At 40.1% G+C, this 72,089-nt stretch overlaps 2 protein-coding genes across 3 annotated transcripts; both read left to right on the forward strand.

Moving 5' to 3' along the window:
* The first annotated feature begins 37,547 nt into the window (after positions 1 to 37,547).
* LOC122041464 (ras-related protein RABH1b-like) lies at positions 37,548 to 42,592 on the forward strand. The gene is made up of 6 exons (XM_042601153.1): positions 37,548 to 37,793; positions 38,753 to 38,823; positions 40,697 to 40,785; positions 40,979 to 41,090; positions 41,656 to 41,746; positions 42,211 to 42,592. Exons 1-6 carry the CDS (start codon positions 37,677 to 37,679, stop codon positions 42,355 to 42,357), a joined length of 627 nt encoding a protein of 208 aa, XP_042457087.1. The 5' UTR covers positions 37,548 to 37,676; the 3' UTR covers positions 42,358 to 42,592.
* Positions 42,593 to 43,320: 728 nt separating this feature from the next.
* On the forward strand, positions 43,321 to 46,213 carry LOC122041463 (probable purine permease 11). Of its 2 annotated transcripts, none has more exons than XM_042601152.1 (2): positions 43,321 to 43,514; positions 44,771 to 46,213. In XM_042601152.1, exons 1-2 carry the CDS (start codon positions 43,508 to 43,510, stop codon positions 45,862 to 45,864), a joined length of 1,101 nt encoding a protein of 366 aa, XP_042457086.1. In that variant the 5' UTR covers positions 43,321 to 43,507; the 3' UTR covers positions 45,865 to 46,213. The 2 variants fall into 2 exon arrangements, with proteins under 2 accessions (XP_042457086.1, XP_042457085.1); XM_042601151.1 differs by having other exon boundaries at positions 43,323 to 43,514; positions 44,768 to 46,213.
* Positions 46,214 to 72,089: the final 25,876 nt, after the last annotated feature.

The raw sequence follows: 72,089 nt of genomic DNA on the forward strand, positions 1-72,089 counted from the left end.
CAATATTGATCAAGTCCAACTTAATTAATCAAGTTTGACTTGGGGACCCATGCTTGGACTAAGTTTCTATTTGAGCGTTTTACTAGAGACAAATAAGATATAAATTTATGTTTAGCCTTAAATCCAAGTCTGGATCAGTTGTAAATGACTTTTTGATTTCCAAGAATCAGATCAAGATTCTTGGAACCCAAGGTGAATCGTTCCAATGTGTCCTTAAGTTCTTTAACTTGAGTTTTCAAATTGAAATTTTCTTCCTCAAGTTGTTGGACTTGAGTTGAACTTCTATTTTGAACGGGCTCAGTCAAAGGACTTAGTTTAGTCTCCTCCTTAAGGATTGTTACCTCCTTTTGGAATGACTTGACTCGGACGTTGGATTTGGCCAATTTCTTTAATGAATATGAAATTAAATTTTGTAAATAATCTACATTAGTACTAGAAATTAGAGAGCTTACAATGTGATTAGGGCCTTCAGAAATGGATACGGATCCGTGGCTTCTCTCGGACTCGGTTTCTAATTTGCTCTCGATATCAGACTCGGACTCAGCTTTGGCAATGTACGCTTGTACCGGTAGAGCAAGGTAGCTTGCTTTCTTATGTTCTTCTTCATCGGAATCATCAGAGGACTCGTACCACGTTGCTTTCAATGACTTCCTTCTTCATTGCTTCTGGTTCGGACAGTCCAGCTTGTAGTGTCCCTTCTAGTTGTAGTCATAGCATATAACTCCAGACTTGACCTTCGTATTCGATTGAGTTACCTTCTTCTTTTTGCACATTTTCTATACCAATTTTACGAGCTCAGTAGTAATTTCATCATCTTCTGAGTTCGATTCATCTTCAGACTCAGGTTCGGTTTTACACTTTGCTTTTGGTTCCTGCGTTCATCTTGTTCCTGCAATTAAAGCAATATCTTTCTCGACCGGAGTAGTATTAGATTGTTCATGAAGCTTGAATTCAGAAAATAATTCGTCTAATTAGATTAATGACAAATCCTTAGACACTTTGTAAGCATCTACCATGGATGCCCACAAGGTGTTCCTCGGAAATACATTTAATGCATACTTGATGATGTCGTGATTTTCAACCTCCTGTCTGATCGCATAGAGTATGTTCAGTAGATCTTGTATGCGAGCATGAAGTTAGCTTGTTGACTCACCTTCCTGTATTTTTATATTATATAGTTTATTCAAAATTAAGTCTCGTTTGCTTACCTTTGTGTCGAAAGTGCCCTCGTGCAACTCGATCAATTTTTTCCACAACTCCTTTGCACTATTGAAGGGACCAACCTGGTTCAGCTCTTCTTTGCTTAGGCCACATTGGAGAGTGCAGGTTGCTTTTGCATTGGCTTCAATCTTCTTGCAGGTTGGTGCATCCTGTCACGCCCCGGGGAAGTCCCTGTCCGAAGAAATTTCAGCAGCACCTCCCCTGTACGGGTGACAATCTGAAACATTTCTACAGACACATAATACATCAGCCACAGACGGCTGGAATATATACATAACCACGTAATTATATATGCAGCCTACTCGGCTGATACCACAAAAATACAACCACGCAGTTATATATAAATCTAACAGCCCACTCGGCTGTACCAAAACCAAACACAGTGGAAATCCAATAGATAACACATACAACTATAAACAAAGACTGCTAGCCGGCTAGGCTTACATCACACAACCACACAACACTCTGGAAACAAAACCGGAGCACAAAGTCAAATACACACATATCATATACCAAGATAAAAATAAACAAAAATACGGAGACTGGTCTTCTAACGTGACGTGGGGACCGGCAGGTAGGATACTCCAAGTGACTCCATAAACAACCTGGTACTTGAAAAAGATAGTGTCCACGGGGGTGAGTTCAACAACTCAGCAGATACCAGTTGACATGTATAGTATGATATAACAGACAGTAATAACTATGGAGTACAGACTCCTGGACAAAAGCTGGAAATGCACAATAGAATAGGCTGAAGAGAATTGTACTCACCAAGGCCTCCTATCAGAATAGTCAGGTCGTCAAACCGAGAGTATCATAAATCCTGTATGCATGTCAAACATATGCATCCATCCAAATGCAACATATAAGTGCAACAAACACAATCAGTATATGCATCAATGCATATGATGCCAATGACATGGTCACCCTTGACGCCAGTCAGCCATCTCACACACAATAGTGAGACCGAGTGGATAGGGCTGTGACAACCGTGCACTCTAACGTCACTACTCTTGATGAGTGACCGAGTGGACGGGATGCTGTCGGAGTACACCTATCTTCCTGCCCCAAATCATAAGTGTGGGAGCACAATGCTCTCATCTCCCGGTACACGATGGCGGGGAGGGATCCCGGCGTGCTACCACGCTGCAGTACACTACCCATGAGCGTCCCAGCGGAGCACCATCGAGCAAACTGACGTGCTACTACGTTGCATCACGCTACCCATGAGCGGACCAACGAAGCACCGACAGTGATGAATTGGCGATGTGCTCAACAATAATGGAGCAGACTATCGCGCAGCATGCAATCATGCGAATGATGCATGACACTAAGCATGGCAATATCCTGAATCAATCCACATATATATAAAATGTGTACCCTAGTATCAATAAATCATATCCGAAGATCTAAGGTACACAAGATAAGTATGGTATAAATAAAAACGTGGGTCCTGAACATAATAAGGCATGGTATGTCACTACCTCTATGAGCATATATATAATCATGTGGGTACTAACATAAAATGCATAACAAGTGAGAAAACAAGCATATAACAGGTATCCGGTAGTGATATATCGAAACAAGAACGAACATAATTATTACTAAAGGCTATAACTTACTAAACATATCAACGTGACATTATCAAAGATAAGTCAAGGTACCCACCTCAAAAGAAGATCGTATCCAGAAATCCTACGTTGAGGCGCCCGTCTCGAATCAAAGTCCTGTATATCAAACGTATAATTAGCTATACCAACACGTATCTAATAGCTAAACTAAATTCCTAATTCAATTAGGAAACTTCATTTATCTTCACTCAATCCATCCATTATCTCTTAACACCTAAATTTATTAAGCATCATGAATCATTTACCAAATCCAAAGCAGAGATAAAATCAACTCTAAAACTCACCCAATTCCAGTGCACCCTGATGTTGCCTCACTAACGGAGCATCCTCACATCAGTAACAGTGGTCAAGACCAAGCGAAGCTCCAATGTGATCGTCGGTAGCAGGATACTCCACTGATGACTCACAACCAGAAAAACCTACTGCCGGGAACTTTGTCTAAAGGTTCTTACTGTTGATAATGATAGTTTTAGAGGGCGAAATCATTGTCCCTTCAAATCAACACCTTAATCCACAATTAATACACCCATAAATCTCCAAATTCACATTCAACTTGCTTAAATCATCTGCATGAAATAACTTAGAATAGGGCAAAGTCGTTACCCCTAATCTCCTGTCGGTGGTAGTTCTTCGGCGATGGCAGAAGGCTGGTGTTGACCCCAACAATGATGTAATCAGCATACACATTCATGTGTGTTGTGCGCCGAGAACAGAAGGCACAACTAGGACCCAACCACAGCAGTAGTCGACGGCTTGACAGCTTTCGTTGGACAATCACTAAGCAATCGTAAAATCTTTAGAAATTGCAACATATATATAATTTAAATGCAGAAAAAGTATACCAACAACTAAGAATAAGAAAATCTGAGCTTCAGGTTGTCGGAGCAGTGGTACGACTTTTTCGGATCATTTTTGGAGCAGCACACAAAAGAAGGATTGCAATTTTGTGTTATCATGCATCAATTTGTGATCTGCTTATATAGGGTCGTTGAAGGCACATTCAAGCTCCTTGGAAGGCGCCTTCAGCAAACTCTTATCCCCCAAATCTCGATCGTCGATAAGCTCCGCTGTGGTCGCTGATTATCCACCCAAAGGCACCTTCAGCGTTCTTGGAAGGCGCATTCCATTAGCTATCCAAGGCGCCTTCAGCATCCTTGGAAGGTGTCTTCTGCCTTGCTTCCTACGCAGCTGCAGCCAAGGCGCCCGAGGTGCCTCCAACAGCCCCGGAGATACCTTGGACACTGTTCATCTAAGCATATCCTTGTGCAACTTCATTTCTGCAAGGCATAATAGTCCACCAACAAAGTATACTCTACAAAACCAAGTTAGAACAGTAAAGACATGAATAATATAGCATTTGATAGTTTTCGGACTGTCCGGTTCTGGCTTCGAGTTTCTCGAAAACTCTAGGTCAAACTGACGTCTACTGTTCCCTCACTAAGGAATACATCATCATCTACTCCTCTCAGGAGAGTTTACCTGTTGCCAAATTGATCCTCCAGATCAACTAGACTTTTGCTCAGTGTCTGAAGCTTCCGGCCTTCATGCTGGACGTTTATTCCATGACTCGTCTAGACTTCCACCCAGTTCGCGACACCAGGATTTCAACTTAGAGTCCCTGACTCTAGGATTTTGCCTGAAGCTCTCGACCCGTCAATACTTTCCGCTTAGGGTTACCACCCCCTACGACTTAGGGTTACCACCCTCTAGGACCTAGGGTTACCACCCCCTAGGGTTTTCCACTTGCCTAACCGCAACTAGGACTTTTACCTAAGAACATTTAGGACTTTCTTGCAATCTCATTCAAACTTGTCAGACAACAAATAACCTTAACTTTGAATCCTTTGACATAATCAAAACACAGGTTTAATCGTCTGGTGCTTTCCACACCAACAATTTTAACTAAAGATTAGGCAAGTGTAAGTCCAAGTAGGTCTGGAGGACTGGAGATTTGGCAAAGTGAAATCCTACGGAGTAGATCTTAAGTGATAAAGTCTTTGAGGAGTTGACCCCAAGCTAAAGGTAAACCTATAGGTCAGGTAGACTTACAAGTAAGCTTAGGTTACTTTTTTGTTATTGTATGCTTATTTTGCAAGAACCTAGAGTTGGAAGCAAGATTGGGAGAGTAGACATATTCAAACTAGACACAATCATCAACCCGAACAGGCCCAAACATCCTGGATAATTTCGAGCAACCCGGAATAGATCTAGATACCTCGGTGGTCCTAGCATGCCCCAGTGGGCCTAGTGTCTTGGACAACTTCGGGGGCCTCGGTGGTTCGGGTGCCCTAGACAAGTTCGGGTGCCCCAAAGGTCCAAGCACCCGGAACAACTCCGAGAGCTTGGAATGGGATAAAGTTGACAACATATAAGCATGACTAATTTGGATTGAAAGATGTCTTTATAAGCAACAACAAGCAAAGTCTTTGAACATCACTTCCTTCATCTTCTCCTCTCTGTCTTTACGATCAGACAAACATGCTATGAAACTTTGTGACAAGGGAATCTCCAAGAAGGATGCGCTGAGATTAGGACTTCTGAATCAGCCATTACATTTTGTTTGTATTTAATGTACAAGTTGTGCTTATTTCCATATCTTATTTTTTCTTGTAATATTGAACTGTAATACAAGTTTCTCCGTCTTCAAAAAGGATGTCACTAGTGGACTCATGTTGAGCGAATAACCCTTGGATATACTGACCCTAGGGGTTAGGAACCAAATAAAATTCTCACGTGTCTTTCTGTTATGTTTTAATTTATATTTCTATTGCATACTAACATTAATAGAAAGATGAACAAATATGACAAGAAGATGAAAAACAAACTGATCAAGATTCACTCTCCCTCTCTCTCCGTATCGGTCATATATGTAGTATGCAATTAGATTTCTTATGATTTAAATTTCATTTTTAGATGATAAGCGAAGTACAAACGTAATTCTATTGGACTTTCAAAAGACAGATTAGTATCCAACCAATCAAAATATTTAGATTTTTTTAGTTTGAAAGTAAAATATCCCTTTGAAAGTAAAATATCCCTTTTATATTAGTTAACAAAGTCCAACTTATGAATCCCATTTTCTCAACATTTAGATATTTCATGATGAGATCAAGAAATACAAATATTATAAGCTTGTCACTTTCAATTGTTATTACAAACTTTGGTAGGATCCAAAATTGAAAAGGATGCCTAGCGGCCAAATGCCAAATGAAACTCTTGTCATTTCATTTGGTCATTGTTCCATTCAATCCACTCCTTGGAATAATTGTAGTTGAACACACACACACTTCCTTTTCCAAACAACATGACAACAATGGTGCGATATTTCTAAGATTTATCTTCTCAAAAAATCTTTTTTTTTTTGTTGTTTTATCAAAAAAATCACAATTTTACTTCAAAAAAAGAAAAGAAAAAATAACTATTAATTTTTGTTCATTAAGGATTGGCGGAGTTAAAATAATATAATTTTGGGAGTCAAATATCTTTCCCCACCAGAGCGGATACACGTCACAACGGGCTGGTTGTTGGGACCCACTCTTTTGCCCAATAACAGTGCGGGTGCTATTGCGGGTCCTCATAGCTTGCCGCGTTAAAAGTCTCTCCTGGCAAATCCAGTGCCCGTTCGATAGATTCTGTATATAAGGAGGAGCCTTATCCCTGGGTTTCTGCCTGAACAAATTGAGGTCGATTTTCGTAGCTTTCGCCGCCGACCGCGAGCAGCAGCAGAAGAGGAAGAGAGAGGGAGAGGCGGAAATGATACTCGTTGCGATGATGGCGGCGGTGCTGGAGGAGTACACGGCGGCGGCCGCCGGCGTGATGGAGGAGGCTCTGCTCCGAGTCCCCATCCCCCGGCGGGTGTGCATCCTCATCCTTCGCTGCCTGCCTTTCGCCGGTCCCCCGCCGCTTCCTCCTCCGCCGCCCTACTCCATCGGACGAGCCGCCCCCCTCGCCGCCGGCGCCCGATAACCCAGATTCTGTTTGCCGCCTCGAAAGATGCACAAAGTTGGGTCTTTTAGTGTTTACTTGTGATGATTCTGGCTCCGTGTTCTGCTTATCTTTTGAAATCGCAACTTTGTTTCTCTAATTTTGTTATAAAAAAAGCTTCGATTGTCGTCAGATGTTGTGTGATGTTTACTTTTTTTACTCTGTTTTTGTCGATCTTTTCCTCGAATGATGTTGAAAAGAGGAAGAGTGAAAAATATCTAAACCAGGGAGACTTTGGTTCTGTTTACTGCGGAGGAAGAAAGAGAAAGGGAAAAGACAGAAGTAGGAGGGAGTGGAAAGAGAGGGGAGGACTAGAATTTGGATTACCCATTCACTACGTTTGCTAGATGGACCTAGTGCACAGGAATAGAGCCGGCCCAGCCGGGTGCATTTAGAATCGCTCGAAAGAAATATTTAATTTATATTTAAAATTATTAAATTCGAGTCCAACTTGTTAATTTTTCTAATTGAATTTAAATTTATAATATTTTATTTAATTATTCACTATTAGTTATTCGCAAGTTAAACTTGATTTGAATTCTGATTTAATTTATGTAATTTAAATTTAAATATATTCAAATTTAAGTATGCTTAAATTAATGCTGGAATAATTCAAATCGAATTTGAATTTAAGTGTTAGATTATAATTTAATTATACTCGAATCAAGGTTCAAATAATTTGAATCGAACTCAACTTCAAATTTTATTTGGAATAGCTTAGCCAAGTTGTATTTTTGAATTTCAAATTGAATTTAAATATCTAATATATTTTTTGGGTTCAAATTTGAATATCAATATTTTTGATATTATTTAACTCAATTCGTTGGCACCCTTATGAATCTATAATTATTAGATATATATGAATGGAAAAAAAATGGAGAAAAGAGATTTCATTATAAATAAGATTTTAATCTTGTATTGAAAATTTCAAAATAATTTTTTATTTATATTATTGCACAAGCATGTATATTGTGAATAAATACATGAGGAGAGACATCTTTCTCTTATGTGTGGGTTACGTAGGGGTGCAAATCTAGGGACTAGAATGCTCTCAACCATATTGACTTATGTGCGAACAATCAAACAACGTGAGGAGGACAAATAAAAAATGTAGATTCGTCACATTAGCATCCCCCTAGAACTGGTCCCATAGATATGGAGAGAGGTAAATACAGGTACATAGTTGAAAGCGTATGGTAGAGACGTTAACCCCAGACCGTGACACTCCGAGGATCGAACCCTAAGAACAAATCTATTTTAATGAAATTACATCAAGTAGGCCTTGATAATTCTTTCTTCTAGCACGGTCTCAACACTTGGCAGACCTTGACAATTCTTTCTTCTAGCTCAGTCTCAACACTTGGCAGTTTGTCCTCAACCACTTGAACTTCTGCTCCTCAGCCACTTGAACTTCTGCTCCTCAGCCACTTGAACTCAGCAGAAGTACTCGACTCAGCTGATTCAAGGGTACTTGGACTCGGCAGGAGTATTCGGTAACTTGACCAACTCTGTTATTTGGCCAACTCAGTAGCTTGTCAAACTCTATGACTCATCATCGCTCTCCTACTCGAGCTTGAGAGCACTCGACGGACTCGGTGACTCGGCTTCACTTGAGAGCACTATGTTGACTTAGCCTTGGGTAGCTCAGCTTGGCCTCAACTCAACACAAACTCGGATAGCTCAACTAAGCCTCAAACCAACTCAGCTAGGTCAAGTCTTCCAAGCAACCTAGCTTTCCAAATATTTCTTCCTTCTTATTTGGTAGTCTGAAATTATCAGCTCAGGTTATTTCAACAGATATAACGTTGAACTTTGAGTATATTTCAATTTAGCAACGTAACTCTTCCTGCAATCTTTGACAAACAATCTTCATTGTGAATGATCCTGTCCGAAAGTCAATGAGATGGATGCTGGAGATGTGACACTCCCGCTAACCTCCTATGGATCTCAATCTGACCTGCAACACAAGTAGCGTCAGTGCCGAGCCAGGGAAGGGGTTCCCGACGATTACCCTCTGACACTCAAGGCAATCTCCGACGAAGAAGAAGAAGCAAAGAAACGGAGCAACAAGAACACTGTAGTGCAACAGTATGATATCGCATGTAACGCGTACCTCCACCGATGCTTGGACCCCCCTTTATATAGAGCTCCTGTAGCGCACGTGTACACTTCCCAAGGCGAGCAAGCATCTCAAAGCTTTCTCTGAAAAGACTTGTCAGTAAAGTGTCCCTGACACAATACCTTAACGGGCTGAGCATATCTTTGAAGTTACAGTGGAAGCTTCCGTCGTACGATCCTCTGTCTGACCATGCTGCATGTCAGTGGCACTAGCTCTCAAATGGATATCAAAAGATAACCTGTTGTGTCTGTTGCTTGGCTGAGCGGAATGACCGCTCGGCCGATATTCCACTGTCCGCGTGCTGTCCATTGTCAGGCCGAGCGGGATAGGCGCTTGGCCGAAAGTCCGCTGTCCGTTGTCAAGCCGAGCGGGATAGTCGCTCAGCCGGAAGCCCACTATCCGCATGCTTTGTTGCTGGGCCGAACGGGATAGCCTCTCGGCCGGAAGTCCACACTGTTCGCGTGCTCGACTGATGTCAAGTCTGTTGTTGGGCCGAGCGGGGTGACCGGTCGGCCGAGACTCCACTGTCCATGTGTTGTCAGATGGCTTACCGAGCGGGGTGGCCGCTTGGCACGGCTTCTGCGTGTCGTTCTCTCTTGAGCGTCGGTTGTTTGAATGTTCACTATGTCGAAGCCGACGACGGGTCAAGGCCTTCTCCCCAGTCGAGGGATATTTCACTCGACTGCCCGATGCCCCATACGCGTTGACCACCTTGACTTTGACCTCCTTTGACCTCCACCGTGGCGGCAGGATAGGTTCCTCCATCATCATCACATCACAAGCCTCCCCCTCAAGTCTAGTCGAAGGAGATTGTAACTTCGACTGACTGGATAATTGTCCAAGGCAAGCATATTTCCTCCCGATCGGCCTTCGACACTATGTGGTTTATGATCGAGATAAGACCAGCCCTCGCCCAGCAGCCTATTGGTGCTTGTCATTCGGGCATAGGTATGCTCCCTCGATCCGATCGGTACAACAAAGGTTTTCACTTGTAAAAAATCTCCTTGGCTGTCTCGGGCGAGCACGAACCAGACTGACATCACCCAGATTTCTTGGAAATCATGCAAATCTCTGCACATTAAGGCTGAGTGTGCTTCCATGTCGTCCTTAAATGCCGACCTGTGGCGAGGCGCCATGTGTCACGCCCAATGTCGCCTCACGCTTGATGTGACGGGCATGATGTGTAGTTTGGTAGTTTGAAACGGTGAGATATTGGCTTGGGTTTCTGTGACCTAGATCAAAAGGCTCCGGTCGGCTGAGCCTGAGGCTTATAAGCCTTATGTGCGTAGATTGTATATACTTGTTTAGCATGTTTTGACGCATATTCACATATTTTACGTATGCTTTATCTATATATTTTCATACTCCTTGCTTTACTTTTAGTATATTTACTCTTCTTTGTTCGGAGATATGCTCGTGTGCATTTTCTGTCTACAGGGGTCAAATTTGGAGAAGAATTGATGTTCGTGGCCAACTCTACAAGCAAGTAAAGGAAGACAATATCAGCCATGTGAGCCACACGACCATGCCAAGGGAAAATGACCTTGACCGTGTGGAGCAGCCATCCCGTGCAGCATCAGCAGAGGAGAAGCATGGCATGGCCGTGTGGATTCACACGGCCGTGCCATCCCTGAAGTAATTCCAAAACACGGTCGTGTAGATCTATACGGTCGTGCGACCTTTCCAGAGCCAAAGCATTGCCAGGCCGTGTGTGCCACATGGTCGTGCAACCTTTCTAGAGCCAAAGCATTGCCGGGTCGTGTGTGCCACACGGCTGTGTGACATTTCTAGAGGCAGAACATTGCTAGGCCGTGTGGATATGCACGACCGTGCAAGACATCCGGTGACAAAGTATGGCACGGTCGTGTGAGAGCCACACGACCGTGTGACCTTGGCCGAGAAGAAGCACTGCCAGGTCGTGTGAGATCCAGGCAGTCGTGGCATGGGTCGTGTGGCGCCCAAACCCCCTACTCTATATAAGGGTTTCTTCTCCTTTGAAAGAGGGGAGGCTCTCCCTTTGGGGAGATCGAATCTTAAGGCTTTTCTTCACCTTTTAGGAGTCAATCTGGCGATCTCAAGACGTTTCCATTCTCGAATTGACTCTGATAGGAAGGATTGGTTTCGAAGATCACTCATCGTATTTAGATAAGCATTTCTTTTCTATCTTCTTGTTTGGGATCGAAATGTTTATGATCTTCTTGTCTTCGGATCTTTTCTTTTGTATCATGGAGTATATCTCCTTGTTCTAGGATAGAGAGAGTATTTATGATGTAAATTGATGTAAGATCTTAAGGATTTGCCAACTTCTTGATTCAATGATGTTGTTATATTTTGTATCAATTCAATCTTGTATGAATTGTTGTGTTTGGATCTAATTACCATTCTTGATTGATTGTTTGTAAATCTCGATGATCTTGTAGAGGAATTTTTTAGATTGTATGACTGAGGGGTGTTGTGACAGGGCTGCCCTGTTAACAGACATCTAGGGGATTACCTTGAAGGGTGAAGCAAGAATTTACAAAGAAGAGGGATAGATAGATGTGTTATGTCCTATATCTTGATGTGAATTGATTAGTGATGTGTTTCTATGTCGTATTATGTCGTATGACCGAGAGGCGTCGTGATAGGGTTGTCCCGCTAATGGATTTCATAGGGATCATAACTATTTGATTGATTAAGGTGTAGATAAAAGTCCTTTGCCGGTGTTTTCTGCAAGAAATTACCGGTGACTTCTTACAAATGCAGGACAATTGAGGATAAATTTGGTAGATCATATTACATTGATAAGTATCACAAATAAACTAAATCTCCTAGAACTTTCATTAAAACCTAGTTTTCTGCATTTACCTTTTACATTTCTTTTCTAGTTACATCTTAGTTCGTATAACTACTTGTTTGGTTGTTTAGCTAATTCTCTTTGAAACATCTTTAGTGGTTATAACCAGTCCCTGTGGATTTGATATTCTTTTATTACTGACGATGAAACCGTGCACTTGTGGTTTCTTAACAAAGCTCACCGCGTCTCTTCCTTCGCCCAGTTTTCCTTGAGTGCTTCCGGCGACGCGTTCTTCATCCTTCGACAATCTTCTCTGTTCCTGTGTGTCCTTCGTTCTCCAGCGACCTCCTTCCCAGTAAGCCTCCTTCTCATCACCCCCTTCTTGAAGCTTTTTGGTCTTTCTTCTTGCATTCTGGTGATATTTGTTAGGACCAAATATGGAGCTAGAGGGTGGGGGGGGGGGGGTCAATAGCTCGGCTCGATCTTCGTGCTTGACGTTGCTTGTTTCTTCAAAGATATGCAGTGGAAATACAAGAAACAACTACAACAACGCTAACAAATAGATTTTACTTGATATCCACCTCACAAGAGGTGACTAGTCCAAGGATCCACACACACACACACACCTCTACTAATAAACACTCCTTTTCGATAACTACCGAAGGCGGAGAAACCCTACAAGACTCTCAATACAGAAAGAAAGGGAATGGAACAAAAGTATAAGCAAAGCTTACAATGAATACAAGAAACCCTAACCCTAGCTTTCTTCTTCTTGCTTATGATACACCTCTTGATTTGGAAGAGCCTCCAAGAACTGGCGATCTGGAGCTTAGAGAGAGCTGTGGAGTTGCTATCGAGGATCTGGAGTGAACAGTGCAAAGTCTTCGAGTTCTAACGATGGAATCGAACGCCTGCAGCTATAAACGACGCCAACGGTCGGATCCTGATCGATTGGATTGCTCCTAATCGATTGGGGAGGCTTTGGATTGATCAACCGATCGATCCAGAGCACCTCTGTGCTCTGGGAATTTGCCTGGATCGATCGGCCGATCGATCCAGGGCTTATCGCGACAAATCGGAGCTTCCCAATCGATCCATTGATCGATTGGGACCTCTGGATCGATTAGTCGATCGATCCAGCAGGCTTCTGTGTGCTCGCGACTGCCTCCCAATCGATTCATTGATCGATTGGGACGAAGGCTTCTTGCGGGGACTCCCCAATTAATCGACCGATCGATTGGGCTCCAGCCAATTGATCGGCTGATCGATCCAACTGATGGTTTTTGCCCAAAACCAAGTCCCAAGCCCCCCAATCCAACATCTGGTCAACCTTGACCTGTTGGTACATCATGCCTAGCATCTGGTCTCCCTTGACCTGCTAGGACTCTCTCACCAAGTGTCCGGTCAATCCCTTTGACCCACTTGGACTTTTCTCCTCGTGCCAAGTATCCGGTCAATCCCTTTGACCTACTTGGACTTTCCTCCTCGTGCCAAGTATCCGGTCAATTCCTTTGACCTACTTGGACTTTCACCAGATGTCTGGTCAACCTTGACCCATTTGGATTTCCCTTGTCTGGCTTTACTCACTAGGACTTTCACCTAGCTTCACTCACTAGGATTTTCATTTGCCTAGATTCATTCACTAGGACTTTCCAATTGCCTGGCTTCACTCACTAGAACTTTCACCTAGCTTCACTCACTAGGATTTTCACCTGGCTTCACTCACCAGGACTTTCACCTAGCTTCACTCACTAGGACTTTCACCTGATTTCACTCACCAGGACTTTCACCTAGCTTCACTCACTAGGATTTCCCATCTGCCTGGCTTCACTCACCAGGACTTTCAATCTGCCTGGCTTCACTCACCAGGACTTTTCAGTCAAGTATCCAGTCAACCTTGACCTACTTGACTCTTCTTCACAATCTCCCCACATGAACAATTGCACCTGCAATCTCCATGTTTTATTTACATGTATTGTCAAACATCGAAACTCAACATCAAGACTCGAGTTTGACTCAGTCCAAGCTCAGTCAACTTGGTCAACCTTAACCCGGGGAATATTGCACCAACAATCTCCCCCCTTTTGATGTTTGACAATACCACATTTAAGTTAGGCTAATCTCATAGCCTCAACTCCCTTCATGCCACTAGGTAATAAAGACGTAAGTTAAACCCTACATTCTCCTCCTAAGAGGGCAAACTCCCTCTTAGATAATGAAGGCCTAACTTAAACCCTTTCATTCTCCCCCTATTGGCACACATAAAAAAAACAAACTCTCCCCCTGAAGAGTTACTCATCGTTGTTCACAACTTCACTCGTTGTGATCAACACGATAATGAAGGTCTCATACCCTTCATAATCAACAATGCTCACCCTTGAGCATAAACCACTTAACCCAATGAAGGTCTCATACCCTTCATTGTCATCAATCGCTCATCCATGAGCAGACAACACTTGAATAATGAAGATATCCACTCTTTATTATATTCAAATGCCCAACCTTAAGCATTTTCACGAAAGAAGGTTAACCACCTTCCAAGGTGTATGAAAAATAATTTTCATGTCCTTAAAGAGTACCTCCTCCTAAAGACATGGTCGTACCTTCTGTCATTGTACCAATAATAACTTGGAATCCCTAAACCTTTAGGAAACCCAAATTTAGAAGTTTAGAGGTTCAAATGTTCAAAATTTGAAGCAAACTTCACTTAAACTTCTACCTAGTCTACCTTAACCAATCCATCCTTGTTTTCATCATGAAAACACCCTCTAAATGTGTACATACATGTCTTGAGGGGTTAGGAATGGCTACATAGACTAACCATGGTTTAAAGATGCTGAAATCAGGCCTTCCTAGCCAAAATCAGCATCTTCGATCGATTGGAGTTGGTCCCAATCGATTGAACCTTCTTGAATCGATCCATTGATCGATTCAGATAGTGTGGATCGATCGATGGATCGATCCAGCGAGCTTCTGCTCACGGGATTTGCCTCTAAATGTGATCGATTGGAGTTCTGATAGTTGCTGAAATTCCATTTCAGTCAACTTCAGAAACCCTTAGAAAATTCTACAAAAATCCAAAAATTGTGAAAATTTGTGTAGACATTATTTAGGACATATATTATCATGAAAAACTAGTTTTATAAGAAAATACTTCATATTTTCAAAGATTTACACAAACTAGAAAACTTGCAAAAACTTTAGTGTTTTCTTTTAGTTTGTGTCTAACTATTCAATGATGATTACTATCAAAAGATAGTCTTCATCAAGGTTTTCCAAAAGTATTTTAAAATTATTTTCAAAACCAATATCCCACCATATTCCTTGGGCTTAATGCACATGACTTGTACATTAGCTTTCCCAATGATGGGAAAACACATACCTATGTGTTTTGATGAACTTAAAACTCAAAAGAATGCACTAAATCAACATCTTGAGTTTTGTTCATCATCCTAACATCGCACTTGTATCTAATGTGCACTAAAACACATACAAGTCACCTTATGGGTCTTTGTGAGATGTAAAGTTTGATTTTGCCCTAATCTAGGGATCATGCATATCTATCTAGACATTTTTGAATTATAGACATCCACCAAGGATGTTACTTGTTAATTAATGTCATTAGTCCTTAATAAATAAGGAATTAAAATGATGCATGATGATGTTATGGCATACATCAAAAGAAATAATTTTCAAAAGAAAATTTCCTATAACTATATGATGTATGGATGACATGACATGGTATTTTTGTGTTTTTCAAAATAAGGCATGAGTGTAAACACAAATAAATAAATATGATGTCATGACATTTGATGGGCAAGCAAAGCATGGCAAGTTAGCATAGATAAAATACCTAGATTACCTACCTAAGTATCCTTGCCCCTTAGCTAACTTAAAAATTTAAACCCTAGATTGCCCAATTTCCTCAAGAAAATGCCAAAACCCAACTTGGTATTTCTTTAATCTCTTGAATTAATTATGTCAATTAAAAATTTAAAACATTCCTCAAATTTTGACATAATTTACTCTTTTAAAGAATAATCAATTGAGTTAAGGTTTAAATTTGCCTTTAACTCCCTAAGAACATACCAAAATCTCAACTTGGTAGTTCTTATGATTTTTTTAAATTGTGTCATTTAAAATTTCATCCAATTTATCAAAATATGACACATTTTACTCTTTCCAAGAGTAAACCCTTTTATCCTTTTCATTTTCAAAGGTTAATAATAACCTTGAAAATGCTCCTTGAGTGTCAACTTCATCATGATTGGGTTAACTACCCTTCCACTTAGAGTTGACACTCTCTAACCATCTATGAGGTAGAGAAGATGCTCCTAGGAACCCAAAACCTATTGGTGCTCCTTGGATGCTCTAGGTACTCACTAGGGATAACTTCCCTAGATACCTTCCTAGTGACCTTGTTTGGCTTCTTAGAAGCCTTGGTCACATTTTCTAGGTCAACCCTAGGGATTGCTTCCCTTGTGACCTTCTTTGTGACTTTCTTGGACTTCTTAGAAGTCTTAGTCACATTTGTTGCAAAAATACTCTTAGGGGTAACCTCCCTAGTATTCTTGACTTGACCCTTTGACCTAGACTCGGTTCCATAGCTATATGGAACCCTATGGTAAGAAATTACATCCTTCTTAGCCTTAAGTTTGTATTCCAAACCTCTATGGTCATTGGATGACTTTTGTTGTCCTAGACCTAGGTTTTGCTCATTTTGCCCTTTTAGGATATTTTCCATCCTTTTTAGGGTCTTTTCTAGTTTATCAAGTCTTGACCTCAAGACTTGATTTTCTGTCACTAAATCCTTAGTTTTTGGTTTTCCATTAAGTCCATGAGCATTTTTGTTTCTAGGCTTGTAGCTAAAATCCTTAGAGTTCTTGCCTAAAATTTCATCTACCTTCCTAACCCTAGGTGTGGTAGTTTTAGCATGGAGAGCCATGTGTTTTTCCTTAATGTTATCATGCTCTCTATTTTTGTGGTAAATAGCATTGAAATGATATAAATTAGAACTATCATACTTTTTACCATTATTTAAAGGGGTAGGCTCAATAAATGATACCTTTCGTTTTACCTTGGAGGCTCCCCCTTGACTTGTGCTTCCCCCAAGAGCCTTGACCGCTTTCTTCCCCTTGGGACATTGACTTCTATAATGTCCCTTTTGGTTGCACAAAAAGCACACAATGTGCTCCTTGCTCTTCTTTGTTTCGGGAGAGATCTCTTTGGGCTTCTCCTTGCCCTTAGGTGCCACTTGGCCCTTCTTCTTGGCCAATTTAGGGCATTTACTTTTGGAATGCCCTTTTTCCCTACACTCGAAGCAAATGATATGATTTTTATTAGTAATTGACACAATTGTACCTTTAGATGTAGGGGTGGCTTCTTCTCCTTTGGATCCGGATGTGGAGGCTTCCTCTTGATCCGATGATGATTCTCCTCCAATAGATTTGACTCGATTTGTGGAGGTGGAAGCTTCTTCATCCTCTTCTCTTCTTGACCCAGATGTGGAGACTTCTTCTTGCTCTTGATCTGGTGTCAATGAAAATTGCTCCCTCTCAATCCTAGAGGTGGAGGCTTCATCATCTTGTACATAGAACAAGGAGTATGCTCCCTCCTTGTTCCCTTCATTACATTCCCTTGAAGATGAAGCTTCTTCTTGAACTTCTTCTTCGGAAGTTGAGCATCTCTCAACTTCGGAGTCCTCCTCTTGGTCTTGCTCCAATAAGTCACCCTCTTTGGATTCCTCTTGATTCGATACAGTGGAGGGTTCTTCATGGAGCTTAGCCAACTTGCTCCAAAGCTCTTTAGTATCTTCATATTGTCCAATTTTGCATAGAATTGTGCTAGGCAATAAATTAACCAATAATTTGGTTACCTTGTCATTTGCTTCGCACCTTTGGACCTGCTCCAGGCTCCATTTGCTCCTCTTGAGAACTTTACCCTTTGAATTCGTTAGAGCTTCAAAGCCTTCCATAAGAGCAAACCATTGCTATATCTCCACCATTAAGAAGTTTTCGATCCTTGATTTCCAAAGATCGAAGCTTGTAGATGTGTACGGTGGAGCCACCCTTGTGTCAAATCCAAGTCCATCTTAGAATTGCATCTTGAAGTTGAGCTTCTTGAATTCTCTGACTTTGATAATTTTGCTCCAACTTCTTCACCCTCTAGCTCTTCTTGTTATGTTTGCCCCTTCCGGCGATGATTCCGGTGAAGAGCGACCTCGCTCTGATACCACTTGTTAGGACCAAATATGGAGCTAGAAGGGGGGTGAATAGCTCGGCTCGATCTTCGTGCTTGACGTTGCTTGTTTCTTCAAAGATATGCAACGGAAATATAAGAAACAACTACAACAACACTAACAAATGGATTTTACTTGGTATCCACCTCACAAGAGGTGACTAGTCCAAGGATCCATGCACACACACACACACACACACACCTCCACTAATAAACACTCCTTTTCGGTAACTACCGAAGGCGGAGAAGCCCTACAAGACTCTCAATACAGAAAGAAAGGGAAGGGAACAAAAGTATAAGCAAAGCTTACAATGAATACAAGAAACTCTAACCCTAGCTTTCTTCTTCTTGCTTTTGATCCGCCTCTTGACTTGGAAGAGCCTCCAAGAACCTTCAAGAACTGGCGATCTAGAGCTTAGAGAGAGTTGTGGAGTTGTTGTCGAGGATCTGGAGTGAACAGTGCAAAGTCTTCGAGTTCTACCGATGGAATCGAACGCCTGCAGCTATAAACGACGCCAACGGTCGGATCTCGATCGATTGGATTGCTCCCAATCAATCGGGAGGCTTTGGATCGATCAACCGATCGATCCAGAGCGCCTCTGTGCTCTCGGAATTTGCCTGGATCGATCGGTCGATCGATCCAGGGCTTATCGCGACAAATCGTAGCTTCCCAATCGATCCATTGATCGATTGGGACCTCTGGATCGATCAGTCGATCGATCCAGCAGGCTTCTGTGCACTCGCGACTGTCTCCCAATCGATCCACTGATCGATTGGGACGAAGGCTTCTTGCGGGGACTCCCCAATTGATCAACCGATCGATTGGGCTCCAGCCAATCGATCGGCTGATCGATCCAGCTGATGGTTTTTATCCAAAACCAAGTCCCAAGCCCCCCAAACCAACATCCGGTCAACCTTGACCTGTTGGTACATCATGCCTAGCATCTGGTCTCCCTTGTCCTGCTAGGACTCCCTCACCAAGTGTCCGGTCAATCCCTTTGACCCACTTGGACTTTTCTCCTTGTGCCAAGTATCCGGTCAATCCCTTTGACCTACTTGGACTTTCCTCCTCGTGCCAAGTATCCGGTCAATCCCTTTGACCTACTTGGACTTCCACCGGATATCTGGTCAACCTTGATCCATTTGGATTTTCCTTGCCAGGCTTCACTCACCAGGACTTTCACCTAGCTTCACTCACTAGGATTTCCATTTGCTTAGCTTCACTCACTAGGACTTTCCAACTGCCTGGCTTCACTCACCAGGACTTTCACCTAGCTTCACTCACTAGGATTTTCACCTGGCTTCACTCACCAGGACTTTCACCTAGCTTCACTCACTAGGACTTTCACCTGGTTTCACTCACCAGGACTTTCACCTAGCTTCACTCACTAGGACTTTCAATCTGCCTGACTTCACTCACCAGGACTTTCAACCTGCCTGGCTTCACTCACCAAGACTTTCCAGTCAAGTATCCAGTCAACCTTGACCTACTTGACTCTTCTTCACAATCTCCCCGCATGAACAATTTCACCTGCAATCTCCATGTGTTGTTTACATGTATTGTCAAATATCGAAACTCAAACATCAAGACTCGAGTTTGACTCAGTCCAAGCTCAGTCAACTTGGTCAACCTTGATCCGGGGAATATTGCACCAACAATATTCCGGTAGTCTTTATTCCTCTTCGATCGTATTTCTTCCCCTCGACCTCCTTTTCATTTTTATTTTTGCAATAGTAAGTTCTTCGCAGTCATATGCCTCTGTCCCTGGACTCTGATACATCCATGAAGTCTAGGTTCGATGGGGGCGAAACTGAGAGCTTGCAAGATGTTTTTGAAATTCCTTCTAATCATTAGATCATTTTACCTTCTCCGTCCGATCGACCCAATTCTTCATCGACCGACTGCATCTGTTTCTTCCGAGATCAGTTTGTCACTGGTCTGCGGTTTCCCCTTCATCCCTTCATTTCTGCAGTTTGTAAATATTTTCGCATTTTCCTTAATCAACTTGTGTTGAACTCCTTCCGACTACTGTGTGGCGTCGTTGTTTTGTTTTGTTTTGTTTGCACGGCATCCCCCTTACTCTCTGGGTCTTCCACTATTTCTACTATCCCAAACAGTCTGATCCGGGGACTTTTCTTTTCCAATCTCGAGTCGATTAGTTTTATTTGACAAGATGCCGACCTCCAACAAACACTGGAAAAATTATTTTTTTCTTCATGCGCCTTCCCGAGCGACCAGACTTCCCGACCAGCTGGCAGCTCAAAATGGCGCCTCAACCTCCTCTAAAAAGCTACAAGAACTGATCGAACTACCTGAACCTAACTTCGATGTTGGACGGTCAGAAGTACGACATCTACAAGTTGCTACTGGAGGGCATCCTGTATATCTTCGGCCTGAGTCTGATCTGCACCCTACTGCTGACCAGCCTAGGTATGAAGCTTCTTTAATTCTTCCTTTGATGCTAACTGATTTCTCTTTCTCTTTTGCAGGCAAAGTCATGTTGCGAGGACACCTGGCCTGCAGGGCAAAGCTCAAGGATGCCGCGATCAATGCAGCAGCTATTGAAGAACTGACAAGCTGCAGCCTATAGCTGATCGGCTCACATGAAGAGCCCCATGAGGAGGGTAATATGACGCCCGCTGTGGCGGGTGAAGGGACGACTAGCTGGACTCCTAGTGTTAGGGCGGCTGAGGGTTCGCAACAGCCTCCCAAGCAACTGAAGTCTATCCATGTTGAGGGAGCGGCTAGCTCGGCTTCCTCAGGAGAGCCTCTGATTCGCCGAAAAAGGCGCCTCACAGAGCCTTCATCGTGTTCCGCTTCCTCGCCAGTGAGGACCGCCGAGCGGGTTGAGACTTCGACCCCCTACTCCAGAAACTATGACCGCTACATCATCCGACCGGACTCCCTCATTATCTAAGTTGTCGCAGGGAACCCTTGTCACACCTCTGGTGGCCTTCATGCCACCGCCTTCGAAGCCCTTGAAGGTAAAAAAAAGTCTGGCATCTGTCCAACTTTCGCCTCTCGACCATCTGGCCGAGCAACCTCGGATCAATTGACCCCAGCGAGCAGCGAAATATCACAGTGATCCTCCATCTGCCGACCGAAGAATATCGAGAGTCGAGTGTTGAGTCTCGAGCACCTGAGCACCAAATTCACATCCAAGGGTCGCTCGCCAAGATTTGGGAGGACGCTCGAGCCCGCGCGATGATGATGCCCCTGGGGGCACTCGCAGATAGTCACACCACGATGTCCATGGGGGGTAAGTTTCACCTTATATTTGCATAATTCACTCCCAATCGGTGCTTATGTCTGCTTGTTGTCTATAATACTAGGTGGAGAGTCTGACCATGTGCCAAAGGCTTACATTTTTAGAGGAGGAAGTTGAGAAGCTGAAGTCGTCGAACGACCAATCCTCCGCCGCTCAAGAGAAAATAGACGTCGAGGTGGCCAAGCTTCAAGCCGCTCTCGAGAAGAGCGACAAATTGCTTGAGGCCGAACGTGCCAAGAGCATTGGGCAGGCCACTATGCTGGAGTAACTCAATAATCAGGTCACCACTTTTGATAATAACATCGAGTCGGTCGACACGTGGAAGAACCGGGCCATCATTGACCTCAATGAGAAGAGTAAAGAGGCCCGGACCCTCGTCCAAAAGCTTAAGGAAGCTGAGGACTTCCTAGTCGCCGAGCGGCATAGCCGATCAGTTGAGGAGGCTGCTCTTCGAGGCCAGCTCGCCGATAAAGATAAGGAGCTATCCACTGCCAAGGATAAACTGGAGGGCTCCTGAGCGGCCTTGAGGATTTATCAGGATGCCGAGGTGAGTAGGTTTGATCCTATGAAGCAAGCCTACATCCACTTGAACACATTTTGTGACAAAGTAGTCGATCGGGCCCTTCAACTATTTGACTTGGTGATCGACGGGACTATCGATCAGCTTTACGAGGGAGACCATCTGCCAATCGATCTAACCAATAATGTCATAAGTCAAGACAAGCTCACTACCGCTCTGCCTAACGATGCCCTAGACTATCTTGAGTGAGGCTGAGCGTTCCTGAGTGAGGTTGAGCGTTCCTGTAAGATGAAAAATTTTGGAAGTTTAAATGCATGCTCGTCCATTCGGACGAGCTTTACCTCCTTGTATGTTTTTCAACTACTTTTGATTATTTGTAAGAACTCATGGCCTTATTCATGATTATTCCACCAGCCGACCGACCCCTCTGGTACTCAGAGTTCATAATTTTGCCATCTCCCGATCGACCCTGGAGTACTTCGAAGAATAGTGCCGAATGGTCACTACATTTTAAAGGATTGAGCTTTTTGAAGATCGCTCAACCCCGAATGGGGGAGATAAGGAATCTCATATGCTGGTTCAAGACGAACGAAGACCACTCGACCCTGAATAGGGGAGGTAATTAATCTGGGTAGAGACCACTCGACCCCGAATGGGGGAGATTTGAGAACCGATATGATGGTTTGAGACCAGTGAGGATTACTCTTCTGGAGTCCGTGATTCTAATAAAACTCAAACCCGACCGATCGGCACGGGAGTCTCTAACTCAAGAGTTTATAGTCGTCACTCGACTATTGATGAAGACCCGAGTTTTAGATCGCCACTCGACCGTTGATGAAGAATATGAGAAGACTCGAGTTTAAGGTCGTCGCTCGATCGTTGATGAAGACTCGGGTTTAAGGTCACCGCTCGACCGTTGGTGGAGACACGCATTTAAGGTTGCTACTCGACCGTTGATGGAGACAAGCGTTTAAGGTCGCCGCTCGACCGTTGATGGAGACAAACGTTTAAGGTCGCTGCTCAACCGCTGGTGGAGACTAGAGTTTAACGTTATTGCTCGACGATTTGATGTAGGCCTGCATTTAATGTCGCCACTCGACGATTTGAGGTAGACTTGCATTTAACATTGCCGCTCGATAATTTGAGGCAGACCCGCATTTAACGTCACCGCTCGATGGTTTAAGGTATACTCGAGTTTAAGGTCGACGCTTGACCGCTTATGGAGACGCACTTGAATAAGAGGCCTATGCTTTCTTATTCAAGTTCTGCCCTGCGTTCGGAGGCATGCAAGAAATACAAAAAGTACAGTATTTACTCACACACCTCTTATCCAACCCTGTAGGGTTGAAGATGATTCGCGCTCTATGGCCTCTCGAGCTACCTTCCCTCTTCATCCTCTAGATAGTAAGCGCTAGAACGGAGCTTCTGCATGACCTTGAAAGGCCCTGTCCATGGGGCTTCGAGCTTGATGACGTCGCTGACCGACTTCACTTTCTTCCAAGCGAGGTCGCCAACCTGGAAGGATCTTGGGATCACTCTTCGGTTGTAGTTCTTCTTCATCCGTTATCGGTACGCCGTTAGTCGAACGGCTGCTTTAGCGCGTGTTTCATCCACTAAGTCGAACTCCATATAACTCCGTCACGCATTACTTTCATCGTAGAGCTGCACTCAATCGGATTCTACTCCGACCTCCATGGGGACAACTGCTTCGCCTCCATACACTAAATGAAATGGGGTTACGTCGGTCGCCTCCTTTGGAGTTATGCTGAGAGTCCATTGCACACTGGGGAGCTCGTCGATCTAGCTACCTCCCATGTTGTTGAGCCGAGAGCGTAAGACTCTAAGGATCTCCCGATTGGTGACCTTGGCCTGCCCGTTGCCCTGAGGATAGGCCACCGAGGTGAAGGCTTGTTGGATGTCATAGCCTTCACACCATTCCTTGAGCCTCTGGCCGACGAACTGCCTTCCATTGTCGGATATAGGTCGGTGTGGGATTTTGAACCGACAAATAATGCTTTGCCAAATAAATTGGATGACCATCTGCTCGATGATTCTTGCCAGCGGCTCGACTTCTACCCACTTCAAGAAGTAATCCACCACAACGAGCAGAAATTTCCGTTGACCGGTTGCCATGGGGAAAGGTCCAACGATATTCATGCCCCATTGGTCGAACGAGCATGATACCGTGGATGCTTTCATTTCCTCGATGGGTCGGTGCGGCATATTGTGATACTTCTGGCAGGACAAGCAAGTGGCCACCGTCCGAGCGACGTCTTCTTGGAGGGTTGGCCAAAAATATCCGGCCAGGAGTATCTTTCGGGCTAATGCACGGCCGCCCGAATGACCTCCGCAAGAGCCTTGGTCTACCTCCTTCAGAATGTACTCGATGTCCTCCGTTCCGACGCATTTGAGGAGGGGTCTGGAGAAGGCTCTCTTGTAAAGCTAGCCCCCGATCAAGATGAATCGACCGACCCTCTTCTTCAACAAGCGGGCTTTGTTGGATCGAGAAGCGCTAGAGGGGGGGTGAATAGCGCTCGTGGCTATTTTGTACGATTATCGGAAATCTATCGAATTATCGGAGTAATTAAGCAGCGGAATAAAACAAAGTAAGCACACAGAGACAGGAGGATTTTTACTTCGTTCGGAGCCTTGATCGACTCCTACTCGAAGGCCCGCGATCCTTGATCGCTTCCGGTGGGCAACAACTATAAGCTCGTTAAAAGATTACAATTATGAGTACAAATAAAAGCTATAAATATTATACCGACAACAAGAAATGTTAGATCTGAAGCTTCGGGTCGTCGGGCACTTGTAGCAGCACTTCGGAGCGTCTTTTGGAGCAGCACGTTGATGAAAGATCACTTGGTATTCGTTGTGTCTTGAAGCTGCACCTCAACCCTCCTTTTATATGCGGTTTCGGGCGCCTGGAGTGTGACGTGGCCAACCAACCAGGATGCTCCACGTGGCGAAGTCGCGCAGGGGATAGAATTTGGTCCCGGGCGCCCGGACAGCCTTTTTCCAGCAGGTTCCTCACCTGCAAACAAAGGTTAGTCCGAGCAAAATACCCTGCAAGACAATGTTAGAATCTGATAAAACACAGTAAGTAATAATTGACAGTCTTCGGACTGTCCGAGTCTGACTTTGGATTTCCAGCCGGAAACCCTAGGTCGACTTGACGCCTACTGTTCCCTCTGCGGGGAACGCGTCCTCACCTACTCCACTCAGGAGATTTACCTGTTGCCAGTCCGGCCCTCCAGACCGACTGGACTTTCCGCCTAGGGTTACCACCCCCTAGGACCTAAGGTTACCGCCCCCTAGGGTTTTTCTCCACCTAGGGTTACCACCCCTTAGGACCTAAGGTTGCCGCCCCTTAGGGTTTTCCTCCACCTAGGGTTACCGCCCCCTAGGACCTAAGGTTGCCGCCCCTTAGGGTTTTCCTCCACCTAGGGTTACCGCCCCCTAGGACCTAAGGTTACCCCCCCTTAGGATTTTCCTTCACCTAGGATTACCATCCCCCAGGACCTAAGGTTACCCCCCCTTAGGATTTTCCCTTACCTAACCGCAGTTAGGACTTTCCTGAAACCTTATTTAACCACGTTAGATAACAAGGAATCTTAACTTTGAATCCCTTTGCCATTATCAAAACTGAGGTTCGATCATCGGATGCTTACTGCACCAACAATCTCCCCCTTTTTGATTATGGCAACCGAAATTCAAAGTTAAGTAAAAATGCAATAAAGATACGCATAAATAAGCACAGGCATAAATAAAGCATAGGCACATTCACAACAAAATTTTCGTTTTAATTTTAATTTATAATATTCTTTGAATTTCTTCCTACTCTCCCCCTTTGCCATATATCAAAATACCCAAGAGAGTGAAGAAAATCTGGGCCTTAACTTAACTTTCAAAGATAATTTTCAATCTTATCTTCCAATCTTTTAATTTACTTTTGATAAACACTTAGTTTTTCTTGTAAGTCTTTTAGATAGGTGAGATCATAATTTTGAAAGCAAAATTCTTCCTTTAGTTTGAGAGATACTTTTAGCTGAGATAAAGTTATTTTGTCTTTAAACAGTAACTTAGCAAATTTTTGTGATTTCAAAAAGATTTAGTTTTTTTTTTAAAAAAAAAAATTGTTTTGATGAAATTTTGAGAATGCTTTGGAAAATACTTAGCATTTTCAGTAGAACTTAGCATTTGAAAACAATTGCTTTGAGAGATACTTAGCTAAATTTTTTTTTTTTGTTTTAAACACTTTAAAAAGTACTTAGCTAAATGTTTTTGAAAAAAAATATTTAGCTATATTTGAAAATACTTAGCTATGTTTTCAGCGTAAAAATGATTGCGTTGAGAAAATATCTTGCCAAGTAGCTAAGTTTAGAAAATAATTTAACTAAGTTTAGTTAGAGAAAACTTAATTAAGTACTCAGCTTTGAAAACATTTAGCTTATAGAGGAGTTATAATTTAAAAGTCAGGTCATAAATAATTTTAATTTTAAAGCTAAGTTAAAAATAGCTTGAATTTTTGAAGATATGCCAAAAATAGTTTTTAATTTTAAGGTCAAGTTAAAAATTTTAAAGAAAAACTAATTTTAAAACCGACTCAAAATCACTCCCCCTTAATTAATGCCTTAATAAATTTTTGAGTTCAGGAGTTCAAAAAATTATTTTCCTAATTTTCCATCTCAGTCATTCTAGATTACCAAGCATGTTTAGCATATGAATGAGTGTGAGATGGAGTTTACTTTAATTTACAACATTCCAAATAAGTGACCATTATTTTGAAGATTTTTCAAATAATTTTGAAATGAAGTTTAAAAAGATTTTTTCAAATATTTTGAAATGAAGTTTAAAAAGATTTTAAAATGATTTTGAAGGATTTTTCAAATAATTTTGAAATGAAGTTTAAACAGATTTTTAAAATGATTTTGAAGGATTTTTCAAATATTTTGACATTAAGTTTTAAATGATTTTTCAAAGATTTTGAAATTAAGTTTGAAATGATTTTTCAAAGATTTTGAAATTAAGTTTTAAATAATTTTGAAAATAATTTTGAAAAGATTTTTAAATAATTTTGAAATTGATTTTGAAAGTTTTTTAAATAATTTTGAAATTGATTTTGAAAGATTTTTCAAATAATTTTGAAATTGATTTTGAAAGATTTTTCAATAATTTTGAAAATAATTTTGAAAAGATTTTTAAATAATTTTGAAATTGATTTTGAAAGATTTTTCAAATAATTTTGAAATTGATTTTGAAAGATTTTTCAAATAATGAAATTAAGTGTTATTTGAAAAAGTAATATTAATTATGAATCTATTTTTGAATTAATTATAGTTACGAGTTTAATTCTGAATTTGAATTTTAAATTCCTTAGTCATCTCACCCGATCTAAATCTTCAATCAGGTAATCCTACAATTATTGTGAGATGAATTGAGGTTCAATTTACAGGTTTAGTTTAACTTTGTGTTAGATTCAGGTTTAGCTTTGGGTTCAACAAGTAAGCATTCTTTGGATAAACTTCTGAGCTATGGTGAGTCACAAGGAACTCATTAAAGTAATCATGCCTTCGAGGTTTTCCAAATAGTCCTACCCATTGAACTTAATACTAAACCTTGGTCTAACTAGTTAGGATCCATTTAAGGGTAGCTTCGGTCAGTTCCACTTGGCGAAATGCACCAGGTCGAAGCCATATCTTCCTAGACATGCGATGCCCAAGCTTCCCTAACGTACTATCATCCAAAAACTTCACCAGTACCGTTGGTTAAGTTAAACCTAATCCATTTTAATCTAACCTAAATTTTACCCTTATCGGGTAGATTAATTTCGGAGGTGCCAGCTATTCTGGAGCCTTCTCCTATGTTATTGATTTACGTTTTATTAAGTTAAGTAAATAAAAGGTACTTGATTATAACTTGGTTTGTACTGTTTAAGTTTTACTTTAGATTTATAACCCAAGTCTAGATTTCGTGATTTGACTAAATTATTAACAATCTTCTCTAATTTATCAACTTTATCTTTTAAAATATTATTTTGTATTTCTACTTTTCTAAGAGTTAATTTCTTATTTTTATTTGAATTAATTTTATTCATTACATTATTAGCATGTATATCTAATTTTGAAGAGAAATCTATACTAGAGCAAGTAGGATTAGTTAAGCTAGTGCGATCATGTGTTGCAAAAACTGGATTTTCATATAATGTAAATGTACTAACCTTGATTTCTCCCTCTGGATTTTTGGGTCTTCTTTCTGGGCATTGTCTTTTGCAGTGACCCATTAGTTTGCATTTGGAGCATTTGATGTATTTCTTCCCTCTCCTGATCATTTTCTCCTTCTCCTCCGATTGTGCCGGTCGAGTCTTACGAGTGGGGCAGTCGTTTCTATAGTGCCCTCTCTCCCTACACTTAAAACAGATTATGAGAGATTTACAATTTGAATTTACAATTTTACCTTTTAGATCCGTGATAGGATCCTCCCCCTTGACTGTTGCCATTTCAAATTCTGACTCAGATTCAGATATCTCGTCTTTGGCCATCGGTGCTATGATATCGGTTTGCTCTGATTTTTCTGAGTCTGGTTCGGAGGTTGACTCTGAGGATTCAATTTCAAATTCGGACTCAGGTTCTATTCGATCTTCTAACTCTGAAGGGATCTCATAAAGCTTGAGCACTTTCTCCCAAAGCTCCTTAGCATTGTTGAACTTTCCAACTCGATCAAGATCTGAATTTGTTAGTCCGCATAGGAGAATGTAAGTTGCTTTTGCATTTGCCTCGAATGTCCTTATTGTTTGTGCATCCCACTTGTCACAGGTGATGGGTACACCTTCTTTAGTGGGAAGAGTGAATCCAATATGGACTATGGTCCATATTTCTGCTTCGGTCTTTAATTGATGCTCCACCTGGTCTTTCCAGTATCTGAGGTTCTCGTCAGACAGCAGTGGTAGGCATGTTGAGTTGTACCCATCTTCGTAGGCCATTAGAAGGAATCTCGCAAAATAAACACAATAAAATTTGTTCCAAGACTTGGTCTTGGATTAGTAGTGCGGGAGAGAAATAAAAATAGTAATTCAGGAATTTCGAGAGAAAATAATAAAATATTATTAAAATATTATAAAAAAATATTACTACAAATTTTTGAAAACACGATATTTCACTAATTCCAATCAATGGTGAAAAGTTGAAAATGGATTTTTTGAAAATAGTTTTGGAGGGAAAAAAACGAAAGGCGTAAGGTTATATTTTCAACCTATACAAACGACAAAGCCACGAAAAATGCTTGAATGGTGGTTGCACCAGTTCAAAGCGACCCCGCTCTGATACCAATTGTTGGATCGAGAAGCGCTAGAGGGGGGGTGAATAGCGCTCGTGGCTATTTTGTACGATTATCGGAAATCTATCGAATTATCGGAGTAATTAAGCAGCGGAATAAAACAAAGTAAGCACACAGAGACAGGAGGATTTTTACTTCGTTCGGAGCCTTGATCGACTCCTACTCGAAGGCCCGCGATCCTTGATCGCTTCCGGTGGGCAACAACTATAAGCTCGTTAAAAGATTACAATTATGAGTATAAATAAAAGCTATAAATATTATACCGACAACAAGAAATGTTAGATCTGAAGCTTCGGGTCGTCGGGCACTTGTAGCAGCACTTCGGAGCGTCTTTTGGAGCAGCACGTTGATGAAAGATCACTTGGTATTCGTTGTGTCTTGAAGCTGCACCTCAACCCTCCTTTTATATGCGGTTCCGGGCGCCTGGATCCCTTCCAGGCGCCTGGAGTGTGACGTGGCCAACCAACCAGGATGCTCCACGTGGCGAAGTCGCGCAGGGGATAGAATTTGGTCCCGGGCGCCCGGACCTCCGGGCGCCCGGATCCATCCCGGGCGCCCGGACAGCCTTTTTCCAGCAGGTTCCTCACCTGGAAACAAAGGTTAGTCCGAGCAAAATACCCTGCAAGGCAATGTTAGAATCTGATAAAACACAGTAAGTAATAATTGACAGTCTTCGGACTGTCCGAGTCTGACTTTGGATTTCCAGCCGGAAACCCTAGGTCGACCCGACGCCTACTGTTCCCTCTGCGGGGAATGCGTCCTCACCTACTCCACTCAGGAGATTTACCTGTTGTCAGTCCGGTCCTCCAGACCGACTGGACTTTCCGCCTAGGGTTACCACCCCCTAGGACCTAGGGTTACCGCCCCCTAGGGTTTTTCTCCACCTAGGGTTACCACCCCCTAGGACCTAAGGTTGCCGCCCCTTAGGGTTTTCCTCCACCTAGGGTTACCGCCCCCTAGGACGTAAGGTTGCCGCCCCTTAGGGTTTTCCTCCACCTAGGGTTACCGCCCCCTAGGACCTAAGGTTGCCGCCCCTTAGGGTTTTCCTCCACCTAGGGTTACCGCCCCATAGGACCTAAGGTTACCCCCCCTTAGGATTTTCCTTCACCTAGGGTTACCACCCCCTAGGACCTAAGGTTATCCCCCCTTAGGATTTTCCCTTACCTAATCGCAGTTAGGACTTTCCTGAAACCTTATTTAACCACGTTAGATAACAACGAATCTTAACTTTGAATCCCTTTGCCATTATCAAAACTGAGGTTCGATCGTCGGATGCTTACTGCACCAACAGGCTTCCTCAGGGTCGGCCGGTGTAACTCCTGAATGCAGAAACTCCGTTAGGACCATTCTCTAGTCGTTCGGGAAGGTTGTTTCCTCCATCCGGTCGATGTGTGCCACGAGTGAGACTTGTTCGATTGGCTATCCTATGACGATCAGCGTTAGTGAACTAGCTAGTTTCGCTAACTCATCTGCCGCTTGGTTCTCCGATCGGGAAATCTTTTGAATAATGACCTCTTCAAAATTGGCCTTCAGCTTCTCGAAGGCTTCCGCATAGATCCTTAGTTGAGCGTTGATTATCTCGAATGTCCGGATAGTTGCTAGACGACGAGCTGGGAGTCTGAGTGGATAAGGACTTTAACCGCTCCGACATGCCGAGCTACCTGTAGGCCAGCTATCAGCGTCTCATACTCTGCTTCGTTATTAGTGGCTCGGTAGTCCAGCCGAATGGACAGCTACATCCGATCCTCCCACGGTGAGATAAGCAATATGCCGATTTTGCTGCCTTACCGAGTGGACGAGCTGTCCACATATATCTTCAATATTGCTGTTGGCTCGTCACTCTGGACTTCTATGATGAAATCTATTAAGGCTTGAGCCTTAATCGACACTCGGGGTTGATATTGAATGTTGAACTCGCTCAGCTCGGTCACTCATTTGATTAGCTTTCTTGATGCCTCTGGGTTGAGAAGGACTCGTCCCAGGGCACTATTAGTCAGCACGATGATTGTGTGCGCTAGGAAGTATGGACGAAACCTCTGAGCGGCTAGAATCAAAGCATACGCTAGTTTTTCGAGACCGATATAGTGAGATTCAACATCCTTCAATATATGGCTCAGAAAATATACAGGCTGCTGATCTTGGCCGTTCTGCCTAACTAGAGCCGATCCAACAACATGTTCATTGGATGATAAATAAATCTATAGTGGCTCACCCATAACTGGATTAGCTAATACAGGCAGTGAGTTCAGATACTCCTTCGGCGCCCGTTCGCACTTGGCGTCCCATTGGAATTTTGTGGCTCGACGAAGCACCTTGAAGAACGGCAGGCTCTGATCGGACGACTTGAATATGAATTTGGACAGTGCTATGATCCGATCAATCAACCTCTGAGCTTCCTTCAAGTTCCGAAGTGGAGTCATGTCTTGCAAAGCTTAGACCTTGCTCGGATTGACTTCAATGCCCTGCTCGGTGACTATGTAGCCTAGGAAGCAACCACTCTTTGTGACGAACAGACACTTGCTTGGGTTCATCTTTATTCCATATGTCCTCACCATCTGGCAAGTCTCGTTGATATTTATGTATAGGTCAGTAGCTCGGAGGGATTTAATCAGTATGTCATCAATGTATACCTCCATATTACGACCGATCTGCCATCGGAACACTTTGTTCATCAAGCTCTGGTATGTAGCTCTGGCATTCTTCAATCTGAATAGCATGATGTTGTAGCAGTATGTTCTGTCGATCGTAATGAAGTTAATCTTTTCCTGGTCCTTGCGGGCGAGTGACACTTGGTGGTACCCCTGATACGCGTTGAGCATGCAGATTAGCTCGCAGCCCATCGTCGAGTCCAACATTTAGTCTATCATGGGCAGCGGATAGAAGTCCTTCAGGCACGCCTTGTTAAGATAGCGGAAGTCGATGTTGTTGGGATGTATACTATAAGCCTAGCTTTTGTATGAACATCTATTTTGAAATATTATGAAACGAGAATCATTTTGATCAAATGTTTGTATTTTATATTTATATATATGTCAATGCAGTTGTCCATTTAATTTATATTGTAAATAACATGGTGTGTGGTGCCACACAGAATATCATGTTATCGGTTCCTTCTAAATTATAAATAGTAGCTCACAACTAAGATGGATTGAGACAAACCATTGGAATAATTATAGTGTAATTTGGTATTAGTCTATCTTGACTATAAAATTACACTAGTACATTATGTGTGTATTGAGTAGGACCATTTGAGGGTCTTTGATTTGTACTGACTATATAAAAGAACAGAACCTCTGTTATTATGGATGTGTGTTCTCTTAATCCCTATATAATAAAAAGCACGTATACTTAGTATTTATTTATTTAACTTATCAATGAGTGAGATTTATTCGTTAAAGCAATTGGCCCGATGAGTTGGGAAATAATACTGTTTATATGATATGTTGTTGATTATAGAAGGAATCTGTGTCATAATTATTTAGGCTGATGATGCCCCCTTGAGGAGCTCATAAGGATTATCATGTAAACCCTGCAAGTGGACTTAGTCCGGCATGATAATAAAGTTGAGTGGTACTACTCTTGGAATCAGATGTTAATTAATTGAGTTGTTAGTAACTCATTTAATTAATGGGCATACGATATCTTAAACACAGGGAGATTAACGTACTCATGATAAGAAGGAGCCTATATTGTAATATGGGATTGGTGCGGTAGTTCAATAATAACCCTTTAGTAGTATGATTTATTATTGATGGACTTAAGTTGGGTGTTTGGGCTGAACACAAGAAACCCAAGCCTATCAGGAAGCCTAAACCAATTCCTCCTCTAGGTCTCTGTTATAGCCTCTATATAAAGCCTCGCATCCACAACTTGGTTTTGGTTTATTTTTTTTCTTACCTTCCTAGGGTCGATGACAAGACTATAAAAGTAGTAGGTGGTGACCCCAAAAACCTAATTTTCCCACAATTCTCTTCTCTCCCTTGCTAGGGCCGGCGACCTCTCCTTGGTGGTCGGCGCCTCCTCCTCCTTGGTGGCCGGCGCCTCCTCCTCCTTGGTAGTCGGCGCCTCCTCCTCCTTGGTAGTCGGCGCCTCCTCTTCTAATCCTTGGTGGCCGACGGTTTTGGAAAGAAGCGAAGGGAAGGGTGTTTGTTATCTTGGTAGATTGTCGACCACATGATGACCAAGAAGAGGAGAGGAATATAGCAGAAGATCAAGAGGTCTTTAGCTACAAGGAAAAGGTACAACTAATTCCTGATTCCACTGCATAATTAGTTTAGTTTTCTTTGTATCGATTTTGAATACCAACACAAGAGGCCAACGATCTTATACTTCGATCAAGATGTGCTTTGATCCGTCAAGAACTTGTTTGATTGATCAAACACATGTTTGATTGAACATGCGGGTTGCTAGGAAAAGTTTTGTACTTGTACAATTTTTGTACAGGAAAATTTAAACAGAACGGAATTCCAACGCCTTTAGATGCAGACCCGTCATTTGTTGCCCAGCTTGAAGACTAGCACAACATTGGCTAGCCCACTCGGGAATTGGATTTCCCTGATATGGCCGACCTCTAGTAGCTTCTCTATCTCCGCTCGGATGATCACGTTCTGCTCCGCGCTGAAATCCCTTTTCCTTTGCTTCACCGATCGAGCATCCGGTCTAACATGAAGCTCATGTTGAGCCACGCTCGGGGAGATGCCCGGAAGCTCATGGGTCGACTAGGCGAATACGTCATGATTTTGTTTAAGGCAGGCGCCCAGCTCTACCTTCTTCTCCTCCTCTAGGTCGGCGGTGATGAAGGTTGTTGCCTCTACTCGGCTGGGGTGGATCTGGACCTCCTCCTTTTCTTTGTATACCAGAGTGGGAGGCTTTTCAGTAATAGCGTTTACCTCTAGCCATGGAGTCTTCCGAGCGGCTTTCGCCTCGGTTTTGTCCATCTCAACATAGCAGCGCCGAGCGGCCAGTTGGTCACCTTTGACCTTGCCCACTTGATCGTCCACAGGGAACTTTATCTTCTAACAGTAAGTTGACACCACCGCCCGAAACTCGTTTAGGGTCGGTCGGCCCAAGATGACATTGTAGACCGATGGTGCATCTACCACTATGAAGTTGGTGGTCAGGGTCTGCCTCAATGGCTCTTTTCCCATTGAGATGGCCAACCTGGCTGCAGCTCGCTTCGATCAATCTGCATCAATCTGCAGATGATGTTCACTAAACTCCCCGTATCGACGAAAAGTCTGGTGAATGGTGTAGTTGGCGATCTACTCCCTCCAAGTCTCTAGGGCCGAAGCTGATCTAGGGTCTTTCAGCCTTCTCCTTGCTGCATCCTACGACATGAATCTTCAACCGCCGAGCGTATGACTTTCTGGCCTGGTTGGAGTCACCGCCGATCGACCCTCCTGCTATCATGCCTATCTCTCCTCAGGAAGCGTTGTTCCTGTTCTCTTCTTCCCAAGCGGATAGCCTATTTCGCTCAACTATGACTCGGGAGGGATCAGTGTCCTCCCTTCATTGATGTTGGTGATGGTGCTCAGGATCCTTTCTTTCTTCCTCTCATCGTCCTGTCGATCGATGCCTTTGTTGTCGGTCAGGAGAAGGTGATTGGCGACGGTATCCTCTCGGGGCCGACTGACTGACGATTAGTGTCAGTCCTCGGCAATCCCGCGTGTTGTGCATCGCCGACTGGTGGAATGAACAAAACATAGGCGTCCATACATTGCCCTTCGATGCCTTAGGCTGACCGGATGCTACATGTTGTACGGCGTGTGCCCTGGTCTCCTGGTGCGGCCATGCTCCTTCAGCCCTCAGCCCCTTGGGTGGCTGATGGCTGCTTGACAGTCGGCGTTCGGTCGGCGTCAAATGTTCGGTTGGTGCCTCCTTCCTTCTCGCCGCCTGGGTTTTTTCCACATTGATGTATTCGTTGGATTTCTTGAGCATGTGGTCGAAGTCCCTGGGCGGCTTTCTGATGAGTGACTGGAAAAAATCTCCTTCGGCAAGCCCCTGAGTGAAGGCGTTCATCATCGTCTCGGACGAGACCGAAGGGATGCCCCTGGCCACTTGGTTGAAGTGCTGAATGTATGCTCGAAGCACTTCCTTAGGCCCTTGCTTCAGGGCAAAGAGGCTAACACTCGTCTTCTGGTAGCGTCAGCTGCTAGCGAAGTGATGTGGAACGCGGCTCGGAAATCCTTGAAACTCCGTATTGGGCCGTCCGACAATCTTTTGAACCAGCGTTGTACCGATCCGGAGAGATTCGTGAGGAAGACACGACACTTCACTCCATCCGTATATTGGTGCAGCGTGGCTTCATTATCGAACTGATCCAGATGATCATCTGGGTCGGCCGACCCGTTGTACGTCCCGATCGCCAATGGGGTGTAGTGTCCGAGCAGAGGGTCTTGTAAGATTTCCTCTGAGAACTGCCGGTTGATCCGTTCGGGAGACGTGTTGCTTCGGGGTGCTTAGCCTTTCCATGCATCCCGAACTGGAGCATCGTCTGAAGATGATCCCTGCTCCTGATGCACTTGGGCTATCTCCGAGGGGGTTTGGAATAAAGCTCGGTGGAAGGGGATTGGCGCGGGCGGCGCTTCCTCCTACGTGCCGATTGGCCTTCGGTTCTATCCTCACATGGGAGAGTTGCTTCGCTCGATCCTCTTGCCCTGCTTGTCTATCGGCTGCCGACGTTGTAGGTTGTGGCGCTAGCCGATCGGCTAACGCTTGTTGTTGTTGCTGTTCGATCATTTTTGCTGCTTGGGCTTGCACGAGCATCTTCAGCTCCTTCTGTGTGAGCGTCACTGTGGTTAGTCGTCCAACATCCTCCATCTTCTCACCTCGGATGCAAGTGATATTTCCACAGATGGCGTCAAATATGATCCTGTCCGAAAGTCAATAAGATGGATGCTGGGGATGTGGTGCTCCCGCTGACCTCTTGTGGACCTCGATCTGACCTGCAACACAAGTAGCGTTAGTGCCAAGCCAGGGAAGGAGTCCCTGGCGATGACCCTCGAACGCTCAAGTCACAGCGAAAAAGAAGAAACAAAGAAACGGAACAACAAAAAGACTGTAGTGCAACAGTATGATGTTATGTGTAACGTGTACCTCCGTTGATGCTTGGACCTCCCTTTATATAGAACTCCTGTAGTGCGTACGCATGCTTCACAAGGCAAGCACGCATCTCAAAGCTTTCCTTGAAAGATTTGTCAATAAAGTGTCCTTGACATGGTATCTTAATGGGTTGAACATATCTTTGAAGTGACAGTGGAAGCTTTCGCTGTACGATCATTTATCTGACCATGACGTCTGTCAGCGACACTAGCTCCCAAAAGGATATCAAAAGATAGCCTACTGTGTATGTTGCTTGGCCGAGTGGAATGGCCGCTTGGCCAATATTCCACTATTCGCTTACTGTCTGTTGTCAGGCCGAGCGAGATAGCTGCTCAGCTGGAAGTCCGTTGTTCGTTGTTAGGCCGAGCGGGATAGCCGCTCGGTCGGAAGCCCGCTATCCGCATGCTCTGTTGCTGGGCTGAGTGGGATAGCCACTCAGCCGGAAGTCCACACTGTCCACGTGCTCGGCTGATGTTGACTCTGCTGCTGGGGTGAGCGGGGTGATCGCTCGGCTTCTGTGTGTCACTCTCTCTTGAGTGTCGGTTATTTGAATGTTCCCTGTGTCGAAGTCGACGATGGTTTAGGGCCTTCTCCCCTGTTGGGGCATGTTTCGCCCGACCAGCCGATGCCCCATACGTATGGACTACCTTGACTTTAACCTCCACCATGACAGCAGGATGAAACTCTTTATCATCACCACATCAGTGGAAGATTGTTCAACAACAACATTTAGCTACTAAAATTTGTCTTTCAAGAGGTATTCAACCCTCTCATTTTTACTATTTGAGATTTGAAAGGCTAAATAGATCAAGTTCATCCATTGCTTTTTTTTTAAAATAACATATCTATTATGCTCTAGTAATCAATTGAAGTAATTTTATACTCATGTTTTGTTATTTGAGTTATATAAGATTATATAGAGGTTTTGAGCAAAATTGTTAGATGAATAAACTCTTTGTTGTGCCATTAGAGCCTTTGGATTTATTTTATACTCCCATTTATATCTTTTGAAGTCCAAAAAGGCATTTATAATTTTAAAAATAAGTCCTCTTTTATTTTGTATAGAAATTTTAGAGTGATTATTTGCTCTCTTTTTATTGTTTGCGTTCTACGAGGATGGATCTCTTATAATTTGTACTAAATTCGTTAAATAGATCTAAATTAGTTAAATTTAAAAAATATCATTTCTAAAAATAAAATGACAAAAAAAAAATTATATGATGTATTTGAAGATTTGAAAACTCAAGATGCTTATATAAAAATGATAAACTACGGGGGTTGAAATGAAATTTTACCTACTCGACCGGGCAAGGCCTGCGATTTGATTTCGCGTGTAGCGGCGTATAAAACGGGAATAGCGATCGCCCAAATAGACGATTAATCCCGATCTCATTCGAGATCTCTGTTTCCTCTCGCCGCTCTCAGATCCCCAACTCTCTCGATCTCCTCTAGATCCTTCGTTCGATCTCTCTGAAGCATCTCCATGGCCCCGGTCTCGGCGCTTGCCAAGTACAAACTGGTGTTCCTGGGCGATCAGTCAGTGGGGAAGACTAGCATCATCACCCGATTCATGTACGACAAGTTCGACAACACCTACCAGGTCGATTTCTGTTCCATTCCATTCTACTTTTGATTCTGGGAGCCAGATCACGCTTTCGTATGCTTGATTTATGCAATTGTGTCGGCGATCGTTTGGTTAAGGTTTTTGATTGTACTGCACCTAGATAGATCCATTGCATAGTTGTCTTCTTCTTAGAGATCTGTCGCAATATAGACGGTTATAGAAGGAGGATGTCACTCTTGAATTTTATGTTCTTGAGAATCTAAGAATGGTATGCAGATTAAAGGATTGCGACGATAGAGGTGATAGGATGGTTTTAGCAGAAACATGATGAGAGAGAACTCTGATTCAATCTGGTTACTTAACCATGCCACTTCTTGTAATCAGTTCAATCAATCTCTACTTAATTCTCTATATTTTAATAATATGTTAGTGAACTGAATTTAATTTTGAATTGTTGATAACAGAACATGCCACTACTGAATGTGCACTTGAATGAGATACTGACCAAGCGCTTTTGAAAACAACAAACATAGTTGGGAAAAATACTAAGTATATGCATCTGCTACTGAATTTTATGCTCACATATCAGTGACATATGTTCAGAGAGAATTATCGCAAGGTATTGCATCAGAAAAGAGGGTTTATTCAATAGGAGTCCACTTTTCCTAGTCATCTGTTTTTCACAGGCACAAACACACGCACACAAAATACTCCCTCACATTACCTTGGCACAAGAGCATATCTGCAACCATAAAGGCTAGGAGTACATTGCATTATGTAATGGTGATACTTGCTTTTGCAATTTGAAGAAGTCAATTACCCAACAAAGGCATTTCTAATTCCTGATATTCTCTTAATTGATTATAAACTGATTAGTTTCTTTTCTCTAGAAGAAATGATTTACCATCTAGACTTTGCTAAATCCAATTCAAGGTAGTATCTGTATCCCCCTTTTGATTATTGATCTAACATCTTGAAGTTAACATGATGAACAGGCTACAATTGGTATAGATTTTCTCTCAAAAACTATGTACCTTGAAGATCGAACAGTCAGACTACAACTTTGGTAGGTTTATTGCCTTCCCTACTTACAGTTGAATTTTATGAAAGTTATCTCCATGTATGGGAATAGTTGACACTTAATGTTAGATAATTTTTTTGCTTTGAATCCTAATTCTCTTTCTTGATATGGTGAATCGATTCAATTCTAATTTGGGCACAATTGGAACAAAATTGTACCTGGTTCAATTGAGAGTTAATAATAAAATTGACTGGCATTTAAGATTGATTGGCCATTGGCATTAAAAGGCAATTTTATTCAGTCTCTGGAATTCTTAGCAGAGATGAATCATATCTGGGCATGTCTGAACTCACTAGAAAGATCGGTCAATATAATGTTGAAGTCCTTGAGGGCTTGCTACATGTATAATATGGAAAATCCCAGATGTCATGATACTTAACGTGTAGGACCGAATATAATATGCCTAAGTATTTTATGTTGGTGGGTGTTGATTTTGATACAAATCATGAGCTGTCTATCAACCATATCAGCATATTTATTATGATATTGAAGAGCATTGATGGCTGCTACGACAATTTATTTATTAAAATGTTGCAAACTCTGTCAGTGTCAAACTTTTTTAGAGTATTCTATTATGGGTGGCACCATTCAAATATCCAGTTGCTGTGATTCATGACGGTATCACTGCTCTGTGAGTCCTATAGGTCAAGATCGTACATGTAGTTGTATATATTTTTTATGGCCGAATGTTCTGAGAGTTCATGTAATGTTTCTCTAATAATTAGCAGCATGGAAATTCGTTATCTTACCTGATATTTTTTCATGTTGTTTAGGTAAATTATATGAACACCAGTGAGCATTAACATAAACCTATTTGTCATATAAACTTGAGGTTGGAATTTGGAATTGTTGATGCAAAATCAGCTTGCTTCCTCTTGCTGGCATTGAAGCTGCTCTAACACCACTTGTTAGTGATGACATTACTGATAAATCACGATGGTAGATATCTTCATGTATCAACTCGAATCACCCTCTGCAGAATGGCACTCACCTAGAATTTGAATATCACCACACCACGAAACTACACGCAAAATTTTCATTTCCCATGGTAGATCCTATAAATCGACCTTGTTTGTGAAAATAACCTCATCCAACACAAGGAGACAACAATAATAAATGATATAATAAAGGAATACAATCGATCAAACATGAGTCATCCCACGTCTACAATTTCTAAGAGACTAAATGTATATAATATTAGATCAAAATTACAGTGATACTTGGATACTTTGACAAGCTGTGCTCATACCATCTACAATAAAGCTCACACCTCTACTTTCCACTAACAACTCCAATGGAAAAAAAAATAGAGACAAAATATCACTTTAACACTCCTAGATTCCAAGAACTTTGCTTGAGAATCTAACTCTATATACAAGTTCCCTGGTCTCCAACATTTGTGGCACATGTGTTAATGTGCTGTTCCAACTTTAAAGGCAAAATAAAATAAAATATAGTACCTAAAATCTAGGTCAAAGAATGTTTATACATGCTCATGGCAATTCGGGCGCTACATTGCACTGGGTCACACATAGAATAGGGCTCTAGGTCATGACTCGCCTCACACTCTGTAGGTTGTCCATGCTCTGTACAGGTGTCATGCTCATCAACTGCATGGTTGTCCACTCAAGCCAGCAGCCAGAGAGAAATGTCAAACAATTCTCAGTAGGAAAGAATCTAAGTGGAAAGTTCCTTGAATGTGCTTGCATGGATCTATTATTATAATTGCATAATTTGTTCAGAAATAATAGTTTATGATTTTTTATATCTCAAAGTATTCTTTTATTTGAAGCGTAGCACTAGCTTTTATATCCAAAATGTTCTGTTTCAATGATTTTCTGAATTCAATCACTTTTAGGGACACTGCTGGACAAGAGAGATTTAGGAGTCTCATTCCAAGTTATATTCGTGACTCATCAGTTGCAGTTATTGCTTTTGATGTTGCAAGTATGCTTCTTTGGTAAACCTTGTGTAGTATTTGACAGAAATAATAGTCCTTTGTTTTTTGCTTGACTTTCTTCTGCTTGGTTAGGCACTTAATCAATGTTTTTTTTTCCGGAAAAAAAATTAAAGTAAACTTTCAGTTTTATTTCCTGTATTGGTTATAGTAAACTTATTAGCTACTTTGTATTTGATGTAGATCGTCAATCTTTCTTAAATACTTCAAAGTGGATTGAAGAGGTTCGAACAGAGAGGGGAAGTGATGTTATAATTGTTCTTGTTGGGAACAAAACTGATTTGGTCGACAAGAGGTGATTGATGTCCCTAAACTCTTATTTAATATGGTTTAGTTCGAAACTCTGCAATACTTAGGAAACTCAATTACCAAAGAATAAGCAGTATGGATTTTGATGTTTTATTTATATCTTCACTTATCACCATATTCAATACTTTGAGTTTGTTTATATATTAGACTGGATCCCGTACGAAATTGACCACGGACGAGAGCGTCCATTATGTTTATACATTAGAAGGGTGTTGTTCCTCAAGTCGCTAGTGATTTCAACATTGAGCTCTGCGAGAACTCAACACTCAGTATTACAAAATTGGTCATAGTGACTCATGAAGAACATATCATCAATCATTATAAATTCAGTTGCAGTTTACAATTTTGATCCAATGATATAAGTATTGATTGAGTTTTTAGGGATAAAAAAGAAATCCATCATGAGTACTCAAACCCTTTGTAGAGATCACTACTCTTTACAGGAAAAGATCTTTCACTTAGCTGCTTTGTGATCATCGCATGCCAACTTCTTTTCCCAAGTTTTTGCTTGAGGCTGAGCTAGCATTATTCTTTTTCTTGTTATTTAACAGGCAAGTCTCAATAGAAGAAGGAGAAGGTAAAGCACAAGAGCTCGGTGTCATGTTCATTGAAACAAGTGCAAAAGCTGGCTTCAATATTAAGGTAACTATCATGCTTCAAACTCACTCCATGTTTATCCACTACAAATTACCAATGCATTTATATGCTCGACCACATCTGAAACAGACAAATACATGGACTGTAAACATCTCGAGCCACACCAATTACGTTGTCATGAACAACCTTAAACATATGATGTGTACTTGATAAATGGTTTCCTCTTTACATGTCTAGTTATACTGAGGCCCCGACAAAGTGCGTAATAGTCACATCCTAATTTAATCACACAAGGGCTCCTAAGGGGAATTAGCTAATGCATACAATTTATACCAATGTAATTTACTTGGGCATGTATATTGCAGTGGTCTAATAAGTTAATAGATCATTCTTCCATCAAAACCATCTATTTACTATTTATTGATCTAAAAGAGAAAAATTTAACACTAGATTTCAGATTTTATAAGGATTTTGTGGTTACGAACTAACTGCTTCCTCAATCTCTTCAGGCTCTCTTTCGTAAGATTGCTGCTGCCTTGCCAGGGATGGAAAACCTCTCATCGGAAAAGCAGGACGACATGGTCGACGTTAACCTGAAGGGAACAAATGCACACTCGTACCAGTCGCAGTCACAATCTGGAGGGTGTGCCTGTTAATCTCATCCTTCTCAGTTTTGTATTGTACCTACTGCATATTAGCCAACTGAAGAAGCCAGCCATGGTTCTTGAGATGAGGGCCCTTTTCCTCTCAACAAGGTCAGATTATTTCCGGTTGTAGGGATCGATTTATGCATTTTATTTAATTTTAAAACTGGATTGTTCAGTGGAACAAAACTAAGGTTAGTACTTCGTTTTCGTTTAAAATTATCAAAAGATGTGGCTGCTTTTATTACCTTAACGTGTGCTTATTTTTCCTCATCGTACAGTAAATATGAATGCCACATACAAAATATATATTTTTTTAATTTAACTAAAAACTTTATATTTATCTAATATTTCTTCAAAAATGTATAAATTCTAATTTTATAGATTTTGTAAAATTTTAGAACATCAAAAGTTAGATTTTGTACCGATCAGTTATGGGTGGGTTTTGTAAAAAAATTTGTAGTGAAAATTTTGAATTTCATATTATGTCTTTTACTATTTTGAGTTCAAATTTTGATTTAAATTTTTTTTTATTTATAAATAGATAGCGTACAATAAGAACAAGGAGCCTCTTTTTAATGCCTTTTTAAAAATACTTCTTTGATATAATATCAAATTTAAAGTATCTTTTTAGTAGTTGATATAATATCTTTTTAGTAGTTTATTATTACACAACTAAGACTAAGGTAAGGCAAATGAGAATCTTTTTTATTTTTTAAAAAAAATCTTTCCTCAAAGAGATGAGAAATTAAAGTTGATAGATTATAAATTTATTAAAAAATAAAAAGGAGGAATGATAAAATATTTTGTCTGATTCAAAATGGATAAAATATCAAAACTAAATAGTTAATTTTTTAAATCATTTTAATATTGTTTTATCATTACTCACTCCCAATGCATTGTCGAAGTCAACAATACTTAATGTTAAATTATTGGAGTCAAATTAGCAAAATAAAATTACTATTTTTCATCCGGCGAAGGCGGCTGCAATATACAACGCTCCGCTCTTCTCTATATAACTCAAGTCCCCATTCAAACCAATCCAGATCACTCTTAGCCACAGAAAAAGAACACCAAGAAGAAGAAGAAGAAGAAGACGACGACGACAAACAGGGAGACGGAATCCCAAATTACCGATCGACGGCGAGCTTAGCAGCTTTACATGGCTGGTATTCCTTCCCCACTTTTTTCTCTTTCTTTTCCCCTTTCGTCGTTTTGATTCCTTCCTGACCTTTTTGAATGTTTCGCAACATGCTCTGCGATTGGCTTTGTATTTTTCTTCCGAACGACACTATTTTTGTTTGCTGAGATTGTGGAGTTGTTGTTTCTTTAATCGCCAATAAAATTTGTTCTTCTTTTGCTCCAGGGAAAAAAGCTACCTCTTTCGATTTTTTCAATGTGATAAGATTTTTCTAGTTTTTTTTTCTTTTTTTTGGGGTGGGTAGGTGGGACAAATTTCCGATCTGACTTTTAAAGATGTACTTTGTAGAGTTCGATTAGGAGCCGGAGGGTGTTGTTTGGTAGATTCACTGTGCTAAACTAGAAGATAAAAAAAAGAGATGATTGATTAGTGTCATACCCTGTCTCATAGTCATCGAGTCATAGAGGAGGGCTAACTATGAGTGAAGCTTCATTCTTTGAACAAACTACTGTGCAATAATGATCAAATTTAGCAAAAGATAGGGCACAGAAAGGTTGTGAATTCCTTGTTATTATCATCAATAAAGCTGTGTAAATCCCAATTATTTATTGTTGGCTACATGGATCTTATCCTTCCATGTTCTTAGGGTTAGCCAGTTTTGATGCTAATTGTCAAAAGCCCTCATTTCTTTCCAACCTGAATCGAGTGTTTTTTTTCTTCAGAATCGTTCTACTTTTCTTTTTAACCAAAAGAGCATCCTACTGTATCTTTTTAATAGAAAAGGGCGTCCTTATCACCATCATGTGTATTACCTTCTTACTTTTCTCGATTAAATTTTCCGTCTCAATTTGAATAGGTTGGATCCACTGAAGCAGTTAAAGTTTTGTAACGGCTTCCTATATTATAGCAGCTACAATTTCTATGAAACATACTTAACATGTTAAAATATTTATATCGTAGGAGCTATATATTATAGCAGTTATAATTATTGTCATAGTTATGATTCCGTAGCAATAGAAAATTTAGATGAGAGATAATAATGAGAAGGGCATAAGTGTTAATGTCCAAGGTTGAATAATGAGTGGGACATCTTTTTGATTAAAAAGAATGATGCCTATTTGATGATTTAGAGGAAAAAAAAAGTCATCTGCTTTTTTTTTTTTTTTGCAAATTATTAGCCACAACTGAGAAAAGTAGAACAATCATCATCATGAAGCATTAAAGTGTCCATATTCCTAATTTGAATCGAAGTTATCTTGATGAATTATTTGATTCTTCCAGTAGATCAAGCACTGTCAGTGTCACGAACTACTACAACAACATCAACGATCAAAAAAAGATGGCAACGGTGGCTCTTGGTGTTCCTCAATATCTTCTTCCTCCTCACCGGCCAAACAGTCGCGACCCTTCTCGGAAGATTCTACTACAACCAAGGAGGCAACAGCAAATGGATGGCCACGCTCGTCCAAAGTGCAGGCTTCCCTATTCTCTTCATCCCTCTTCTCCTTTTCCCCTCAAACCGACAACCTCCTTCCCCAGCTGCAGCAACCACACCTCCTGCTCTTCGCCTGAAGATTGCCTTAATATACCTCGGTCTGGGCATCATCATCGGCGTCGATAACTTGATGTATTCCTACGGTCTTTTATATGTTCCGGTCTCGACTTACTCTCTGATTTGTGCCACTCAACTGGCCTTCAATGCCGTCTTTTCCTACTATCTGAATTCCCAGAAGTTCACTTCTTGCATACTGAACTCTGTCGTCCTCTTGACACTCTCCGCTGCCATACTCGGCTTCAATGAAGCCGCCGAAAACCCCGGAGGCGTTCCGAAGGGGAAGTACGTGCTTGGGTTCATGCTGACATTAGGAGCGTCAGCTACGTACTCGCTCATCCTCTCCCTGATGCAGCTCTCGTTTCAGAAGGTGATCCGAAAGGAGACTTTCACAGTCGTGTTGGAGATGCAGATCTACACCTCTCTCGTGGCGAACTGCGTCGCGGTCGTGGGCTTGTTCGCGAGCGGGGAGTGGAAGGGCTTGAAGGGCGAGATGGAGGGGTTTGAGAAGGGGAAGGTGTCCTACGTGATGACTCTGGTTTGGACTGCCCTCTCGTGGCAGTTGGCGTCGGTCGGCATCGTGGGGCTAATCTTCGTGGTGTCTTCTCTCTTCTCCAACGTGATCAGCACCCTCGCGCTGCCAGTTGTGCCGGTGTTTGCTGTGATCTTCTTTCGTGAGAAGATGGACGGGATCAAGGTTGTGGCGATGCTGCTTGCCATTTGGGGTTTTGCTTCTTACATGTATCAGGATTACCTAGATTACCGCAGAGCTAAGAAAGCTTCGGAGCATGTTGAGCGTCTCTCTGATCATGGCGGCGGCGCCTGAAGTTCATGACCATTTTCCGATCACTGTATTGTATGAATAAGTGAAGATTTTCCTTCTAGAATATAATTAAGAAGCAGTGTATTACAAAGCGAGGTGATGATGCATGGGGCGGAGCAGCAACGTGTGGCATGGTAAGGGATATGAGCGAGGCGAGGGATTTAAAGCTAAATCTGAAATCACTGCAGTGTTATTTAAACATGCTTTTTATTTTACAGGCTTGAATTCAAAGACACGGTAACAAAATTCAAATAGTTTAAATTTCACTGGTTTATGTCCCAATGGTTTATGTAAGGTCATGTCGTTACAATGAACATATTTAGAGAAGGTTGAATATTTCATAGCTGACAAATGAAATATGTTATAAGTTGAGGACATCGTCAGCTGCCAGCAGAACAAAGAAATCAGTGAGAGGTTAAAATTTTTGACCTTGGGTTTTCTTAGATAAAAGGTACCAAACTGCTTTTTACCTGACAATAAATCATACGTCCGAGAAAGGAGGAACAAGAATTGCAAGATCCACCCATTTCTAAAGAACTCTTTTACAAAATTAGTTAGATTAGCTAGTGTGATCTTGTTGGATCGAATTGCACGTAAGGAGGAGGGGGTGAATCACATAATTTTGAAAATTTATTTCTTTTTAAAATTTAAAAGATAAGTGCACAACGAAAAATTAAGAAGAAAAAGAACACAAGAAAATATGGTCGGTTTTACTTGGTTCGGAATCTTCGACGACTCCTACTCCAAGACCCAGGTCCCGCGGACCTATTGATGGGTAATCAACTAAAATACCTTTTCCAGTACCTCCGGAAGAAGGAATCGAGTACAAAGAATGTAGAGGAAGTGTAACATGCTGCACTTCCCTTTTTCAGTAATTAAGTATAAAAAAAAATTTATTACCAACACATAGGGATCAATGTGAGAGCATTCTTATGTCGGTGTCAGTTTGCCAGTCGTGATCGAAAGTCCTCGGAGCAGTCATAGGGTGTAGCAGCTTTGCAGCAGAGTCATAGCAGGAAGTCGGAGCAGTTAGAACATCAAATGGACGCATAGTAGCTTGTATATCAGTTGTTGTTAGAAGCGTGGTCGAGACTGCCTTATATAGGGCATGGAGGGCACCTTCCATAGGCGTTGAAGGCATCTCTAATGGGTCAAATATGATCCCGAAGTTTGCTGAAGCTTATCGCTGAATCTGTCAACTTTTATCCTCTTTAAGCCATTGAAGGCGCCTTCCATGAACAGTGCAAATGCGCCTTCCAATACTTAAAGGCGCCTTCAGGTATTGTTCATCTGAAGGCTTTTTGCTCATTTTACCCTACAAGTTATGTTAGTTCAAACCTAAAACATCTAACCCACAAAACAAAGTTAGCACAGTGAAAATAAGTAGTAATTAGCTCCTGTCCTTCTAGGACCAGGAACTAGTCAAACTCTTAGATTAGGGATCCAAAATGGACCTAATATGGACCGACACCTATTGTCCCTCAACCGGATGCATCCTCACAAAGTCACTCTCCTCCATTGACTTACCTTTACTTACCATCTTGTAGTCAGTTGACTAGTCTTCTGACCCACCAGGTTTTCATGCCAATTGTTTGGTCCGTAGACCCAACTAGACTTCTGTCGGTTGTCCGGTCCCGCGGATCAACCAGACTTCTTGCTAGATATCTGGTCGGTTCGTTGACCTATCTGGACTTCGCACTAGCTATTCAGTCCTGCGGACCTAGCTGGATTTCAGCCTAGTGTCTGGTCCTTCGGACTCGTCAATTCCTGTATACTCGGTAAAGCAATTAGATCACAAAACACCTAACTTAACATACTTGTCATTAATCAAAACCTGAATTAGACTGTTAGTGCAAACTGCATTAACAATCTCCTCCTTTTTGGTGTAATGACAACTTGGGTTAAATTAGGAAAAATATATGATAAATACTCAAAATTATTCTAAGAGAAGCAATACACAAAAAATGAGATAGTTAGTTTCGTTCTCTTTATTATTTTCGGGGTTAACTTATTCTGATTTTCGTTGTTTTTTAACTTACCTCTAACTCTCCCCCTTTGACATTCATAAAAAAAACATGAGTAGATAACAGAAAAATATGTGATAAGTAATCAGTGAGAATAATAAAATTTTTCAACAAAAGAAATTTTCAAGATTATTGGGGAACGGAGTTGAAAGAGTTTTATAAACCTTAAAAAACTTTCATCAAAATACTTGTATTTTATAAAAAATATCAGAATTTTGTGGAAGGAAAGTTTAGAATTTTTATACTAGATTCTGAAAGATAACTTTTATAAAACTAATTGTAAAGTTTAAAGTTTAAATTATTTTGCAGAAACTTTTAAGGTAATTTTCAAAAATAGCATAATAGTGGTTTTGATAAGTACTTTAGTATTCAAAAAAAATTGAAATGAGTTTTGAAGATTTTTTTTAATAAGGAATTTTAAAGTATCTTAAACCAGAATTTGAAAACATTTACATAATTTCTTCAAGATATTTTAATATAAGTTGTATTATATTTCTCAACCTACTTGCAAAATGTAGTCAACATGATCTGAAACGTAATTTTTTAAAAATATTTTTGAAAAGTTTGAGTGTGTTTTCAAAAATATGTTTCAAAGTATATATAAAGTAGTTTTCAATGACACTTTGTATTTAAAATTATTTTAAAAATTCATTTTAAATATCCTCCTCCTGAATCTTATATTAAAACTAATCTAAACACCTAGAAAGTGTCATTCCATGTCGAACTAGTAGTTACTAACTAATCAGAATATAACAGTGTTCATTTGGTTAGTCAAGTTAAGTATATGCATCCAGTTAGTATTTAACTAAGATGAATCACTTAACTTGATCATTGTAATTTGGTATTTCTCGCCCAGACTTGTGTTGATGCACAAATATAAGTATCTTAAGTCTAGGTAAAGGGCCTACACATCTCATGCCGTTCTAAGTTTTGGAATACACAATCAAGGGAGTCCTAGTGTATTTATGAGATGCTCAAGTCCTAGATCTATAGGAACATGCTTTCTATGGATCTAATCTAGACTAAGGCTAAAATCAATTTTGAAAGTCTAAGGAAATGGGAATTTTAAGAAAATAAAATATTTTTCCTAGAATTTACAAATTGGTTGGAAAATGTTTGGAAAGCAGAACACCTAATCTATGAAGTACATTCCTAGTTGTCGTCGTAAGTTGCTAAATTCACTTTAAGAGATTGGCTTGGTGAAGATGTTAGCTAAGTTGGACTTAGATTCAATATAATTGAGTTCAATATCTCTTTTAGCGACATGATCCCTTATAAAGTGGTGTTTTATTTCAATGTGTTTAGTTCTTGAATAATGCACTAAATTTTTTGTAAAGTTGATTGAACTAATATTATCAATTAACACTTTTATGTGTTTAAAATTTAGATTGTAGTCTTTTAAGGTGCGCATCATCTATAATAATTGTGTAACGCATTCTCCTATTGCAATATACTCTGTCTCATTAGTAGATAAAGCAACATAATGCTGCTTTCTACTAACCAGCTGACAATTGATGATCAAAGTAGTTGACAACCACTACTTGTAATTTTTCGATCGAGTTTATAGCCAGCATAATCAGAGTCAGAGTATCTAAGAGTTTAAAATTGCCTATTCGAGGGTACCACATTCCTACGTTAGACATACCTTTTAAGTATCTAAAAATTCTTTTAACACTAGCTAAGTGTGATTTCTTGGCACAAGTCTGGTACCTGGTATACATATTAACTGCAGATAAGATATCTAGTCGACTTGCAGTTAGGTACAGTAGACTTCCTATGACACTTCTATAATATTTGAGGTTTATAGGTTTTCCACTTGGGTCACTATCTAGGGTTGTATTGGTAGCCATTGGAGTTTTAATATTTTTGGAGTTTTCCATTCCAAATTTCTTAAGTAATTCAAGTGTATACTTTTGTTGATAAACATAGTTACTTTCATTTGTTTGTTTGATTTGTAGACCTAGGAAGAATATTAGTTGTCCTACTAGACTCATTTCAAACTCCTGTTCCATTAGTGTTATGAATTCTTATAATAGTTTTAAGTTAGTTGATCTAAATATTATATCGTCCACATAGACTTGAGCTATAAATTGATTTTGATTAATTGATTTTACAAAAAGGGTTGAGTTTATTTGACCTTGTTTGAAGGTTTTTGAGATTAAGTACGTGGTTAGCCTTTCATACCAAGCTCTGGGGGTCTGTTTTAAGCCATACAAGGCATTTTTTAATTTAAACACATGATTGGGGTATTCTAAGTTTTCAAACCTAGGAAGTTGACCTACAAACACCTCTTCCTTAATCAATCCATTTAGAAAGGCTGACTTAGCATCCATTTGATAAAATTTGAATCTCATATGGGTTACATAACTCAATAACATTCTAATTGATTTGAGTCTAGCAACTGATACATAGGTTTCATCGTAGTCAAGTCCCTCAACTTGGCTGAATCCTTTTGCTACTAATCTGGCCTTGTTTCTAACAACTTTCCCTTTTTCATTTAGTTTGTTTCTAAAGACCCATTTTGTTTTGAATATCCTTTTATTTTCTAGTAATGGAACTAAATCTCATACTTCATTTCTTTCAAATTGAGCTAGTTTCTCTTGCATGGCTAAAATCCAATCTGGATTACTTAATGATTCTTCTATTATTTTGGGTTTAATGTTAGAGATTAAAGCTATTTGACTTAAGTTTCTAAAGGCTGATCTAGTTTTGACTCTTAGGTCTGGATCACCAATTACTTGGTCAAGTGGATGGTTTAGGTTAACCCTTATGGTTCTAGTTTGTTGTTCTTGAGGTTGATGTTCTTCTTCGTCACTTGCTCCCCCTAGATTAGTGTTACCTAAAACAAAGTCAATTGGTTGAATATGAGTTTGTTCTAGATTTAGATTGGATTCATCAAATTTTACATTTATGGTCTCTTCGATTCTTAGTGTATTCTTGTTATATACTCTGTACCCCCTACTGTTTAATGAGTAACCCACAAAAATTCTATCTTCTACTTTTGAGGTAAATTTTCATAAGTGTTCTCTTGTATTTAATATATAAATTGGACATCTGAATACTTTAAAATATTTAATATTAGGTCGTCTATTATAATAGAGTTCAAATGAGGCCTTATTATAAGTTTTATTTATTGTGTTTCTATTTTGTACATAGCAAGCAATGCTAATAGCTTCTGCCCAAAACTATTTTGGAAGTTTATACTCATTTAGCATTATCCTGGAGGCTTCAAGTAAGGTTCTATTCTTTCTTTCTACTACTCCATTTTGTTGGGGTGTTTTAGGACATGAAAATTCATGATGATAACCATTTTCAAGGCAAAATAGATTAAAGCTGTGATTCTGAAACTCACCTCCGTTATCACTTCTTATTCTTTTGATTTTTTTCATTTTCAGTTTGTTTGTAGAATTTACTGAATACATTAAACATTTTATCTTTATTTTTTAAGAATTTTACCTAGGTAAATCTTGAGTAATCATCTATTATTACTAGGCAATAGAGACTCCCATTTATGGATTTAATTTCACGGGAGTCAAATAGGTCCAAGTGCAATAATTCTAGTATTGAATTGGTTTGATTTTGATTAGTTGATTTGTGGGTTGATTTGGTTTACTTTCCTTGTTAACAAGCATTACAAATTGTTGAATCTAAGTTGAGTAATTTTGGTAAGTCTCTAACTAAACCATTTAATTTTGTTAAGTTTCTAAAGTTTGTGTGGGGCATTCTTCTATGCTATAACCATGTTTCTTCTTTTTGTGTCAAGTGACACTTAAATGAAGAGATAGTTAGGTTGATTACATAGATGTTGTCCTTCCTGAATCCTTTTAGGTTTATATTAGGGTTATCTAAGTGCTTGATTAAGAATTTAGAAGATAAGAACCTAACCTTATATCTAGAATCACACAGTTGACTGATGCTAAGTAGATTATATTTGAAGTTATCAACTAATAACACTTTTTTAACAATAAAGTCAGTTTTGAGTTCGATATCACCTATCCCAATTACCTTGAGTTTGCCGTTGTTTTTGTTCCTAAGCTTTTGTATGTTAGTTGAGTGAACTTGTGTGACCTCCAGTCATGTGTTTAGAACAACTCCAATATCCACTTGGTTTCCTAAAAAAGGTAGGAGTCACTTATTAACTAAATCGAGGATTAAGTTTGTTTTAATTTTAACTTGAATTTGAGTTTAATTTAATTTAATTTAATTTTAAGTTAATTTGATTTAATTTTAATTCAATTTTATTTAATTTTAATTTGATTTAATTTAATTTTAAGTTAATTTTATTTAATTTTAACTTAATTTGATTTAATTTTAATTTGATTTAATTTAATTTTAAGTTAATTTGATTTAATTTTAATTTAGTTTAATTTAAATTTAATTTAATTTATGATCCTTAGTCATCTCACCTAATATATGTTTTCAGTCAGGGTATCATATAATTTTGTGAGATGAGTTTAGATGGAATTTTTAGGGTTGAGTTAAACTTTATGTTAGATTCAAGTTTAGCTTTGGGTTCAATAAATAGACATTCTTCTGATAAACTTCTGGGTTATGGTGAGTCACTTGGACATCATTAGAATAACCATGCCTTCAAGGTTTTCAAAATAGTCTTATCCACTGAACTTAGTACAAAATTTTGATCTAACTAGTTAGGATTCATAAGGGGTAGCTTCAGTTATTTCCACTAAGCCAAAATACACCAGGTCAAAGCCATATCTTCCTAGACATGCATAGACAGAGTTTCCTTAACCTACTATCATCCAAAACTTCACCAGTACTGTTGATCAAGTTAAACTTTTTGTCCCTTTTTGACTAATGCTAATTACCCAGCCGAGTAAACTATTATTTTGGAGGTGTCAGCTAATTTGGAGCCTCTCCATGAATTATTTGGCTAGGTTTAAGTTTTGGATTTGTGTGGATTACTTTTATAATTATAATAGACTTAATGGTAATTTGAGTTAGTTTTGTAGTTTATTTGATTTAAGTTTATTTGAATTTGCATTGTTTGATTCTATCTTATTTTTTAGTTTGGAATTTAGTTTTTGAAAGTTTATTTTGATTTGGTTTAGAATTATTAGATTTAAGTGGATTAGATTTTAAATAATGAATTTTATTTTTAGGTATATAAAAATGATTGAGTCCTTGCGTGGTTAAGCACGCTTTTGGAACCCAGGTTTTAGTTAGTTTCTTATTTTGACTTATTAGTGATACAAACATTTTGTTAGTCGAGCTGAACTTGTATTCGAGTCCGAATTTATTGTATACAGCTCTTTGTGATCCAAGTATCATGTCAAGGTACTTGGATCTAGTTGTTCAACTACTTTACCTTTCAATCTGGAATTATTCTTTTCAAGTTTTGCAACTTGAATTGGGATTTCAGCTTGACTTGGCTCAGTTGTTGAATCTGAATTTAGTTGATTATTAAGTATTTTATTTTCTTTGATTAGTTTATGTTGGATCGAAAAGCGCTAGAGGGGGGTGGTGAATAGTGCTCGTGGCTTTCACTCGTTTCGGATTCGTAAAAACAACGAGTAACGCAGTGGAAATAAGGAACAAACACAGAAGACCCAAGTGGTTTTACTTGGTTCAGAGCCTTGGGCGACTCCTACTCCAAGGCCCACGCTCGTTGAGTGTTTACTTTGGGCAATCACTAAAATATCGTGAATGAGTACAAGTAGGAATAAGTACAACTGAAATTGAAACAATACCGACAACAGAGTAATAGTAAATGAAGCTTCGAGTCGTCGGGGACTGCAACAAAACTTTAGCGTCGACTCTTGAGCAGCAGATTAGTGAGAGATAGCTTCTGAATTGATGATTGAAAGGTGCTGCTCGAACCCCCTTTTATAACCTGCTGGAGGCGCCTCCAACACCATCCAAGGCGCCTCCAAGCCTCCCGAGTCAGCCGCGTGGATCAACATCGAACTGGTCGCATCTCATCCACTTGAAGGCACCTCCAAGCCACTCCAAGGCGCCTCCATGGTCTGGTCCGAGGTGTCTCCAGCTACGTCCAAGGCGTCTCCAGCCCTCCTTCGCAGCCAACTCCTGCTTTGCACCCGAGGCGCCTCTAAGCTCCATAGAGGCGCCTCGGACACTGTTCATCCGAGGCTTACCTTTCTCATTTGTCCCTGCAAAGCATGTTAGTTCACCCAACATACACATACTCTGCAAGACAAAGTTAGCACACATAAAATATGACAAATTAAGTGATTTGACAGTCATCGGACTGTCCAGGTCTGACTTTGGATTTCCGACCGGAAATCCTAGGTCGACCCGACGCCTACTGTTCCCTCAGCGGGGAATGCGTCCTCACCTACTCCTCTCAGGAGATTTACCTGATGCTAGTCCGGTCCTCCAGACCGACTGGACTTTGTGCCTAGGGTTACCATCCCCTAGGACCTAGGGTTACCGCCCCCTAGGGTTTTTCTCCACCTAGGGTTACCGCCCCCTAGGACCTAAGGTTGCCGCCCCTTAGGGTTTTTCTCCACCTAGGGTTACCACCCCCTAGGACCTAAGGTTACCCCTCCTTAGGATTTCTCCTCCACCTAGGGTTACCACCCCCTAGGGTTTTTCCTCAACCTAGGGTTACCATCCCCTAAGACCTAAGGTTACCACCCCTTAGGATTTTCCACCTGCCTAACCGCAGTTAGGACTTTCCTGCACACTTGTTTAAGCTTATTAGATAATAAAACAACTTAACTTGAACCCTTTGACATAATAAAAAACACTGGTTCGATCGTCGGATGCTTCTCGCACCAACAATCTCTCCCTTTTTGATTATAGCAACACAGTTCAAAGTTAAGTAAAAATATGGCAAAATTTAAATATGAAATTATTAAGAAATTTAAACATGAGAAAAATTTTGTAAAACTTATTCTCCTCTTTATATTTAAATTCTTAATTCTTAATTTTCTTTAACTTTGACTTTTCTCTCCCCCTTTGACATAAATCAAAAAGAATACCAGGAAGAGAAAAGAATAATTAGTTTAAGCTTTCCCTGAAGAGTAGCACTTTATCTAATGTCTTAGTGTTTCAAAAAAAATTGTTTTACTTAAATTAGGAAATGCCTTGGAAAATACTTAGTGTTTTCACCAAAAACTTAGCAAAATTTAGCATTTGAAAATAATTGCTTTGGTAAGCACTTAACTATATTTGAAAAGCCTTTTAAAAGATTTTGACAAACCCTTAAAAGTATTGATAAATACTTAACTTCTTAAAAGGATTTTCTTTTAGTTTGAGTACTTATAAAACATTTATACTTTCATCAGAGACTTAGCTAAATTTTGAAAATAAATGTCTTGTCAAGTACTTAGCTTTCAAAACTTAACTTAAAAACACTTTGATAAATTTAGTACTTAGCTTTAAAATATGATGAAAACAAATTTTGATAAACTTAAGGTTTGAATCTTTATTTTTCACAACTTAGCTAAAATTTTGCTTTGAAAATACTTTTATCAAAAGACTTAGCTATTTTTTTTTTTTAACATTGAAAAAGTTCTGCTTAAATACTTAACTTCAAAAGGATTTTCATAAAAGCTTAATTTAAGTACTTAGCTTTGAGAGTCAGTTTCTTGCAAGAAAAACTTAGTTTTGAAAAATGATTAACTAAAAATCCAAGTGTTTAAAAATAATGTTAATTCAATATTAAGCTTAATATCATATCTATTTTAAAGCTGAGTTAAAACATAATTTTTAATTTTAAGTCAAGTCAAAAATAATTTTTATTTTAAAGAAAAACTAACTTGATAGAAAAAAAATCCACTCCCCCTTGTTTAATGCCTTAATAAAATCTTAGGGTCCTATAGTCCAAGCATGTATTTCAAAAGAATAAAATTTATTATATTCCTAATTTTCCATCTCACTCATTTTAGATTATCAAGTATGTTCAGCTTATGAGTGAGTGTGAGATGGAGTTGTCTTTATTTTAAAAAATATTGATATTTAAAATAAGTTTTAGTTTGATTTTCAAATGAGTGAACATTTATAATTTTGATGGATATATTAAAAATTAATACCTTGATTGAAATTAATTAGCCTTTAAAAATTAATTATGATTTGAACCTTAATAATTAAAGAATTAAATAATATTTTTGAAATGATATAGAATTAAATAAGATTTATGATTTTAAAATTAATTATAGAATTAAAAATATTTAAAATAATTTAAAATGATTTTCAAATAATTTTTAAATGGTTTTCAAATAATTTTCAAAAAGATTTTTAAATAATTTTCGAAATAAATTTTGAAATGATTTTCAAATGGATCACCATAGCCCAGATATTTTTAAAAGAATTTTTAAAAGATTTTTTGTAACAACCCACCCTTCTTACTACTACTACTCTCTAAGGATGACCGTTACTTAACTACTAACTCTACTTAACCGGTATGATTAAATATCACATGGAAACCCTACCGAAAAATTTCGGCAAAGTCTCCCCTGTACCGGTGACCAAATCTATAATACAAACATAGTATACGCAGCCACAGACGGCTGGAACATATTTTTCCACAACCACGCAGTAATAAAAATCACAATAAAAACAAAGACTACTCTAGCAATAACAATGACTACCGCACTCCACAAATAATGAAAGAGACTAGCCAGACATGCGGAAATAAACTCAACTACAATCCCAAATTTAATATAACATTAACAGAGAACTAAAAGAAAGTCTTGACAATTTTGCCAGCTACTTCTGGATCTCTCCACAGTCCAGTCACCACACACCTTCATCACCACCACCATCCTGTCGTCTCCCTTCATATCTTAGCTTTTCCTTTATCTGCAGTAGGAGGAAAGAAAATAGATCTATAAGCGAAACGCTTAGTAAGTACTAATCTATCTCACAAAAACTCGAAGTGCATAAAAGAAATGCAAAAATACTGAAACTGAAATGCTAAAACAAAGCCGCATGTACTCATGGTATACAGAAATAAAACTGAATACTAAACATGCTCACTAACTGACAGGATAATAAGGAAATTAACACTGTAAGCTTAGAATTAAAGAAACTAAACTTTTATTGATTCTAAGCATAAAACTTACTTCATTTTCTTATATCCTTATTCTAGAAATTAATCTTTCAATTTCTATTTTACTTTCTTCTTCTTGTTCTTTTCTTTCTTCTTTACTTTTCTTTTCTTCTTTGCTTCTTCTTTGGGCCCAGGCTTAGTACCATCTTTATTTTACGCGCTCTCTAATAGTGACTGAGGTAGCGAGCCTCTAGTCCTATGAGGTAAAGACCTTGGTCTTACCAGGGCCAAGACCTTGGAATTGGTCACCTGGATTTGTTTAACGACAACCTTGGAAGTCGGGTACTAGCCTCTTACTTTAGTTTACTTGTTATTTCTTTTTAACTAGATCTTGGTCTTTTTCTTTTTACTCAGTTTTCTCATAATCCTTAATTAGAGTTTATTGGAATCCTTTAGATATACCTAACAAGTGTAGGATTACAATTAACTACGCATGCTATATAAAAATAATACAAGGGAAACAATTCTAAACTCTCTCTAAGCATGTTATAAAACAAAGCAACAGAAAAGCAAATTTGAACTTTCTAAATATGCTGTAAAACAAAGGAAAAGAAAGCACATCTGAACTTACTAATCATGCTCTAAAATAGAGCAAAAGAGAGCTAGTTTGGACTTTTAAAACATGCTGTGATAAGAGCAAAGAAAGCTGTTGGAACCCTGAGGTGTTTTGATGTGATCAAACAAGTTAAGTTAGGTCCTACGTTGTTTAACCCTTGTGTCTAAGTGTGCAGGAACTTAGGAACACAGGAAGTCGAGCGGAAGACGCGGCTAGCGAGAAGGACGGCACGGGAGAGAGCCGACGGGCTCGGTGCGTCCGAGGGACGAGGTGTCCGCGGAAGAGTACACCGGTGGATGAGAAGAACGTGCGCGGCGTTCGAGGGACGAGAAACCGGGAAGGAAGGCTGCTCGAGGAGAAGGCCGGAACATGGGTTCGGGTGAGCCCTATTCTGGATGGCCGAGATCACCCAAGCTAGTGGAGCCGGAACAGAAAACCCGGACCGAGACGAGCTGAACCGAAGCGGAGCGACCGGACGAAAAAAGTCAACCAGAGTTGACTTTTGGGGTCCGGGGCGCCCGGAACGAAGTTTTTGACCAGATCGAGTCAAACTCGATCTGAACGTTGGGGGATAAATTTTATCCCCCCAGGGCAACCGGAACCCTTCCAGGCGCCCCGACCAAGGCTATAAATATAGCCTTGGTCCAGAAGCAAATGAATTAATCAGAACGACGAACTTGTAATCAACTTCTGTGTGCTTTACTTTTCTTCTTGTACGTTCAACGCTGTACGCCCAGAGGAGAATCAGATAGTGCGCTTACATTCCTTGGATTAGTAATCCCCTGATTGCAAACCAAGTAAAACTCTGGTGTCTGTTTTTCTTTACTTAGTCTCTTTTATTTATTTATTACAAGTGTTCATTATATAGTTGAAATCCGAGAAAGGTTCGTGTTTTAATTTGTAGGGCAATTCACCCCTCCCCTCTTGTCGGCCTCCAAAGGGACCAACAAGTGGTATCAGAGCAAGGCGCTTCAGGAGGACTAACCGCCGATCGAAGCAACAAAGATGGCCGGACCAAGCATTGTCCCACCAAAATTCGAGGGGAACTTCGCAGACTGGAAGCGTCGTATGGAGGTATTCCTAAAAACAGATTTTGAAATTCGATTTATTATGAAATATGATTTTGTAGCTCCAACAGATAAAGATGGAAAAGAAAAAGAAGAGAGCGATTGGACAAAGAATGAGTCGGTAGCAAACAGCCGTGCGGAACATCACCTGCTGAGCGTGTTACCGCCTCAAGAGGTCAACCGCATCGGAAACTATCTATCTGCTAAAGAACTTTGGGAGAAGTTCTTGGAACTCCACGAAGGCACGTCCGAAGCAAAGCTCGCTAGAAGGGACATCCTCCGCAACAAACTGATGAACATCCATCTGGAGAAAGGTGAGAAAGTAGCCAGTCTACATGCAAAGGTAAAAGAACTAGTTACTGGTCTCGAAAACCTTGGTGAAAAGGTGACAAACCGGGACACTATACGCTACGCACTCAACGCGTTTCCAAGAACTCCGGAGTGGACATCAATCGTCGATGCTTACTACATCTCAAAAGACTTGGAGGTAAGTACTTTAGAAGAGTTGTTTTCTACACTTGAATTACACGAAACTAGATATGCAGAGATATCAAAGGACACAACTATGGCGCTGAACGCAACCAACAAGGATGAACCCGAGTCAGAATCCGAAGACGATCAAGAAGCGTACATGGTAAGAAACTTTAAAAAGTTTTTTAGATCTAATAAATTTAAAATGCAGAATCAAAAGAATCAAAAAGGTAGAAGAAAGGTACGGTGCTACCAGTGTCAGAAGGAGGGACACCTAAGAGAAGACTGCCCAGAACTCAAAAAGGCCAAAAGGAAGTCTCCCAAGAAACACAACCTAAAAGCAACTTGGGACGACACTTCTTCATCCGAATCAGAAGCTCAAGAATATGCCGGGATAGCACTAATGGCAAGCTACGATAGACAAAGTATATCAGAACCTAGCATCGATGAAGGGGGAGCGACCTCGGATGAAAGCAGTGAAGCAGGGGGAGATTCAGGTTTCAAGTCCGACATGGTAAGTGAGGTATGCCTCTTACCCCCTGATCAACTTTACTCTGGCATTAAGGCAATAACTAAATCCATGTATAAATTAGAAAATGAAAACATCAAATTAAAAAAATGAAATTTTGGAAACAAAAAGAATTTTAGCAAAATCATGTCTTATAGAGGATTTTGATAAATTGAAAATTGAAAATGAAAAACTAAAAGAAGAAATAGAAAGATTGAAAAAATATAAAAGTTCAAATATTTCTACTTTTAGAAATTATAGAGGTTTAAATTGGTACTATAGATTTCATCAAAGTCAAATTAGAAATATATCAAAAATCTATGTACCTAGGAAATACTTGGTTAACCCTGTAGGTAGGAACCTCTACTGGGTTCCAAAAACTTGTTTAATTTAAAATTAGACTTAGCATTTTCAGCAAGGAAATTAAACGACTAATTTCATTATGAGGCTTTGTCTAAGGAAGTGGTTGTTGCTCCAATAACCAAGAAGGCCTAGTGCCTCGCCACGACCTGGAAGTCAAGTATCGAAATGAAAAGTTTAATTGACTAACTGAAAAAGCATTAATTTAATTTACCTAATGCTTTAAAAGAGTTATTCAATTTGTGTTAGAAAATATTTAAAAATAATAATAATAATAATAATAATTTTTTTTTGACTTAGAAAATTTCTGATAATTATTGACTTAGATATTTTTTTTATTAACTTAGAAATTTTTCTATTAATATTGTCTTAGACATTTTCCTTTAAAAATTGCCTTAGAAATCTTTTATGAAATTAGATAAAAGATATTCTGAATATTGACTTAGAATTTTTTTTTTACTAAATATTCTCTTTTGAAACATTGCCTTAGAAATTAATATTAATTGCCTTAGAAAGTTTTATGAAAATTCACTTAAATTTTTTTTACCTTAGACTTGTTTAAAGAACCCCTATTTTTAATGTGATCAAAGGGGGAGAAGAATGTTAAGTCTAGGGGGAGGTATATAAACTTTTTTATGAAATATCTTTGGACTTAATTACAAATAAATTGTTTTTATTGCATCTGTTTTTCCCTAGCTTAACTTGGGTTGCTCACATCAAAAAGGGGGAGATTGTTGGAACCCCGAGGTGTTTTGATGTGATCAAACAAGTTAAGTTAGGTCCTGCGTTGTTTAACCCTTGTGTCTAAGTGTGCAGGAACTTAGGAACACAGGAAGTCGAGCGGAAGACGCGGCTAGCGAGAAGGACGGCACGGGAGAGAGCCGACGGGCTCGGTGCGTCCGAGGGACGAGGTGTCCGCGGAAGAGTACACCGGTGGACGAGAAGAACGTGCGCGGCGTTCGAGGGACGAGAAACCGGGAAGGAAGGCTGCTCGAGGAGAAGGCCGGAACATGGGTTCGGGTGAGGCCTATTCTGGATGGCCGAGATCACCCAAGCTAATGGAGCCGGAACAGAAAACCCGGACCGAGACGAGCTGAACCGAAGCGGAGCGACCGGACGGAAAAAGTCAACCAGAGTTGACTTTTGGGGTCCGGGGCGCCCGGAACCATCCAGGGTGCCCGGACCCCTCCGGGGCACCCGGAACCCTCCGGGGCGCCTGGAACGAAGTTTTTGACCAGATCGAGTCAAACTCGATCTGAACGTTGGGGGATAAATTTTATCCCCCCCAGGGCGCCCGAAGGCTATAAATATAGCCTTGGTCCAGAAGCAAATGAATTAATCAGAACGACGAACTTGTAATCAACTTCTGTGTGCTTTACTTTTCTTCTTGTACGTTCAACGCTGTAAGAGGCTACTCCGCCCAGAGGAGAATCAGATAGTGCGCTTACATTCCTTGGATTAGCAATCCCCTGATTGCAAACCAAGTAAAACTCTTGTGTCTATTTTTCTTTACTTAGTCTCTTTTATTTATTTATTACAAGTGTTCATTATATAGTTGAAATCCGAGAAAGGTTCGTGTTTTAATTTGTAGGGCAATTCACCTCTCCCCTCTTGCCGGCCTCCAAAGGGACCAACAAAAGCTAATCTAATCTTACTAATCATACTGTAAAATAGAGCAAAAGAAAGCTAATTCAAACTTGCTAATCATGCTATAAAATAGAGCAAAAGAAAGCTAACTAATCTTACTAATCATGCTACAAAATGGAGCAAAAGAAACTAATTTGGACTTTCTAAACATGATGTAAAGTAGGGCAAAATAAACCAACTTGGACTTACTAAACATGGTGTAAAGTAGGGCAAAATAAACCAACTTGGACTTACTAAACATGCTATAAGATAGAGCAAAAGAAAGCTAACTTGGACTTACTAACATGCTGTAAAAACAGGGCAAAAGAATGAAACTTTAAGCTTTCTAACCATGCTATAAAATAAAGCAAAAAGGAAGCTAATTTTGGGACTTTCTAAGTATGCTGTAATAAAAGCAAAAGAATGCAACTTCACACTTTCTATCATGCTGTAAAAACAGGGCAGAGGAACCCCTTTTTGCTGGAATTTAAGGCAGCAATTAGACTTACACGGGTACCACATTTAAGAACTAAAGGCACGCTTAAAAGACAACCATAGGCTGAAATCAGGGTTGTCCGGTTTAACAAGAATTCAAAACAGAAACTCCATGCAAGAGATGCTCTAATCTACCCGGTATAAAAAGCTTCAATTCTGTAATAGCATAAATTTAAACTAACAGCATGAACCAATATCATCATCAAGGAACTAATGGCACCAACAGGGAGTGCTATATTTCCCCAACCAAACACCTCTAAGCCTTGAAAACTCTCGGCAGTTATAATCACAAGAACACCTAAACCAAAATCCTTAAACGAATGAATAAAGAGTTGTTCACAGAACACCTCTATGCATTCAAACCATTGGCAGCAATCTTCATAGCAAGGTAAAACAAAAATCCAAAACTAAGGAACAAAGCTTGCTGAATTGAAACCTAATAAATCAAGCTTACTTATTATCAGAATTAAGAAGCCTAACTACTTGCCAAACCCATGGAAACCTATTCCAACCGAAACCCCTTCTTTCTTCTTTGATTCACAGCAGCAAACACAACCAACCGGCTGTACATATGATCCGAAAGCAGAGAAAGCAAGGAAACTCATGCAAGCTTCGGAAACAAGAAGAACTACTTATCCAAGACTCACCGCAGAAATCATCCAATAGGGAAACTCACGACAGATTCACATCAAGGGGAACTACAAATCCGAAAACAAGGAAACGAAATCCAAAGATTCGGAGCAACTCCTACCGCAGGTGAGTAGTACTTACAGAGGGTTCTTGGACTTACAACCGAGGAGAGGAAAGGGCTTCTAGGGTTGCTGAGATGCTTGAGTTCCTGACCTCTTCTTGTGCCTATGCGTCCACCTTGCCGAGAGGAACGTGAAAAGATGCAAAGCTCTCGGATTTGACTGTCGCCGGCAGCCGGAGAAACCCTAGCCTTGGCTGCAGTTTTTGCCCGAGAAGAGCCGGCGCCGTCGCGAGAAGAGAAGAGAAGAGATTTTGAGAGAAAATTTTTGGTTTTTCTGAAAATAAAAACCTAATACCCTTTCTTATATTCGGGTTTAATCACAACTACACTTTAATACCAATTCTCTCCATATTAGGTTGACAAAGTCCGTGTAGCTCAGCTGGTTTGGGCCGGTTTTGCTTAAAGCCCAGCTCATGGGTTTGAATCCCAGCTGCGCACTTTTATTCCCCTTTTATTCAAAACGCTCTAACTATAGATTAAATATATTCCACCTCCCATATAATTAACAAAGCTTTCGTAGACCGGTTGGTTGGTTGCGCTTTGACTAAGTCAGGGCTCGCGGATTCGAGTCTCGGCTGCCACTATTTTCCTTCCTATTTATTCTTATTCCTAACTACTACTTATATACATATTGCTCCATATATAATTAACAAAAACTCGCTGGCTCAGCTGGTCGAGCTGCGTCCGGTTGGGTCGTGTCTGACCCGAGGTCACGGGTTCGGGTTCGAGACCTAGCTTCAACACATTTATTTTTTTTTTTTAAACTTCTTCCTCTTGGTAAAAATACCAAATGAACTCCAAAAATTGCATAAAAATACTCTAAAAATTTCTAAAAATCTCTAGAATATTTTAAAAGCATTTCCAAATATTTTTATGGACATTTGGAACTCGAAATAAGGAAAATTGGGTCGTTACATTTTTAAAAGAATTTTAAAAGATTTTTTAAAGGATTTTTAAAAGATTTTTAATTTTAAAGGATTTTTAAAATAATTTTCAAACGATTTTTAAAAGAATTTTAAAAGTTTTTTCAAAGATTTTTTAACGGATTTTTAAAAGATTTTTTAAAGGATTTTTAAAATATTTTTAAAAGATTTTTAAAAGATATTTAAAAGATTTTTTTAAAGGTATTTTAAAATAATTTTTAAAAGATTTTTTAATGGATTTTTAAAAGATTTTTTAAAGGGTTTTTAAAATATTTTTAAAATAATTTTTTAAAAGATTTTTAAAAGAATTTTAAAATGATTTTTTAAAAGAATTTTAAAAGAATTTTAAAATGATTTTTAAAATAATTTTAAAAGATTATTAATTAATTATTTAATTTAATTTGATTTTAAATTTAATTTGATTTAATTTTAATCCTTAGTCATCTCACCCGATCTAAATTTCAAATCAGGGAATCCTATAATTTTGTGAGATGAGTTGAGTTCAATTATAGGGTTTGGGTTAACTTTGTGTTAGATTCAGGTTTAGCTTTGGGCTCAACAAATAGACATTTTTCGGATAAACTTTTTGGCTATGGTGAGTCACATGGATATCATTAAAGTAACCATGCCTTCGAGGTTTTCCAAATAGTCCTATCCACTGAACTTAATACAAAACCTTGGTCTAATTAGTTAGATTCCATAAAGGGTAGCTTCGGTTAGTTTCACTTAGCCAAATGCACCAGGTCGAAACCATATCTTCCTAGACATGCATAGGCTAAGCTTCCCTAACGTACTATCATCCAAAATTTCACCAGTACCATAGATCAAGTTAAACTTGTTCCCTTTTCTAATTAGTTCTAATTACCCTGCCGGGTAGCTTGGTTTGGATTACCCTGTCGGGTAAATTATTTTTGGAGATGTCAGCTATTCTGAAGCCTCCTCCTATATTATTAATTTACCTTTTAGGATTTGTGTATACTTTAACTTAATTTATAAATTCGATTTAAGTTTTATTTAAATTAAGTTTAGTAAATAAAAGGTAATTGATTATAGCTTGGTTTGTAGTGTTTAAGTTTTACTTTAGACTTATAACCCAAGTCTAGATTTTGTGATTTGACTAAATTATTAACAATCTTCTCTAATTTATCAATTTTATCTTTTAAAATATTATTTTGTATTTCTAATTTTCTAAGAGTTAATTTCTTATTTTTATTTGAATTAATTTTATTCATTACATTATTAGCATGCATATCTAATTTTGAAGTGAAAACTATACTAGAGCAAGCAGGATTAGTTAAGCTAGTGCAATCATGTGTTGCAAAAACTGGATTTTCATATAATGTAAATGTACTAACCTTGATTTCTCCCTCTGGATTCTTGGGTCTTCTTTCTAGGCATTGTCTTTTGCAGTGACCCATTTGTTTGCATTTGGAGCATTTAATGTGTTTCTTCCCTCTCCTGATCATTTTCTCCTTCTCCTCCGATTGTGCTGGTCGAGTTTTACGAGTGGGGCATTTGTTTCTATAGTGCCCTCTCTCCCTACACTTAAAACAGGTTATGAGAGATTTACAATTTGAATTTACAATTTTACCTTTTAGATCCATGATAGGATCCTCCCCCTTGACCGTTGCCATTTCAAATTCTGACTCAGATTCAAATATCTCGTCTTTGTCCATCAGTACTATGAAATCGATTTGCTCTAATTCTTCTGAGTCTGGTTCGGAGGTTGACTCTGGGGATTCAAATTCAGATTCAGACTCAAGTTCTATTCGATCTTCTGACTCTGAAGGGATCTCATAAAGCTTGAGCACTTTCTTCCAAAGCTCCTTAGCATTGTTGAACTTTCCAACTCGATCAAGATCTGAATTTGTTAGTCCGCATAGGAGAATCCATGTTGCTTTTGCATTTGCCTCGAATGTTCTTATTGTTTGTGCATCCCACTTGTCACAGGTGATGGGTACACCTTCTTCAGTGGGGAGAATAAATCCAATATGGACTATGGTCCATATTTCTGCTTTGGTCTTCAATTGGTGCTCCATCTGGTCTTTCCAGTATCTAAAATTTTCGCCGGACAGAAGTGGTAGGCATGTGGAGCTGCACCCATCTTCGTAGGCCATTAAGAAGAAATCTCGCAAAATAAACACAATAAAACTTGTTCCAAGACTTGGTCTTGGATCAGTAGTGCGAAAAAGGATAGAAATAGAAATTCATAAATTTCGAGAAAATAATAAAATATTATTAAAAAATATTATTTTAAATTTTGCCAAATTTGATATTTTATCAATACTAATAAACCGTGAAGGGATGAAAATGAATTTTTCGAAAATAATTTTGGAGGGAAAAAATGAAAGGTGTAAGGTTTTATTTTTACCCTATACGAACGAGAAAACGACGAAAAAAATTGCTCGAAAGGTAGTTGTACCAATTCAGAGTAACCCCACTCTGATACCAATTGTTGGATCGAAAAGCGCTAGAGGGGGGGGGGGGTGAATAGCGCTCGTAGCTTTCACTCGTTTCAAATTCGTAAAAACAACGAGTAACGCAGCGGAAATAAGAAACAAACACAGAAGACCCAAGTGGTTTTACTTGGTTCGGAGCCTTGGGCGACTCCTACTCCAAGGCCCACGCTCATTGAGCGTTTACTTTGGGCAATCACTAAAATATCGTGAATGAGTACAAGTAGGAATAAGTACAACTAAAATTGAAACAATACCGATAATAGAGTAATAGTAAATGAAGCTTTGGGTCGTCGGGGACTGCAACAACACTTTAGCATCGACTCTTGAGCAGCAGATTAGTGAGAGATAGATTCTGAATTGATGATTGAAAGGTGCTGCTCGAACCCCCTTTTATAACCTGCTGGAGGTGCCTCCAACACCATCCAAGGCGCCTCCAAGCCTCCCGAGTCAGCCGCGTGGATCAACATCGAACTGGTTGCACCTCATCCACTTGAAGGCGCCTCCAAGCCACTCCAAGGCGCCTCCATGGTCTGGTCCGAGGCGCCTCCAACTACGTCCAAGGCGCCTCCAGCCCTCCTTCGCAGCCAACTCCTGCTTTGCACCCGAGGCGCCTCCAAGCTCCATGGAGGCGCCTCGGACACTGTTCATCCGAGGCTTACCTTGCTCATTTGTCCCTGCAAAGCATGTTATTTCACCCAACATACACATACCCTGCAAGACAAAGTTAGCACACATAAAATATGACAAATTAAGTGATTTGACAGTCATCAGACTGTCCAGGTCTGACTTCGGATTTCCGACCGGAAACCCTAGGTCGACCCGACGCCTACTGTTCCCTCTGTGGGGAATGCGTCCTCACCTACTCCTCTCAGGAGATTTACCTGATGCCAGGCCGGTCCTCCAGACCGACTGGACTTTGCGCCTAGGGTTACCACCCCCTAGGACCTAGGGTTACTTCCCCTAGGGTTTTTCTCCACCTAGGGTTACCGCCCCCTAGGACCTAAGGTTGCCGCCCCTTAGGGTTTTTCTCCACCTAGGGTTACCACCCCCTAGGACCTAACGTTACCCCCCCTTAGGATTTCTCCTCCACCTAGGGTTACCACCTCCTATGACCTAGGGTTACCACCCCCTAGGGGTTTTCTTCAACGTAGAGTTATCACCCCCTAGGACCTAAGGTTAACGCCTCTTAGGATTTTTCACCTGTCTAACCGCAGTTAGGACTTTCCTGCACACTTGTTTAAGCTCATTAGATAACAAAATAACTTAACTTAAACCCTTTGACATAATCAAAACACCGGTTCGATCGTCGGATGCTTCCCGCATCAACAATTTATTTATTTTATTTTTAGAATTAATTAATTATTTATTTAAACATGCTATATTTTAAAGAACTTTTTTCTTAAAGTAAATTGTACCTCATCGGAACCTTTGGAAACGAGTGCAGACTTGTGGCTTGATTTGGGTTTGGACCCGTCTTCCGGTCGCTTTCTGATTTCGGTTCGTAAGCCATTAGCGTGATGTAGTTGTTGTGCTTTGGTTTGCCGCCATCTAATTCCTCTGTAGATGATTCATCCCAAGTCTCCTTGAGGGCTTTCTTCTTCTTGAGATTTGGGCAGTCGAGCTTGTAGTGCCCCTTTTCGTTGCATCCAAAACATGTAATGTTTGACTTGTTGTTGGGGTTAGAGGTGGAGTTGATCTTCTGCAGGTCCTTTTTGGTGAAGTTCTTCTTTCTCCTGGTGAGCATCTTCCTTACCAGGTTCACCATGTATTCTTCATCATCTAAGTTTTGGTCAGACTCAACTTCATGTTATGGACTTTTCTTTTGATGTTCCTGCAATAAAAGCAACACTTTTCTTGGGTTTGACATTAGTCTGTTCGTGTAGCTCCAATTCACAAAAAAGTTCATTTAACTTTAACTTGGATAAATTCCTTGAAATCTTATAGGCATCTGCGATGGATGCCCACAGTGCATTTCGAGGAAATGCATTTAGAGCGTATCTTATAATATCACGATTCTCCATCTGGTGGTCGATCGTGTGAAGTCCGTTGAGGATGTCCTTTATTCTCACATGTAGCTAATTTGTAGTCTCAACTTCTTGTATTTTTATATTAAATAATTTATTTAAATATAGATATCTTTTCGTTACCTTTACGTCGTTGGTTCCCTCGTGTAGTTCTATGAGTTTGTCCCATAGCTTTTTGGCATTTTCGTGTGGGCCGACGCAATTTAACTCCACCTTTGTTAACCCACACTGGATTGTATTGAGAGCCTTGAAGTCAATCTAGACCTTCTTCTTCATTTCTGGATTCCAATTTTTCGAGTCCATTAGAATTTCGGTGTTGTCAATTGGTGCCTTGTACCCTTTGGTGACACTAAACCATTCGTCGAAGTCAGTTTTCAGGTACACCTTCATTCACTTCTTCTAGTATGGTAAATCGTCTCCGTTGAAGAGTGGGGGACGAACGGTGTTGTACCCTTCATTTTGGGTCATTTAGAAATGTAGATAGAAAACTGAAGAAAAGTACCAAGACTTGATCTTGGATTAGCAAAGTTTGAAAAGAAGAATAAAAAACTTCGAGGAACTCAAGTGGTGTTACACCAAATTGGAGTTAAAAATCGAACAAAAAATCCTTATTTGAAAGGGTAAGTTCTACCAATTCAAATTGAGTATGAAAAATTAAACTTTGAAAAGAAAAGAAAATAATTCCCCCTAGCTTGATTGGTGGTTGCACCAATTCAAAGTAGAACCTGCTCTGATACCACTTGTTGGATCGGGTCGCATGTGAGGGGGGGGGGGGGGGCGTGAATCACATGGTTTTGAAAACTTGTTTCTTTTTGAAATTTAAAAGATAAGTACACAGCGGAAAATTAAGAAAAAAAAAAGAACACAAGAAAACATGATCGGTTTTACTTGGTTAGGAGTCTTTGACAACTCCTACTCCAAGACTCAGGTCCCGTGGACCTATTAATGGGTAATCTACTAAAATACCTCTTTCAGTACCTCTGGAAGAGGGAATCAAGCACAAAGAATATAGGCAAAGTGTAACACACTACACTTCCCTTTTCTAGTAATTAAGTAGAAAAAAAATTTATGACCAACACATAGGGATCGATGTGAGAGTGTTCTTGTGTTGGTTTCAGTTTATCGACTACAATCGGAAGTCCTCGGAGCAGTCATTGGGCGCAGCAGCTTCGTAGTAGCGTCGTAGCAGGAAGTTGGAACAGTCGAAACCTCAAATGGGCACGCAGTAGCTCGTATATAAGTTGTTGTTAGAAGCTTGGTCGAGACTGTCTTATATAGGGCATGGAGGGCGCCTTCCATAGGTGTTGAAGGTGCCTCCAATGTGTTAAATCTAATCCCGAAGTTTGCTGAAGCTAATCGTTGAATCTATCAACTTTTATCCTCTGGAAGGCGCCTTCAAGCCGTTAAAGGCGCCTTCCATGAACAGTGCGAAGGCACCTTCTAATACTTGAAAGTGTTTTCGGGTACTGTTCATCCAAAAGCTTTTTGCTCCTTTTGCCCTGCAAGTTGTGTTAGTCCTAACCTAAAACATCTAACCTGTAAAAGAAAATTAGCACAGTGAAAATAAGAAGTAGTAATTAGCTCATGTCCTCCCAGGACTAGAAACTAGTCAATGTCTCAGATTAGGGATCTAAAATGAACCTAATCTGGACCAATACCTACTGTCCCTCAACCGGGACGTGTCCTCACAAAGTCACTCTCCTCCAGTGACTTACCTTTACTTATCATCTTACAGTCGGTTGACTAGTCTTCTGACATGCAGGACCGCATAGATTCATTTTTCCCATCTAGGAGTCTTCACTCAGTCAACATCAAAGTCATCTATCCATTGCACCATCTTCTTCTTTTTCATCTATCCAGTGTGGAAATCTTTGCCTGTATTTGGAACGCGAAGATAGATGATAGTAGATAACTCACCATAGTAACTTTGTCGTAAGAAGATTTGGAACTGCTAATAGCCACCTGAGTGGCAAGATTGGTGCAACAAGTAGCGACTGAGTATCCTCTTCCCAATGACCCAGTTATATCTATGATCAGCCCTCAGGCCGAGTGTGGGACTTGAGGGGTGATAACCATGATTTTGGCTATATTATCTTAATTCATAATGCATGCTTTTGATGGTTTATTCATAGCTTAATCTCACATATACATTATATTTCATAATTGCATGTGATCTTGGACTTAATTACAATTTAGCCAATTATCATGGTATTTGATGCTAATATTTGCTTATTATTTTGTAGGCATAAAAAGGGTCATGGACCCGATCAAATCAGATCATATTTGGGCTCAAATCAAGGGCTAAACGAAGCGATCAAGCTCTAGAATAGTCGTAGCCGTTCATTGAAGATCTGAGAGATCTGAGTCATCTATCAAGGATCTGATCCATCCTACCTAATGAGGAGTAGATCATCACCATTGATGAAGATCCAGTGACTTTGATCCAGATCTGAGTTCATCCAGCCGTTGATTGAGCCTAGAAACATGTGGACCGTCCGATCAAGTTTGAGGAGGATTTAAAAGGGACGAGAAGCTACAGTACACGGTGGACTCGGCTCGCGACATTTCCACTGTAGCTGCTTCTTCTCCGCCGCGATGCCGAGCTTCCCATTCCCATTCCAGATCCAGTTCTTTTTCTTCTTCAACGGCGACGATCTCCAAGCTTTGACGTTCACTTTCCGGCGATCAGAGGAGTGCTAGAGGGAGGTTTCTTGGCACGCCTTGATTCTACTTCATCGCGCGTTCTTGATCCGGGGAGGTTTCCGATCAGCAAACTCCTTATCCAACTGAGCTCAGAGGGAGGTTTCTTTGAGTCTCAGATCTCATTCCTGTTGGAGTGTATACTAAAAGCCTAGCTTTTGTATAAACATTTATAAGAATTACATTGGTCAAGTGTCTACATTTATATACCAAATGTAGATGTTTAATTAATTTATATTATAGATAACATAGTGTGTGGTGTCACACACAGAAGATCGTGTTATCGGTTCTTTATAAATTATAAACAGTAGCTCACGACCAAGATGGAAAGGAACAAACCATTGGTGGGGTCGTAGTGTAATTAGGTATTAGTTTATCTTAACTATATAATTACACTAGTACACTTAGAGTGTATTGAGTAGGACCATTAGAGGTCGTTTCTTTTATACTGACTTTATAAAGGAACAAAGACCTCAGTTATTATGGAAGTGTGTGCTCTTAATCCTAATATAATAACAAGCACATATATTTGATATTTATTTCTTTAATTTATCAATGGGTGAGATTTAGTTTGATAAATCAATAAGCTCGATAAGTTGGAAAATGATATCACTTATAGTGTGTGTTGTTGATTATAGAAGGAAACTGTGTCCTAGTGATCTAGGTTGATAATGTCCCCAAGAGGAGCTCATAAGGATTGTCATGTTAAACCCTGCAGGTGGACTTAGTCCGATATGACGATAAAGTTGAGTGGTACTACTCTTGGATTAAGATATTAATTAAATGAGTTGTCAGTAACTCACTTAATTAGTGGACATTCGACATCTTAAACACAGGGAGACTAACACACTCATAATAAGAAAGAGCCCAAAATGTAATTTGGGATTGGTGCGGTAGTTCAATAATAGTTCTTTAGTGGAATGAATTATTATTGATGAAATTAAGTTATGTGTTCGGGGCGAACACGGGTTGCTTAATTTCATTGGGAGACCAAAACCAATTCCTCCTCTCGGTCCCTATCGTAGCCTCTTGTATATAGAGATTTATACCCACCACATACCCACCTTTTTACCCATCCTAATGGGGTCGGCCAAGCTAGCTTGGAACCCAAGCTAGGGCCGACCAAGACCAAGTGGATGAGCCAAGTTGGTGGCCGGCCAAAGCTTGGGTCCCAAGCTTAGGTTGTCGGCCACTAGAATATTACAAAGGATTTTTATTAAAATTATTTCT

This window comes from Zingiber officinale, chromosome 2A (genome assembly GCF_018446385.1).
Source record: "Zingiber officinale cultivar Zhangliang chromosome 2A, Zo_v1.1, whole genome shotgun sequence".
Taxonomy (NCBI): Eukaryota; Viridiplantae; Streptophyta; class Magnoliopsida; order Zingiberales; family Zingiberaceae; genus Zingiber; species Zingiber officinale.

Coding starts and splice junctions, on each gene's coding strand:
- LOC122041464 (XM_042601153.1), top strand. CDS start 37,677: ATGGCCCCGGTCTCGGCGCTTGCCAAGTACAAACTGGTGTTCCTGGGC. Junction 37,794..38,752: donor AGTTCGACAACACCTACCAG/GTCGATTTCTGT, acceptor CATGATGAACAG/GCTACAATTGGTATAGATTT. Junction 41,747..42,210: donor AAGCTGGCTTCAATATTAAG/GTAACTATCATG, acceptor CAATCTCTTCAG/GCTCTCTTTCGTAAGATTGC.